The 72,089-nt window shown below is 33.6% G+C and overlaps 1 protein-coding gene, 1 long non-coding RNA gene and 1 pseudogene across 3 annotated transcripts; 1 reads left to right on the forward strand and 2 right to left on the reverse strand.

The window, feature by feature from the left end:
• Positions 1-20,010: 20,010 nt before the first annotated feature.
• LOC120149003 lies at positions 20,011-20,450 on the reverse strand. The gene is made up of 3 exons (XR_005518419.1): positions 20,347-20,450; positions 20,137-20,241; positions 20,011-20,050 (listed from the first exon to the last, which is right to left on the reverse strand). It is a non-coding gene; the product is annotated as an uncharacterized LOC120149003 (long non-coding RNA).
• A 5,636-nt stretch (positions 20,451-26,086) lies between these two features.
• LOC120149096 (V-type proton ATPase catalytic subunit A) lies at positions 26,087-33,072 on the forward strand. Of its 2 annotated transcripts, XM_039161990.1 has the most exons (21): positions 26,087-26,188; positions 26,322-26,416; positions 27,456-27,582; positions 27,743-27,798; positions 27,898-27,954; positions 28,136-28,247; positions 28,327-28,364; positions 29,256-29,357; positions 29,450-29,506; positions 29,809-29,880; positions 29,964-30,065; positions 30,154-30,216; positions 30,298-30,430; positions 30,651-30,757; positions 31,018-31,212; positions 31,350-31,436; positions 31,566-31,670; positions 31,958-32,055; positions 32,175-32,253; positions 32,765-32,853; positions 32,948-33,062. In XM_039161990.1, the coding sequence occupies exons 2-21, from the start codon at positions 26,339-26,341 to the stop codon at positions 33,060-33,062; spliced, it is 1,872 nt and encodes a 623-aa protein (XP_039017921.1). In that variant the 5' UTR covers positions 26,087-26,188; positions 26,322-26,338. The 2 variants fall into 2 exon arrangements, with proteins under 2 accessions (XP_039017921.1, XP_039017922.1); XM_039161991.1 differs by lacking the exon at positions 26,087-26,188 and having other exon boundaries at positions 26,339-26,416; positions 32,948-33,072.
• An 845-nt stretch (positions 33,073-33,917) lies between these two features.
• Positions 33,918-36,756, reverse strand: LOC120149097 (annotated as a pseudogene).
• Positions 36,757-72,089: the final 35,333 nt, after the last annotated feature.

The following is a 72,089-nucleotide window of genomic DNA, read 5'->3' on the forward strand; positions in this document are numbered from 1 at the left end:
TATAAGATCTCGATATCTTCATAAACGAACTAACATGGATTAATTCAATCGATTGAGTATGCATTAACATCGGTTCTCAAAGAGATCAATGACATGCTTGATACTCGACATCGTACAGTCATATCATATCAAAAGTTAACAAATAAAAAATCCGTATTTTTTTTAGTTGTGTGTGAATGATGGGGATTGCTCTTTTTTATTTTATTTTATTTATGTAGAATCCTCCATTCACTCACTCCCTCATATTATTATGTAACTTCTCTTTTCATTTATTGATTTCATTACTTTTGTACTCACTGTCCCATGGGGTACCAAAAGCTTGCAAGTTTTGTCTGAGGGAAATCTTTCTTTGGTTTTTTCTAAGATATTTTGTGGAAGAGGAATCATTGTGATTATATTCAAAGCCCTTTTGGAGCTGACATTTCAATTTCATTATCAATTCTTTCACCAACAAATTTACATGCATTGAATAATTTTCATCATTCAATAAGTACATGAAAATAATATAATAAATATGACATTATATTTTTACAAATAATTAACGTGCTTAATATAATATTATTCACATTTAGGGTTTTGATATAAGTATATGAAAATAAAATATGTATTTCCTAACAGTTTTATGATTATTTTTTGAAACTTTTAATCAGACCTTTGAATGTATAACGATGCAACTTTTTATTTAATATTCGAGCGTTGATTTAAGTCATGGACTGATCAATTAGTATGTACAGTTATAAAAGTTGGACAAAATATGGACCTAATAGGGTTTGAATTCAGCCAAGTGTGCCTGGAAAGGGAGATTTTTTAGTTGAGAAAGAAGCTTTGAGGACTAAATGTGGAATTTAACCATTGGTGAAAAAAGTTAAAACATTCAATTCAATGGTTTAACTTCACATTTAATCCTCCAAGCTTCTTTCTCAAATAAAAAATCTCTCTATCTATGTACATTTGGTCGAATTCAAACCCAATTAGGTTCATATTTTATCCAACGCCTCTAATTGCATATATACTAATTGATCTTTCCGTGGTTGGGGTCAACGTTTAAATGTTGATTCGAAAATTCAGATCGTTGCAGATTCAAAGGCATGATTCGGGAATTATGGGTTGTGACATTATAGTATGCACTCATGTGGTGTTGGAACTTGGTTCCAATAATAACATTCTGCAATGGTGACTGCAAATAATGCAGAGTATAAGTGAATGTATGGAAAATGACTTGTTCAAAAAGTTGCAGCAAGTCAAATTTTCCCTATATTCCTCTTTACAACTTTTCTCTTGGTTTTCAATAATGTTACATTTCGTCCACCATCGATCCAAACAAATTAATAAAAAAGAAAAGTGCCATGCTTTTCCTTTTAACAACATGATCCTATCGTGGTTCCAATCATGCAACTTCAAGTTTTGGTAAATGCCAATTTGTTCATCCAGTATTCATTAATATTTTGGTAAGCACGTTTCGTTTCGCTTGTGGCTACGTATATCAAATTTTTGGTTTTATTAGTAAAGTTGTTTAGTGTTGTGTAAGTATTTCCTTTTAATCGAATTGAGACTTGTGTGAAGGATCTTCTCGACTAAATTCGGAGTTGAACTGTGTAAGACCCTTAAATTAAAAAAAAATTATTAGAACGTTTATTTTCTTTGTTCACAAGACTCATTCTCGATCGATACTACCAATCACGTAATAAAATTTGTTATATTTTTTCATTCACAAAACTCGTTCTTGATGATACTACCGATCATGTAATAAAATTTGTTAAATCAAAATAAAGATTAAATGTTTTGTCAACCATAAAGAACCTTGTCGTTCACCTTTCTTTTTTGGTTAGTCATCCAAGCATGTTTTATGTAATATCTGCATTCATAATATTGATACAATTAAACATTTATATAATAAATAATAGGGTAAAGTATAGTAATGGTCACTGGACTTTTCTAAAGCTTTCATTTAGGTCCCCCAAATTTTAAAACTTGCAATATAGTCCCCCAACAGTTACATCGGGGACCATATTGCAGACAGACTAAATGTTGGGGGACCATATTGCAAATGAATTAAATGTTGGGGGACTGTATTACAAGTTTTAAAAGTTGGGGGACCTAAATGAAAGCTTTAGAAAAGTTTAGTGACCATTACTATACTTTACCCTAAATTTAATTGTGAATATTTGATTAAAATAATATTATAGTTTTATTTTTTGCTAAAAAAATTAACTTATAAGTAGGATGGGCACGAGACTCGAACTCGACAAGTTCCCACTTGACCCGACCCGATTGGGTTGGGTAGGGTTTTTAGAGAATAGATTCGGGTCGGGTAGTGTTAGGGTTTAGGGTGAAAATTCTGACCTAACCCAAAAAATAATATAAAAATACCTTATATATTTAGGGATAATTGCAAGACTAACCCTCTTTATATTATTTTTTCATTTAAGTCCTTATTTATCGAATAAAATTAATAATTTTATATTATTTTAGGTTGGTTTGGGTCGGAGTTGGGTTTTATCTCAAAAGTCAGATCGTGTTTTGGGTTGGGTGAAATTACTCTAAACTCAGGTTGAATCAGATTTCAGATAGAGATATAAAAATTTTGGCTTAGGTCGGATTGGTCGAAAACCCGACCTATGTTCATCCCTACTTATAAGTCTATAACAATAGAACTATTATAAGTTATTTAAATTCACCTAAATTTGGTTCGATGATATATATATTAAAATTTAAAATTCTACTATTACCTTACTTATATGAAAGGTCAGTTCTGACTATTTCTAGGCTCGGGGTGAAAATAAAAAAATGAGCCTCTAATGTAAAAAAATTTAACAAATATGTAATATAAAATTTTATTAGATTTTTCATTAAATTAAAAATAGTTATTCATTACAATATAAAAGATGTCAAAAATATAATTAAGAATATAAATACTTATAAAAAAAATATTACAATCAATCATTTTTGGATGCAAAACCATTTATGATAATGTCAACATCAATGTTTTCCAACATATTTTTTCTCAATACATAATATAGCATTTGAAAATGAAATAACGATCTTATTTAGAATTTGAAAATATATAAAAATTAAAAGAAAGAATTTGAAAATGTGATCTACCTAAACATTTAAGAACAAACTTCAATATGATTCAAGCACCACAATTGATGACAAACAATTATGACTTATGTGTGAGAGAGAAATAATAAATTACAAAAATGAGAATAATAATTTTCAGAGGAATCGTGAAACATAGAAAGAGAAAAAAGCATGTTAATTATACTTATTTTTTTCTCTCATTAAGTTTTGAAGAAAAAAATTACTTTAATAAAATTTTTTCATTGATATAAAAAATCGGGAAAGAGATTTGGTGAATTGATGGTGGAAATTTGGAAAGACCAAAATTAAAGAGATTCAATTGATTTTTTTTTATTTTGGGAAAGAAATATTGAATTAGAATTTTATGGAAGAACATTTTATTAACGTTAATATAAAATTCAATAATAACAATTGACACCTTAATAAATTCATGAGCCCAATTATTTTATTGGGTAAATTACGTGTTTAGTACCTAAATTATTAGTTTTGATATATTTTAGTACCTAAACTTTCAATTTTTTCAAAATCATACCTAAAGTTTAGTTTTTGTTTCATTTCAGTACCCGTCGTTAAAAACTTTAGTTTTTTTATTTCATTTTAGTACTCATTCAAAATTTAACCTTAAGTTTTATTTATTTTATTTTTTTTTTGAAATTTTAGGTGCTAAAACAAACCAAAACTGATAGTTTAGGTACTAAACGCGTTAAGTTATTAACGATGTGATACTAAAATGAAATGAAACTAAACATTAGATATGCTTTTAAAAAATAAAAGTTTAAGTACTAAAACGGATCAAAATTAATAGTTTAGGTGCTAAATGCATATATTACCCTATTTTATTTTACAATTTTTTAATTTATTATCAGAAAAATAAAAAATATTATACTAAAAAAATTAATTTGTGGGCCTTGGGCGGGCGCCCCTTTTGCCCTGCCCTGGACTGACCTGCTTATATGTCCTCAATGAGCTGGAAAATAAATTTAGGGTAAACTACTTTAATGGTATATAATATTTGGGTAAGTTTTCGTTTTCACCATTGATGTTTCAAAAGTTACAAACTGGTTACTACCGTTATCGTTTGTTACAAATTGGTCACTCGCCGTTAACAAGCATGACGGAAAACACGTGGTTAAACTATATTATATATATGTCAATTTCGTTTAGAAAACATTCTAAACATCATTAAAAATGACTCATTATAATTATAATTATACTGTTTTAGGATAAGTTGTGTGAAATTTAAAAATATTCACGACTGCGTCATCCGCAGTGACTGCGATGACATCCGTTATGTCCGCAACCGCGATAAACGCGACGCGACCGTGAACGCTATTTAAATCCCTGATTGCAGATGCCAAAGTTGCCACAAAAATTGAACATACTACAGTTGTTGTTTGGCTCCCACCATATCAAGTTCCAACTTTTCATGTCTGTATCTGTCGTAACCGGTTTTCGTCCGGGCACGAAATATTTATTTGGCGAGAAAATTGATGTGAATAAATGGTTTTGAAAATAATTTGGGAGTCGCCATCGGCCTTTTGGATCAGGTAGGTCGAATACCTAAAAATTTTTCTTTTAAAAGAGTTTTTATAAAAAAAAAACATCAATTAAAAAATGAACTGATCTGCGTTTTATAACCAAAAACTCGTTCTTAATAATAAAAAGGGATTCGTGGTCGGTTACGTTTAGGGAAGGATTAGCACCCCTACAACGCCCAAAATTGGTACTTTTTAATTATAAATTGTCTCTTATTATTAAAATTTAAAAATTCAAAAATATATTTAATTTATAATCTTATTATTTCAAATTATAAAAAAATATTTATTATTTATAAATATCAGAAAAGAACTTCTAGGTGCCTTAAGACAGCTCTTTTATTTGATATTGATAAATTTTAAATAATATTGTTTAATTTTTAATTTTAAAACATCAGAATAGAACATCCAGTTGTTTTAAGACTGTCCTTTTCTTCGATATTAAAATAAATATTTAAAAATTACTATTTATTATATATATATGAAAAAAATATTTATTTATATAATAAACATACTACTAAAACAATATATTTAAAAAAACAATAAAATAAATGAAAACATATAAAATAACTGACTAAATTACAGTAAAAATAAAATTAAAAATCTAATTTATAATTAACCAAAATTATAGGGATTAAACATGCTATTTTCTTATTTAATAATTTAGTGACTAAAATAAATTATCTAAAATTCGGATATTATAATAAAATAAATTAAAATATAAACTAAGGATTAAATATTATTTATTAAAATTGAGGGATTAAATCTGTTATTTATCCTAAATATATTATTTTAATAAAAAGGACTAAAATGAATAAAATTAAAATTCAAAGACTGAATTAAAATTATTATAGATTCAGTTTAGTGACCAAAATGTAAAATTTACAAATACGAGGGACTGCGGACGGGGTTTAACTATTTCATAATTACGCGCATAGTCCTTCCCGAAACGACGTCGTTCGGGAAGGACTATAAGATTCCAAAACCGGCTGGCCCGAAGGGCCAACCTTCATTTTCCATTTTCTTCTCTCTCTCTTCACTGAGAGAGTTTTAAACTCTCTGCCTTCTCTCTAGCTTCCCTCATCGGAGGGAAGCCGGTTACCAGTCGGCCACCGTGAGCCGCCGTGAATATCACCGCCGGCCACCGCATCCGGTGGCCGAAAAAAAATATTTTTATACGAATAGATAGATCGGACGTCCTAAGGACGGTCCCGGTGTTTCTTCCTTTAAAAGGCTCCTAATCGGAGCAAATCTTACAAAAATACCTTCGATGTTTCGAAGGTTCTGACGAGATCCGGTGGTCGACGCTTCCTCGGTAAGTCTCTTCTTCCTTTTTCTCTCTTTTTTTTTCTTCTGGTTCTTTGCTGCTGAGATCGTTGGTATTAGTTTGTTTTTTTTTCTTTTCTCTGTCTTTTTCTTCTCCGTTCTCTGTTTCTAGTTTTGTCCTCTCTCTTTTTTTTCTTCGCAGATGGGGTGGTGGCTTTATAGCCACCACCGGTGTTCGTCTCAGACCGGTCCGAAGAGGGGGCCTCGGTGAGTCACCGGACTACCAGTGGTGACTCACCCCGTAGCCTTGCATGGACGGCTGGTATATGATCTTCTGGAGTCTTCGGTTGGGACGTGGCAGCGGCGGAGGCGGCGAGGGCTGTCGGCAGCCGCGTGGAAGCTGGAGCGGCGCCGCGTGGCCCTAGGGTATCAAACCCTAGGGTTTCCTTCTGGCACCATCTGGACCGTTGGATCTTATCAGATCCAACGGTCGTGAGCTGAGGCGGCTGATCAAATTAGGGTTAGGAAACCCTAACTGGAAACCCAAATATTTAGGGTTTCTGGTTGGATTTGGACCGGTTCTGGTTGGTTTGTAACTGGGCCGGTCCAATTGTAATTGGGCCTGTAATTATTATTTTTTAATATATTTAATAATAATAATAATAATGATAATAATAATAATAATAATAATAAGGATAATAATAATATTAATAATAATAATATGGATAAAAATTTTAGTATCTTCAGCTGCCCCTCTTTGCTCATTCTTATGTTAACAAGAATAGGGCAAAGATGAAAAGATAATAAAATTTTTTATCCATTTGACTTTACTTTGATCATTATGGAGATATTGAATAAATTCTTCTTTTTCTCCAAATAAGTTCTTCTTATTATGAACTTTCTGCTGGGGATGATGATGACCTCCTTTTTGTGATAGAGTCATTCAAAAGGTTGAATAAGCTCTTGATGAGTTCTTCTCATTATGAACTTTTTCTTCCTTCTTCAGATGAGTTCTTCTCATTATGAACTTTACCTGGCAATGTTGATCCATCAAATGATGAATTCAAGCAAAAGGTTGAACAAATTCTTCTCATTATGAACTTCTTCTTCCTTCTTCAGATGAGTTCTTCTCATTATGAACTTTACCTGGCAATGTTGATCCATCAAATGATGAATTCAAGTAAAAGGTTGAACAAATTCTTCTCATTATGAATTTCTTCTTCCTTCTTCAGATGAGTTCTTCTCATTATGAACTTTACCTGGCAATGTTGATCCATCAAATGATGAATTCAAGTAAAAGGTTGAACAAATTCTTCTCATTATGAATTTCTTCTTCCTTCTTCAGATGAGTTCTTCTCATTATGAACTTTACCTGGCAATGTTGATCCATTGAATGATGGATTTGAACTTTGCTAAAATCTTTGAAATTCCTGTCAAATATTCAACATGGATAAAATGAATGAAAATGCTCCTATTTTGCAAATGTCTAAATATGATGCATGAATGTTGATGCAATCTTCGTTTAACTTCAAAATGGTGAACTCGGTTTTCCTCCACTTCATCATTTATTGCCAGGGTCACCTCTGGATATCAGTGTAGCAACTTATGCTATCAAGCTTGCATTTCTGAAGAACCATCTGATCAACTTGTATCTTTATGTCTTCTTGCTTCATGAAAGTCTTAGAAGAATTGTGGAACTCTTGTCGTAGTCAGAACTATGTGGAACTCTTGTCGTAGTCAGAACTATGACCTTGATGCCCATTTTGTCTTGGATAAAACCAACTTTCTTTGCTTGGAGTTGTGCAGAAATCCGATAAAGCTTTCATCTTTGAAAAGAGAATCTGTCATCTTTAAAAAGGGAATCTATCATCTTTGAAGAGTGTAGATGTAGATATGCCTGACTCAGCAAGGATTAATTAGGAGAGTAGAGTCTGTTCTGATTTGACTCTTGAAACACATCACAAGGAAGATTTATTCCAAATTTTTTTCATGTCTCCACATATAATCAGATCTCGAATAAGGCAACTTGGACCATATCATGTCGAGATGCTTAACAACAACTTGTCGTTTAACTAGTTTCTTGTGGTTAAAATTTCAGCTCTCCATCTGCGGAAAGAAATCTTCATCATATCTCATCTATAATCTTGAAGTTGAAAAAGACAAACTTCATCTTGGATCAAAAATGGAAACCATATGATCACAACATTGGTTCAACATCATAATCACTGGGTCGAAAACATTTGATAACACATTATCATCTCATGTGGCTTCTGCTTGGATGTAAAACATTTGACAACACATTCTTCTTTCTTGTGGTTTCTGCTAAGATTTCTCAATCATTGAGGCTTTTCATGGTGTTCAAAGTTTTGTATGATGTCATAAGACCACTTGAGAACAAAACTCAATGGGGATTCAAGTGTAATGTTGATATGACCAAAAAGTTGGTCAAATTCACAAGATATGCTAGTGTTGAATTGAATAGGACACTAACTGATCTTGATATCATCTCGGGCAAAGACAAATGTGATACTGATCACGCTTTCTTTCATAATGAGAATTGTAGGAAGTAGAAACACATCCGCTATAGGATTTATGTACAGAAAGAGGTTCATGAAATTCTTGCTGCTGGGGATAAAACGCACATGATAACCCAAAATAGATAAAAACTCAGTTCTGCCTGGCTAGCAATAATGACCCCAGTAACAACGGGAATAACAGTAATGTAAGTGAGTCAAGTCTCAGAAGAATGTCATCAAGCAAGTAAAAACTGATGTGAAAACAACTTCATAATCCCAACAGTATGGTTGAAACTAACTGCCAGGAACCTCAAAGAAATATTTTCAATTATCACTGACACAAAAGGCCAAATTTAAAGCTGAGATCTTGAGGAACTGAACCTTGGAACGAGTAGTCTACCTGGGGACCATCTTATTCATGCAACCGTAATGTAGCTTAACAAAGAACATACTATCATGTGACATACGGTTAAGAAGATTAGGTATTTGAAAACATACTTGCTGAGTAAACATTTGTTCAACAACATGATCATAATGTAACTGCCTGATGAACGAAGCAATTATGTATAGTCAGCTAGACTGTCACTGTTTCACCATTTTCATTCTTCATATATTTGTCTCATTGGAAATATTTGTTCAAGTCAATGATCTTGACACATGATGATATGGGCCTTCAACATGCCCAACATTTGCTAATACAAGCAGCAGAATGCATCAACATTCCTGATTCCGATTGAAATGGGCTTTCAGCATGCTCCAACATTTGCTTCTTGTTAATCTGAGCCTTCAAAATGCCCCACATGGATCTGTCTGAAGGAACCTTTAAAATGCCTCAACATTTTCTGATATAGATGCTAAAGTATGCTCAATGTTATTTATTGAGATGAACCTCCAAGAATGCCCAAATATTCATATTGCTGTGAGCCTTCAAAATGCCCTAATATTCTATTTCTGGTTGAATGGGCCTCAAGATGTCCCACATGAAACATTTCTGTCTGAAATGGGCTTTCGAGATGCCCCAATATTCTGCTTCTGATTCACTCTCAATGTCTGTTTGACTTGAATATCATTATCTGAACAAGGTCCAATTTTGACAATGCACTGTTGTAGGTACTTGTGGATTTATTCGTGCCCCAAATTTGTTTATCTTGAAGGCTCTCATTATGGTGTCACTAAACAGCAGTGTTGTCAAGTAACTGGAGGAATCCTCTTCACGTTGTCACAGACTTAAGAAACAATCAATCATTTTGACAGAAACGTCTGAGATATGTGCCTCTTTTGAATGAACTGACCATTTTCTGTATATAGAGGGATTTAATCAGACAGAGTAGTAAAAATAGCTTGGTAATCCGTTCCAGACTGACATAGTGGCTTATCATCTTTCAGTGAAGGCCATCTCTTAAATATACTTTTCTGTGGGAGAGAAACCAATTTATGCAAACAGTAATCTGATGCAGTAGCAAGACTACATATTCAATGGTACAAGCTCATCAAAAATCCTCACCCATGCAACATGTTGATTCTGATAACAACTCATCTGATTATGAAGCGATCTTTCAGGATGGTTTCACATATATTGATAGTTCTTCTGATATCGAGGAAATCATGAATTCTGATTCTGATGAGGAGAGTAAACTGTTATACTTGACAAAAATGGGATTCTCAGAGGCTGAAACTTCAATAACCATGGAGAGATGTGGTTCAGATTCATCAATTGCAGAATTGACAGATTTTATATGTGCTGATCAAATGGCTAGGGTTACTGATGCACTTCTTGTGGTAGAAGATAGGAAGCTATTATGCAATGATCCCAATTACAAGCAAAGGCAAAACTTGGGTTATGATTTGTGGAAAAGGAAGAAGCAGAGGAAGCTTGAAAAGAAGCTTCTTAATGAAGATGATCATGCAGTTCATCTTTCAATTCCAATGATCGGTTCTGGGGTTCCTACCGAATCAGATCAGATAACTCAAAGAACACTTCCAGAAGATGCTATTGGGTCTTCATATTTCTACTATGAGCAAATTCATCTTTTAAATCTAATGATTGGTTTTGGGGTTCATACCAAACCAGATCAGAAAACTCAAAGAACACTTCTAGAAGATGCTATTGAGTCTTCTTATTTCTACTATGAGCAAATTCATCTTTAAAATCCAATGATTGGTTTTTGGGGTTCATACCAAACCAGATCAGATAACTCAAAGAACACTTCCAGAAGATGCTATTGAGTCTTCTTATTTCTACTATGAGCACATGGCACTTGCTCCAGTTAATGTTTGGACTGGAATATCACAGTACTTATTCGATGTAGAGCCATAATTTGTAGATTCGAAGCATTTTCATGCTACTACACTGAAAAGGGCTATATTCATAATTCTGCCAATTGAGAACAAATTTTCTCTTATTCTGCTTCCTCCATGTGCTGATGCTTTTCCATTGACAAAGAAATGATGGCCTTCATGGGATCCAATAACAAAGTTGAACTGTTTTAAACATGTACAGGAAGTGCCAAATTGACAGAAAGTATCTGTAAGGCTCTTGAAGCTTATGACAATGAGCCACCTTCGAGTGTCCAGAAGTATGTTCTTGATGAGTGCTGAAAATGGAATCTGGTATGGGTTGAAAAGAATAAAATTGTTCCACTTGAATCTGATGAGGTGGAAATGCTTCTAGGTTTCCCTAAAAACCATACACAAGGATCTGTATAGAGACATGTTCCATGGTGGTATCAATGTCCTGTCTCTTTTCTCTGGGATCAATGATGCAGAGGTTGTCTTCTACTGTCTTGGCATATTTTTGAAAACAGATGTGCAAGAACTGAATGATGATCGGTTGGAGCAATTGATGAGTAGTTTTGGCGAATTCGACCTTGTTGTCAGTGTCATCCAGCGTAACAACCTTACTGGAAGAAATAAACATCATCATGATGAACTAGAAGATTTTTGTTAGTGCATTTTCTTGCAATGACTGCCACAGTGACTGTCTATTTTGCTGCTCCAAAATACACACTGCCATATCCCACTCTTCCCTAACCATGGAAAGGTTTAGTTGATGGTAAAACTGGTTATCTCAACTTTTAGAATCCTGTACGGCATACAAATGTAGAATTTGTTCCAACGTCTTATTCTGTGCCATAAGTCCTCAAATTCAAATTCAACAATCTTCTGAAGGACATAATAGATATCATTTTGACAAAGAAAGTGATCGGCGTAGAAGAAGTAGCAATGATGTATCAAGACTTGAGCTAACACCAGAGTGCAGGTAGTAACTTGTTCATGGCTTTTGATGTAATCTTCTAGAGAACATGAATTGATGGTTGGGGAAAATAATCTGTCTGGTGATGCTTATCGCCCTCAGCATGAGATAAACGATAATCTTTCTTGATGAATTGCTAATGTCATAGGAGAGTGTCCCACAAGTTCAATTCTCCAGACTTTCTGGCTTCTTGGACCACTTGCCTTCAAAAATGTGAAGCGCTTCATTCTTCTGGCTTCGTTCATTCTTTTTCTACAACAGAGGTAGAATAAGCAACAATTGCTTTTAGGACCTTCCTCATTTGAGACTGTATTGTTTGAAAATGTTTTTTCTCCTTTCTTTATTGAAGAATGAAAGAATTTTGCAAAGTATTACCCCTTTCAGGTTCACAATATAATCGAATCATAAACAATGAGTTTAATGAATATCAAATAAATCAACTACACTTTTAAATCATTCAAAAATCATAGTTCTATGGCAAGTGTCAAAATTATTGACTGATTTGAGGTGTAGGTTGATTTTGGTAAAGTAGGTTCTTTCAAGTTGGTTCAGTATGTCGTTTCGGGCTTCACTAACTGAAGAAATGGTTGTTATGCTCATCTTGTAGATGCTTCTCGTTTCCAGAATCTCAGGAACGTTTTTAGATGTGTGGTGCTTCATTAAGAGCTTAAGATCGTCTCTTATGTCGTTGTTGCACCATTCATATTCGAGCCGCCTTTTCAGGTTTTCAACTCGAATCCTCCTTTGGTTTCAAGATGTTATTTAAAAATTTATATCTTGAACCCACCTTATCATTTTCATATCATGCATTAAAGATTTTAAAAACTAATTTTTGCAAATAAAAATCAATCTTGGAAGGCGGAATGAATTCTAAAGATATCATCTTTTACTTAGAAATCCATGTATGATTAATGGACTTTCCAGGTACGTAACGTAGGCCATGGCTTATGGTTACGAAAGAAAGGGATAAAAAGGCCCAAATAAGTGTTTAAGGGTCATCAAACCAAGGACAATTCATTCTGATGCCATCAATCTTGTTTTGTTTGACTTGGATCTGCCTTGCTGGGGAATTTTCCATCAACTGGATCCCTCTAGACTGCCAAATTTTGGATTCATTTCCATTTTCTCATATCTCCAGCATTTCTTGCTCTTCTTGTTGTATTGATCAACCTTGTAACTTGAGGCTCAAATCACCCATCATGATTCAATTTTCCTTTTTTTTTTTTGTTTTTTTTTCTTCTTCTTTGCTGGATGAGTATAATACTTCAATTGCTTTGAGCACCTCCTTTTCCTTTTGCATTTTGGAGGTTTTCCATTATTCTTGATTGGATTGATCTCAAGCATCTGTATTGACATACTTTGTAGTTCAAAACTTTCATGATTTCATGGAAACTTGTCTTCGTAATAAAAATGTATTAACAATCTTTATTCTTGTGAGCAAATATCCTTCACCTTGCCCCCTAATGTGGAGGGTGATCCTTGGTTAGGGTTGAATCAGAAGAAAAATCATTCAGGCTCAAGTGGGGACAACAAAGGATATATATATATATTAAAGGATAAATGAAACAATCGTTCGTCATCTCATACACAGAAACCTTTGTAAAAAGAGGTATCTCCAGGTGGATGAATATTCAAGATTAATTTTACTTACATGAAAAATGTAATTAATGCATGATATATTTATTTCAATCAATCACTTTCCCCTTCTTTTGAGTATGCCCTAATCACTCGAAATTATCATCAATGAGTTGGTCCATGATGCCTCTCGTCTCTTCTTGCAGTAAAATTCACGGATAATTGAAAGTTTGGTTCTTTTGAGGTCTTTTGGTTTATGATGGTTTTGTGTTTGGAAGGATAAATGTGTGACTCTTAAAGTCATGTATATGGTGGAAGGGGTAATCTCATAAACCAACTAACTCTATCCGAGAAGGTAAACACTAGAGTGAGTCTCAAAAACAAGTAGAGACATTTCTTCAGAATCTCAGATAAATGTAGTGTCAGGATTTGGTTTTGGTAAGGGTCGAGTAATTGACATTGGATGGGATATGAAGATATAATTTTACCACTTGCCAATAGATCTAACTCTTGCAAATTTAAAAGAATATTTAATCTCTTGAACTCAATAATCAAGATTAAAACTGATTCTTTGCTCAAACCATAAACACACAATTATTTTTTTTGCACAAAAGGCAGAGAAAGGAACAGAAAACATATTCAAACAAGATGCTGAAAGTACAAAGGTACTACAGTGATAAATAATACTTCCACTTGTTTATGCATCATTACTCTATTGTTGGGTGTGTACTTGGCCCAGGATTTTATCCTTATTTGTCCCATTTCTTGATTGTTCTTGTGTCAAGACTCCCTTGTCAACGAGCGTCTCTATTTCCTTTAACAGTGACCAACAATTCCCTGTTGAATGTCCAGATACTCCCAAGTGAAAATTACAGAAGCTATTTTGATCATAGCAATGGACATAAGGCTTTGGTGACACCTTCACCAATCTTGGTGTAATGTAGTGACCTTTAACCAAATGAGGGTACAGGTCTGAGATAGATTCTTGAAAACCTTCAGAGTTTTTTCTCGCTCGTGAGGCTATCACTTTCTTGATCGTTCTGAACGAATGAAGCTCTCATGTTTCGAGGGGGTTCTGAATGCTCATTTCAGCTATAACTGGGGGTAATATTAACCAGATTCTTAAGTTGTCCTTTGCCTACTGGTTTTCGGAAAATCTGATACTGTATCTGAGGTCTTCTGGGTTATATGTCTCATTCTTTTTTAGACCTATGGGCCAATCTCGAATTACATCATTGGGAGCCTTTGATTTATTTCCCATTTTCTTGTGTCTGATATTCTTCGTAGGATTGGGACATTAGTTTTTGTTGCAACATGGTTTCTGAACATTGACCTTAAACCCTTCTTTTATCTTGCATTTTTGAATTGCTTGCTCTAAGGGTCTTGGAATTTCCCTTAAGGTTACCAGGAACCTTAGCTGAACAATTTGGAATTCCAGTATGATTTATCAAGGAACTTCCTTATAGGTCCAATTATCATTGGAGGCATGTGATTGATCAAGTTGTGGAGTAATTGATCTGGCTGAGAGCATTTTTGGATGCAACTTTTCACTCGAACAGTGGAAGGAAGGAAATTGAAATCCCTGCACATTCTTTCTTCTTGATCACTCTATAAGATTTGGCACCATGTTACACTGAATAAGACCCACTTGTCGAAAGCTTTCATTGCACTTCATATTCATGCTTTGCAACATTGTTCGATCAGGGGCCTTATCAGTCATGTGCTTGTATTGACCCAAAATGCTTGAGCTAATCCCTCCAAGAACGTATTTGAGTACGTTTTAGTGGATTATACCATCTGGATGCAGACCCAGATAAACTGTCTTGGAAACAGTGGATCAACAACTTTTTATTCTCTATATAGCCAGTCATCGACGACAATACATAGTGATATGATATGAATGGCATGTGGTCCCATTATACTTCTCAAAATCTGGAACCTTGAACTTTGGTGGAATAACCAGGCCAGGGACCAAACTTAGTTCTTTGGCATCAACCCATAAAATGACTCAACTGTCTCTATAGATTTATCACCTATTCTATATTTTCCAGTCGTTGAGTGAATTTTTCCTTCTCAACGATTTGTTTAGGTCAAGGACCTTATTACAAAATTCATCAGGCTTCAACTCAGAAGTAGTAGGACAATCAGTGGGGAATGATGCTCTAGCTTGATATGGTGAGTTCTTAACAGCAAAGTAAATCGGTGATTGAATTTCCTGGGGTACAGAGGTGAACTCAGGAATATGAACAGGTGTAATACCCAGAGGATTTGTGGAGTTTTCAACAAGACTTTTAGCAGTCAAATATTTATCAATTTCTTTTATTGTTCAGTAGATCGATCTGAGAATTAGCTTCGATTTGTGCCAACTTGCTCCTCAATTCCTCTTGTATTTCTTTCTGCTTTATCTCAATTTGGCTAGCCTATCTTCAGTTTCTTTAGACATTTTTCTTGTGTCGTGCTGAGCGTTCTTGCTTCAAGGAAAAACCAAGATCACTTCGTTTGAAATCCTTATTTTAATGAATGAATGTTTTAATGTATTAAAAAAATGCAAAGATGCCAAATGCAAATGTAAATATGTGAGTGTAATAACAAGAATACAAATTGTGCAATACAAATGCAAAGATGCCAAATGTAAATATGCAAATGTAAAATTGTAAATGTAATTTTTTTAAAATACCAGAATAGGACATCCAGTTATTTAAGACTGCCCTTTTCTTTGATATTGAAAAAAATAAACATTATTATTTAATTAATATATTTAATGCATGATGTAAATTTAAAAATGTAAATGTAAATACAAACGTAAAAATGTACAAATGCAAAATACAAATGCATGTATGAAAAGGTGTTACTCAAGAGTGATCATCTTAGAACAGATTTCATGAACGCAAAAGTTTCGGTACATCAAACAAAACTTTACATATAGGGATATATTTCTTCCTAACTTCTCCAAAGCCAAATTAGTCTATCAACTTAAGGGACATTGCTTGTCTGGACTACAACCTCTTCCATGACATTCTCTTTCATTTTCTGTGTCACTTCTCGGAGTTGCTCATTTTCCCTTGTAAGAGAAATTTTCTGTCCAAGAAGTTCTTGAACAAAATCTTCATATATGTTGCAGCTCTTTTTCAGCTTGGTGACCCCTGTATCCATTCTTCTGGGGTACTTCCTAGGCCAGCATTTTGAAAGGCTTGACTGATCTTCTGAAAATCTTCATGCATGGTTTTCATTTCTGTGCTCAATTTCTTGTTTTTGGTCGTTCAAGTCCTTCAAATAACATGCTTGAGCTTCATAAAAATCTCCACTACTCTGAATATCCCGACTGATACTCTTACCATAGACTGCTTTTGGTATCAATCTAGCAGAATCTTTATGGATTACTTTTGGTATTAATATAACCGGTTCTCTATGTACAGAACTTCCCTCGATCCTCGTAGTTTCTTCAGGATGTCTTTCTTTGGCCGCATCATATTTTGTTTGATCATAAAACTTTTTGTCCATTTACGATTTTTTCCAATATGATGAACAGTCTTTAAGTCAAACCTTTTGGTTATGCCATGATCATGTAATGCAAACAAAAGAAATCATATGAACGGATTAGAGCAATGTATATATACATGAAAAAAAATAAAAAAAAAATAGAATAGTTAGTACCAACTAAAAAAAACTATATCATGTATAAATCTTAACCTCATGCTTTCTAGTTCCATGCTTTGTTTGGAAAATTTAACTTAACTGCACGATTTCTAGTTCACATGCATTTATTCAGGAAAAAGAAAAGGAAATAAAATAAATTAAAAGCTAAAACTTATTTCTCCTTTGTGTATACTTACTTACAATGGTTTCAGATCAGGAGAGTTTCTAGGGTTTATTATATGCAGGTTTTTAGTTCTAGGAGTAAAGGTACTCGAACTGTCCTTGTTGATGCCCTCTGGGCTGTCAACCCTCAATCCTAGTCCATTACAGATTTAGCGGATCGAGTTCAATTCGAGGCGATACATTTCTCTATACCTGACACGGAGAATAATTCTCACGAAGACATAGAGCATATGAACCCCGAAAGTTACTTGCTAGGTCTGACACGGAGAATAAATTCTCACGAAGACGTCGCTTTCACTCCACTTAAAAGGGACAAACTCAATATAGAGCTTTTATGTTATGCAATGCAAGTGTTGTGTGTGAGAGAAATGTTCCCTCTAACAGATAAATAAATAATTAATACCTGAAAAAAATATTAATAAATATATAAAATATAAGTAATAAAAAATTTGAAAGAAATAATTAAAAATTAAATAAATGATTTTTCTAAATAGAGACAATTTATAATTAATTTCAAAGCATGACTAGTCCCCAGCGGAGTCGCCAAGCTGTCGTAACCGGTTTTCGTCCGGGCACGAAATATTTATTTGGCGAGAAATTGATGTGAATAAATGGTTTTGAAAATAATTTGGGAGTCGCCATCGGCCTTTGGATCAGGTAGGTCGAATACCTAAAAATTTTCTTTTAAAAGAGTTTTATAAAAAAAACATCAATTAAAAAATGAACTGATCTGCGTTTTATAACCAAAACTCGTTCTTAATAATAAAAAGGGATTCGTGGTCGGTTACGTTTTAGGGAAGGATTAGCACCCCTACAACGCCCAAAATTGGTACTTTTTAATTATAAATTGCTCTTATTATTAAAATTAAAATTCAAAATATATTTAATATAATCTTATTATTTCAAAATTATATAAAAATATTATTTATTTATAGATATCAGAAAAGAACTTCTAGGTGCCTTAAGACAGCTCTTTCTTTGATATGATAAATTTAAATAATATTGTTTAATTTTTAATTTTAAAACATCAGAATAGAACATCCAGTTGTTTTAAGACTGTCCTTTTCTTCGATATTAAAATAAATATTTAAAAATTACTATTTATTATATATGAAAAAATATTTATTTATAATAAACATACTACTAAAATATTTAAAAAAACAATAAAATAAATGAAAACATATAAAATACTGACTAATACAGTAAAAAAATTAAAAATCTAATTTATAATTAACCAAAATTATAGGGATTAAACATGCTATTTCTTATTTAATTTAGTGACTAAAATAAAATTATCTAAAATTCGGATTATAATAAAATAAATTAAAAATATAAACTAAGGATTAAAATATTATTATTAAAATTGAGGGATTAAATCTGTTATTTATCCTAAATATTTTTTAATAAAAAGGACTAAAATGAATAAATTAAAATTCAAAGACTGAATTAAAATTATTATAGATTCAGTTTAGTGGCCAAAATGTAAAATTTACAAATACGAGGGACTGCGGACGGGTTTAACTATTTAATTACGCATAGTCCTTCCCGAAACGACGTCGTTCGGGAAGGACTATAAGAGTCCAAAACCGTGGCCCGAAGGGCCAACCTTCATTTCCATTTTCTTCTCTCTCTTCACTGAGAGAGTTTTAAACTCTCTGCCTTCTCTCTAGCTTCCCTCATCGGAGGGAAGCCGGTTACCAGTCGGCCACCGTGAGCCGCCGTGAATATCACCGCCGGCCACCGCATCCGTGGCCGAAAAAAAATATTTTTATACGAATAGATAGATCGGACCGTCCTAAGGACGGTCCCGGTGTTTCTTCTTTAAAAGGCTCCTAATCGGAGCAAATCTTACAAAAATACCTTCGATGTTTCGAAGGTTCTGACGAGATCCGGTGGTCGACGCTTCCTCGGTAAGTCTTCTTCCTTTTTCTCTTTTTTTTTCTTTCTGGTTTTTGCTGCTGAGATCGTTGGTATTAGTTTTTTTTTTTTTTCTTTTCTGTCTTTTCTTCTCCGTTCTGTTTCTAGTTTGTGTCTCTCTTTTTTTTTCTTCGCAGATGGTGGGCTTTTATAGCCACCACCGGTGTTCGTCTCAGACCGGTCCGAAGAGGGGGCCTCGGTGAGTCACCGGACTACCAGTGGTGACTCACCCGTAGCCTTGCATGAACGGCTGGTATATGATCTTCTGGAGTCTTCGGTTGGGATGGCAGCGGCGGAGGCGGCGAGGGCTGTCGCCGCGTGGAAGCTGGAGCGGGCGCCGCGTGGCCCTAGGGTATCAAACCCTAGGGTTTCCTTCTGGCACCATCTGGACCGTTGGATCTTATCAGATCCAACGGTCGTGAGCTGAGGCGGCTGATCAAATTAGGGTTAGGAAACCCTCACTGGAACCCAAATATTTAGGGTTTCTGTTGGATTTGGACCGGTTCTGGTTGGTTTGTAACTGGGCCGGTCAATTGTAATTGGGCCTGTAATTATTATTTTTTAATATATTTAATAATAATAATAATAATGATAATAATAATAATAATAATAATAAGGATAATAATAATATTAATAATAATAATATGGATAAAAAATTTAGTATCTTCAGTATTCAACTCCCAACACTGTAAATGTCCAGTAGAACTCAACACCGTTCCTTTACTCATGCTGAAATTCCAGAAGTTGACTAATGTAGAAGGCAGTTCATCTGCTCTACTTGATCTCCAGTAAATGTGCTTCCATGACAACAGGACGCGATTGAGAATCTAGTCCGAACGTGAAGTTTCCCGGTGATGGATCATCTTCACTGTGCCATGAAGTTAATAAGATATCGGCATTCATCTTCATACCATAAAGAAATGTATCCGTCGGATGCTCAAAGCTTTGCCAAAGATATAGTTTCGACCGATCGAGTAGAATCAAGTTACCGGTATCACTAAGCTTCACCATTGGAGTTGAACGCTTAACCCCAGGCTGTGCAGACCAATAAAGGTTCCCTTTGTCATCGGATAACTTCAGTGTGCCATCTGCAACAGATAGAACCCCAGTCCTATCTGGAACTGGATTTTTTCCATTGGCAACCCAAACAAGTATTTTTGGATTAGAGATATACCATATCCTCACATATCTCTTCACGTTGGAGATGCTTGATGGGCTAAAGAACCCCAGTTCAAATCTATTTCCAGCAGAAACAAGAGTTTCCCCATCTGCGAGTCAACTTTTTACTGTTATATTATCTCTAGCGAAACAGAACTGAGGGGAAGAAAACAGAATCAAAATTGTGTTGATAAATAAGATGGAAGAAACGATGTTAGGTACTGACCAACTTGAAGCTGCTTTCATCTTCTGTGGAACATAATTTTTCTGCAAAAATCGATAACTTTCTTCTTCAGGGATGATTAATTATGCGTGGACTAATACGAGTCAGTAGCTAAAATTGCTTTCCTATATAGAGCATGATTTAGTAATTAGTACTAATTTTTCATCATATCAATAATAATAATATCATGACGTTATTTTTTTTGTTTTTATAACTAAAAAAACATTTAATTATTTTGTATAAAAATATATCATTATTTATAAGAATTAAAAATAAATATATTTTAATTTATTAAAACTAGGATCAAATTGAAAGAATTTATAAATAACATGGACTATTTGTGTTCCGTCACGTCTGTTAACGGCGAGTGACCAATTTGTAACAAACGATAACAGTAGTGATCGATTTGTAACTTTTGAAACATCAGTGGTGAAAACAAAAACTCACCTAAATATTAGTGACCATTGGAGTAGTTTACCCATAAATTTATTGTGTAGTTTACATCAACCCCTTGCATTGGGATAGCTTAATAAGAAGTTAACTTAGTAATGTAATCGGGATGGCCAAAATATATGAATAAGACAGGTCTCGACCTATCTGATCTTATAGTGATAGTTTTTTTTTTTCATTTTGAAATCTTGAAACTTTGGATGGGTTATATAGTATATAACTTCGGGACGGGATATGATCGGGTTAAAGGTGAAAAAATCGTCGATCCTATCTATTTCGATTAATTTATATATATTTAATATTTTATGAATTTTTATTTGTATATTATTAAAATATATTATTTTAATTATTTTAAAATATTATTATATTTGGATCGAATTGGATTGAAGTTAGAGTTTTAATCTAAAATTCGAGGTGGATTCGAGGTTGAAAAATCCTAGAATTCATCGGGACGAAACGAGATCGAATATAAGATATATATTTTCGGGTCAAGGTTGGGTGGCCAAAAAACCGAACTGCCCCACCCCATGCGCATCCCTAAATGTAACCCTTAAAATTTTAAGGATGATTTTGGTAAATTAAACCAAGTATCTTGAGTTTTCTAAGGGTCAATTAGTCATATAGTCCCTTGATTTTGAGGTTATTTATAGTTGGGTTATTTAAGTATACTCAAGATAATTAGTTGAATTTTACCGAAACCAATTTTGATAGAAATTTTGTAGTGTCATTTTATGAGCTTAAAAATTAAAAATTTGAATAATTGAATAATATATTTTTAATATATATATGAGTGTGTGTGTGATTTTAGTCTTAAAATCTTATATCTTAATTCTGAAGAAGATGTTAGTGTTGGATTAAAATCCATAATTATGGGTACCTATTTATCATGTATATTGTTATCATAAAATATGACTAATTAAGTGATCAATTATGTTATAAAGTCACAAGGTATTAGAAGTATAATGGAAATAAAAGTGTAGATATTATTAAAGTTGTATTTATAATTTGATGAGGGGTAGAGTTATAAGTACATACAATAACTGATTCAATCAACAATATAAAGGGGTTATGGTCCCCAAAAAATAGATATCTCGTATTACTCTTATCCCCGTCAGAGAGTTAATACTAAAGGGAATTCTATCTTCTTGAAAGATCACAACTACAGGGCAATCTTCAATATCTCAACCTTATACGTAATCTCCAACAATGGATTCAAGTGCAGTTCTGTAAATTTAGTATTTATTTTATTTTTAATGGTTTGACATTGTTAGATACTGGTTAGGTTTTTCATATTGATTTATGTTTTAGTTATAACAAGTGGTATCAGAGCTTCTCATATCAAATCATTAAGAATCAATTAATTTTAGGATTTATATTTAGGGATTGAAAAGATAATTCTATTGTAACTATGAGATTTGTTGTTGTTGTTATTGATAATATATTTGTTTCTTGAAAATCATGTGATTGATAATCGTGGAAAAATCCACTATTAATAATTTTTTTCTTTTAAGTGTTTACCATGATATGTGGATTACATCTACATTCTGCAATTGGTTCTCTCTAGTAATCGATTAACATATCGCATGGTTAATATTTTATCTTATTTTTTATAATAATAAAAAGTTATAACATGAATATTACTTTTTTATCACATGCCTCTGTTTGGTAATTTAAGTCGTGAATATAATTTGGTGATTTCACATGCATTTGTTTCAAACTGTTTCAGTTTATGATTTTGTTTTGTTTCTGTAATCGATATTGGATTTTTCACATGAAAATTGAATTTGTTTAATTCTTGACTTTATGCGATTGGTTTCATGGAATATAAATTATTAATATATATTTAATATGGCTTGATTAAAAATTTTAATTTTGATTAATGGTTATTAAGTAAATTATTCAAGAATAAATAAATTCGTATTTTGGCTTTGTCTGTTATTTTAGTGAATTTGTTGAAACAAAATGTTGTCAAAGTGACATCTTTTACATAGATTAATTATTTAAATATCAAAATGATTATGTGTTATTGTAATTCATGTGTTTATTAATTGACCCAAAGAAAAATTAATATTTGGTCGGATTTCAAGTGACACATGTGGTAATGAATATGTGACAATTATAAGGTCATTTTTATGGGAGCATTACATTAGTCCAAAAGATTAGTCTTTTGTTCAACATAGTTTATTTTCAGTGTTTGATTACTACAACAAGAGTATCATTTACTGTTAGTATTATTGTCCAAAGCCTTGATATTAATGTAGTGTTTGGTATATTGTGATAGGAATTAGACATTATTCGGATTTATTGTTTGCTTAGATGAGCTTGTTATTTATTGTGTTCAGCTAGTTCTTCTGTTGTCACAATTTTTTCTCATATCAATTATATTCCCATGCTTAATGGGACAAATTTCAAGTAATGAAAAATGCACTTACTTATAGTGATTGGTTGTATGGACATAGATCTTGCATTAAGGGAATAATAAACATGTACCTTTCACTGCGGAGAGTAACCCTGATGCAAAAAGGGACTTTGAGAGGTGGGAACGTTCAAATCACATGATTTTGAAGATCGTGAAACACAAAATTCTGAAAGCTTTTAGGGGCACAGAATCTGAAGAAATTACTAAGGCTAAGGTTTTACTTGACGAAATTGAGAAATAAGGTTTCAATAAAGAAAAAAAATTAAACAAAAAAAATAATAATAGATTTGTTCATCTATTGAATCATGTTTTATTTAATTTGATTTTTTATTATGATAAATTCTTAATCTAATCTTAATTATATTTAAAAGGGAGAAAAATAGAGACTTAAAAAAAAAAGTAAGTCTAGAGTCTATAAGATAAGAGAATATAAGAGAATAAAATGAATAATTTAATCAATCAATTAAATATATTTACTCTTTCTAAAACTTGATTTTAAACTATCATAATCGTTAAATAAACAATTAAAATAAAAAATAAAGAATAATTCAATTATAAGTAATTCAAATTATGAGATTTATGAATCGGGACGAATATTTGGAGAAAAGGTAGCAGTAAAAATAGTAATAATCATGCAATAAAGGGCGAAATGATTTGGGGGAAAAAACAAACAAAACAACAATACGTTTACATCGAATTATGAAGGTGTGAGTATGACACGCGGACTTCGGTTTTGCCTTCAGTAAACTACTTCCGCCTCCGCACATTCGATTTTTGTACAGTTGCGTTGTTCGTCCGTAAGCTGTCCACGTAACTGCCAACTTATGGACTACATTTCTCATCATCTATACAACTCATTATACATTGATTTTTTAAAATTATCCTACTATTTTTTTTAATTAGTAATACCACTTAATTTTAAATATAATTCAAATATATATATAAAATTGAAATAATTTAATTCTATTAAAAATTACTTTTAAATAAATTAAAAAATCATAAATTAAACATTGAATAATAAAAACTAAACACTCAATAATATCTTAAAAAAAGTTTAATATAAAAATAAGTGTTTAAACTATACTAAAAAATGACTTTTGGTATCTAAAGAATTTTTTGTTAAAAATGTATGTCTAATATTTTCTCTGTTACATTTTTTAAGTGTCTACCGTTAAAAAGAACCATTAAGTGACACGTGTCATATTCAGATTTTTCTTAAAATATTTTTAAATAATATTTTATTTTAAAAATAAAATAATATAAACGTGACACATGTCACTTAACGATTTTTTTAAAGTATACATCTAAAAATGTATCGAAGAAAATATTATATCATTATTTTTAACAAAAATAGCTGAAGCACTAAAAATTAAATTTAAGTATAGTTTATACTATTGTTTTTATATTAAAACTAAAAAAACACAAAATGGTAACTTTAAAACCACACATAGAATATAAGCTTCGTTTCCAAATAATTCAAACGAGAAAAAAAGTTAAGGAAATATAGTGTTGAAAAATTAATTTGGATATAGGTCATTTACTATATTGTGTTTGAAATTCATTATGTGAAAATAAAGAATTTCATAAAATATAATAAATAATTAGAACTCGTAATGTGGATATGATGATTTATATACAAATTTCGTTTAGTTCACATGGAGAATTTTATTTTTTAATATATTTTACAGTGTACATCTTGTAAACATGACGAGTTTCATATGTATTATAATAAATGAAATAATTTTTTATTTTTATATTTTTCACGCTCACAATATTTCCGAATTTTATTCTAGAACATGTTAATAAATTAAATTAAACATTTTGAAACAAATAAAACATATAAAATAATAATGTCAACAGTGAATGATAAATACTATTATAAAAAAATAAATATAATGATGTAGGCAGGTTGACAATTAATTTCATCATAATTGAAGCGCGATCTATTAAGAATAATTAGGAGAATTTATTAATATGAAAGAACCATATTAAGAATTCATATTAAAAATGAATTTGTAATATAACTAAATAAACATCAAGTAAAACGACTTAAATCTAACCATATAAATTAAGTGATCTCTTGTAGTAAAGAGACTTATTTTTATTTTTTGAGGTCTCGAGTTCGAACATCACATATAAAGGAATGTGAACATTTATTAAATAGTAAAAAGTCTTTAAACAAATATTATCTTATATTCACCTCAAGTTTATCAAAACTGACCTAAAATTTATAAAAACATATCATGAAATAAAAATATAATAAATTAAATAAAAAACATATACAAATTTTATTAAAAATAAGAAAAAATATTAAATAAAATAATATAAAAATTTAAATATATGAAAAATCTAGAAACAAAAAATAATAACATATATTTCATTTCATTTTTTAATATTATAATAACAGTCTTATCTTAACTTAATTAACATTTTAATATTAAATATATATAAAAGCAACTCTTATTCCCCCTAAAATATCAATAAACTGATAAATTACGTTTTTAATATTTAAATTATTAATTTTGATCTCTTTTAATATTTAAATTTTTATTTTTTTAAAATCATATTTAGTATTTAGTTTTTATTTCATTTTAGTAACTTTTGTTAAAAACTCAATGCATTTAATACCTAAACTATTAATTTTAAGTTCGTTTTAATATTTAAACATTATTTTTTTCAAAACTTAATATGATATTTTGAAGGGTTAATAAAAATAAAACAAAAATAATATTTTTAATGTTAGATATTAAAATGAAACAAAAATTAAATTTTAGTTATAAATTTTAAAAAAATTAAAAATTTAGATATTAAAATAAATTAAAATTAATAATTTAAGTATATAATTTACTCAATAAAATATTTATAAGATATCTCATGATTCAAGGCCTCCTCTCTCTTGCTTTCTCTCTGAATAGTGTTTTTCCTTCTTTGCATCACTGCATTTTTCTCTCGATTGAACCACTAGGATTTTGATCGGTACTTAGATTTCTTTTTCTCTACTACAGTGGTATCGATTTTACTTGTTTGATCAGATCTTGAAATTCCCTAGTTAAACTCCTTCACTCGATCATTATTTGATCGGATTCTTTTCATTTGTATCTAGTTTCAGTTACGTAAGTAGAAAAAATGCCGGCAGCTTTCGGAGCCAGATTGACGACGTTTGAGGATTCAGAGAAAGAGAGCGAATATGGTTATGTTCGTAAGGTGAATCCGCCCCCCAATCATATTATTTCTTACCTTTCCAACGTCGTTTTGATTTGTTTTTAGGTTGGATTGAGTTTAACTGATATGTTTCGAAGATTTTTATTGGATGATCTGCATTCTATCATGTGTAAAACCTTTGATTTTGTTGATTTTAGACGTTTTATGTGCTTTATGATTTCTTGATCTGTTTTTTTAAGTTTGGATTGAGTTTTTTTTATTCTTGATCTGCGTTTCCTTTGTTAACATAATGATTGGAAATTTTGAATTTGATATGTTTTTCTGAAGATTTTTTTTCTTTAGGTCTTCGTAATGTTTGATCAGTGAATTTTGGACTGATCTGGTGTCAATTTACACGAGTATTCCGACGCTTTATTTTATTTTTTGTTTTTATTCAAACGACTAGTTAGCCTAATAATGTGTTGGGACTTGGGGTTTACTTTTTATGTTTATTATTTATCGCATGCTTCCACAGTTTTGTAGTCTGGTAGCTTATCATTGATTTTCGTTTATTTCCTTTTTTTTTGGGATTAGAGATTCGATAATAAAGTTTGGTTCCTTTGCTGGTTTCCAATGACCGTTTATTTTGTCAAACTACTGTAGCTTATGTTAAACCGGTTGTAGTAAATGTTGTGATTTGTTTTATTTGAATTGCTTTCATTGCTAATGTGAGCAATAATGATCTGCTCTATTTGGATACTCGGCCTGGTTCAGAATCAACTATACTGCCACCTTTTATAGCAGAGCATTTGATTGAGGAAACTTGCTATTATGAATTCAATGTCTATACAAATGTAAACATTTTAATGAGGATATATAACTAATTGTGTTGTTGAAGAAATTGCTAGATATTTATTTTTTGTATTTTCCACAGAAAAGAATATGATGCTTAAAGTATTTTCTGTTCTATCAACTTGAATCGCTTTTCTGATTGGCTACCAGCCTACTGAAATAGTTGGGTTGATGCATTTTAACCTCTTCCTTTTTTCCAATTATTCTTCTGGTAGTTCCTTGTTTCTTCAATTCAATTTTCATGTTGCAGGTGTCAGGACCAGTCGTCGTTGCAGATGGGATGGCTGGTGCTGCCATGTATGAACTAGTCCGTGTTGGTCATGACAATCTAATCGGTGAAATTATTCGATTGGAAGGAGACTCTGCTACAATCCAAGGTGTTTTATTAATAATAACATTAACCTTTTCAGTTATAGATAGCATCTATTTATGCCCTTTGTTGTTCGGAAAGATAATATGTACATAAGAGACAAGTAAGAATTATAATGGCTATAGTGAATATCCTTAGCAGAAGCTTCCAATTCATTTTTATTTCAGTTTATGAAGAAACAGCCGGTTTGATGGTGAATGATCCAGTTCTGCGAACACACAAGGTGTATTATTGTTTGTTATTTTCAAACTGCACAAAAACCAAGTACCTGACAGTGTGTTGATTCTATTTTCAAGCTTATAATCACATGTTCACGTTGCAGCCTCTATCAGTTGAGTTGGGACCAGGAATATTGGGAAATATCTTTGATGGCATTCAGGTTCAAGCATACTTTACATGAAGTTTAAATTCTTTTATTCCTAGGTCTTTCCGTGGTTTATTTTGCCACTAAAAGCCATAACCTGTTACTAGATATGCTGTTATTTATGATTGCTATTGTGTACTCAATATTAATTGATATCTACTATTCTGATTTGTTTCGATGCTATATATCAACACAGAGGCCTTTGAAAACTATTGCTAAAAGATCAGGTGATGTGTATATCCCTCGTGGTGTCTCTGTCCCGGCTCTTGACAAAGATGCTCTTTGGGACTTTCAGCCTAAAAAAATAGGTAAGGAGCTTCTGAAATGCAACTTCCACGGTAATTGGTTTATGAGGTTGATGTTCAATAAATTGCTTACTTCCTGCAGGTGAGGGGGACCTTCTAACTGGTGGTGACCTATATGCTGTAAGTTTAATGCCTATGCCCTTGTGCTGTCATATATATCTTATAGTAATAGTTCCTTAAGTAAGCAATATTAGAATGCACTATCAAGGTAACAGGCACCTGGATATCCATAGGTGAATAACCTTTGTGGGAGCTGAAAATGATGCTCAGTTGAGTAACATGCTAATCTCATTTTCAGAGACTGGTTGTAGTTTCCTCAAAAAAGGGAAATAATCAGATCATGATTTTGGTTACAGATTAGGGGTGAAATTTTCAATCACCTATGGAATTTAAGCAAAAGGAAAATTATCCGGTTTTAGTTTTAAAATAAAATTAATGGGTAGGGTTGATGAGAGTTCTAATTGCAATTTACTTTTATTTTGGCGTGCAAATGTGCGAATATAGACAATTCTGTCTTCAATAAAGCTGTTAAACGCCTACGAAAAGGAGGCTGTTCTTTCATTCTTTTTAGGTCTAGGGGAAAAAGAGAACGTAATAGAATATATATGATTTCAGTGCTTTGCATCTTTTAAAGCGAAATGTATTCACCAATTACCTTAGTAAAAAGTTGCTGGGAGCTAAGCTATCTGCCTAGCCAGGCACAAATTGGGCCTGACATAGGCATGATTTATTTATTTTTTTCAATTTTTCCTGAATTAGTGCTCATTTAATTATAAAATATAATTATAGTTTTTACAATATTTTATTACTTTTTACCAGTAAAATGGAATTATGGACCGTCCCCGGCTTGACCACGGCTTCGGTAAAGGAATGCAAAAAACATTTGGCTGTGGCCTGGCCCTTTAACGCCTATGCTTAAGAGGATATATAGGATGATAGTTTGGTTCGCTCATTTTAGTTCATTTAGTTCTTATAAGGCCTTTATATTGATACCTTGAAATTCAAATGCAGACTGTCTTTGAAAACAGTTTGATGCAACATCACGTTGCCCTTCCTCCTGATGCAATGGGAAAAATCACTTACATTGCTCCTCCTGGTCAATATTCAATAAAGGTTTGGTTGTTGATTTATAACGTTCCATTTATATGATTTACTGTGGTAAAAACTTTCCTTTTGTTATAATTGACCCTTTTACTTCATGGCAGGATACTGTGCTGGAACTTGAGTTTCAAGGCGTCAAAAAACAATTCACCATGCTTCAGGTTTGTTCTTTTCATTTCTTCATGACATTTTGAATGACTTTATGTGACAGTAGTTGGTTTTGGGGTTTGAGATCAGTTGTTGATTTGTTTGGTCAAGTTGTTGGGTGGGTCTTGTCATCCCTACCTAGGAAGGTTGATATGTGTTATTGGCCGTCAATTGTTAAATTTGTAGTCACTTTACATTTGGTTTTGACCAGTTTATTTAAGTGAGGTCGATACTTTTCCTGCATTACTGATAACTACTAATAACATTTTTTGAACTCTCAAATTTTTAACTTGGAATGTTCTACACCTGTCTGTAGACATGGCCTGTGCGTACGCCAAGACCTGTTGCATCCAAACTTGCTGCAGATACTCCTCTGCTTACCGGGCAGGTAAGTTTTATTGTAGGTTGTTTCCATTGACGCTTCTTTCAAAGGATGTGATTTGCTGATGAAATTTTCCCTGTTTTGATCAGCGTGTTCTTGATGCCCTATTCCCTTCAGTTCTTGGTGGAACTTGTGCTATTCCTGGTGCATTTGGCTGTGGTAAAACTGTCATCAGTCAAGCTCTTTCCAAGGTAATGTTCTTTCCCATATATTTCTATTGAGCTTTAGCTTCTTCCAATCATAAATATTCATTGTGGTTATTTTCCTTATCACGTGCAGTACTCTAATTCTGATGCTGTAGTCTATGTTGGTTGCGGAGAGCGAGGAAATGAAATGGCTGAGGTGTTTTTCCATCTTCTGTTTTGGAATATTAATCAATCTTTGGAGATTCCAGTGTCCTGATTCTATGTTTCTTTTTTGTAGGTTCTGATGGATTTCCCTCAATTGACAATGACATTGCCTGATGGTCGTGAAGAATCTGTCATGAAGAGAACAACGCTTGTGGCGAACACATCTAACATGCCTGTGGCTGCCCGTGAAGCCTCAATTTATACTGGTAAAAGCTCATTCTGCTTATCATATTGATTGCATATCAAATAATTGCTTGAAGAGTAATCTTTGGTGCTAAGATTATCTATGTATTACTTTTGGGGAATTTCCATAAAATAATGATTGCGAGAATCTTGATTTGTTGTTTCTATTATTCTTATTATCTAATGTGGAACAATACATCTGCTTGTAACATTCTTTTGGGTTTCTATTTTGCGGATTTGCAGGGATCACTATAGCTGAATACTTCAGAGATATGGGCTACAATGTTAGTATGATGGCAGATTCAACATCTCGTTGGGCAGAAGCATTGCGTGAAATTTCTGGGCGGCTGGTAAAATTCTTCGTGTGAACTTCACTAATGAAATTTTTATGAACTTCCATAAAGTTCAGGACTTCAGTGCTGCTGTTGTTTATCATTTAACAGTTTATTGTCTTTTATTTGCTTGTGCTTTTTATATCTAATATCACTTCATCAATGAAAAGGCATGTAAATATAAGTTGTTTCTGCGTCTTATGATTCTGGAATTCACTCGCCTCACAGCTTTCTTTCTCTTAAGGTAATATTGCTATCTGGTTTAATGTGTCCTGCAGGCAGAAATGCCTGCTGACAGTGGTTATCCTGCTTATCTGGCAGCAAGATTGGCTTCCTTCTATGAACGTGCTGGGAAAGTTAAATGTCTTGGTGGGCCAGAACGTACAGGGAGTGTCACAATTGTTGGTGCTGTTTCTCCTCCTGGAGGAGATTTCTCTGATCCTGTGACGTCTGCAACCCTCAGTATCGTCCAGGTATACATAGTAGCAGTTCAGTATTATTGCTTTTCCTTATAAAGGAAGCTATTTGCTGCTGCCTTTTAGCTTCAATGAATTTTGCACTTCTCTACAGTAAAAACTTAGCTTCTTTTCCCTGTTGGTTTGAATGTTAGGTTTTCTGGGGTCTTGACAAGAAACTTGCTCAGAGGAAGCATTTCCCTTCTGTCAACTGGCTTATTTCATATTCAAAGTACTCGGGGGTATGTTCATAATCTGATCCCTCTCGGTTTGAATTTTCCCAAAATTCATTTTCCGTTTATTCTTTTCCCAAGCTGGCTTTTTTCCCAAGTGAAACCAGTCCTTAATGGTTGTTTCTCTTTTGTTCTCAGGCATTGGAAACTTTCTATGAGAAGTTTGATCCAGATTTTATTAATATTAGGACAAAAGCCCGAGAGGTGCTTCAGAGGGAAGATGATTTGAATGAAATTGTCCAGGTATGTTTCTTTATGTTGCAATGAGTCTTTGATGGAATGAGCCTATTATACTGCTTAAAGACTAGAAAGAGTGCGGAAGTTGTGAATTCTTTAGTTCAGTTTTGACAAAGCATTGAATCGTACACAGCATAACGTTACTTTGTCCCTTTTGTTCCCTCCTTTCTGCTTTCACCAACATGTTTGTTTTTTAATGTTAACATAAGTTTATGTAGCCTGCGGCAACAAATGTTTAGAACATCTTTCATCTCGTCTTATTTCAACACGCACTGGAATATGTATTTTTTCAGCTTGTTGGAAAAGATGCTCTGGCTGAAACAGATAAGATCACACTGGAAACTGCTAAACTTTTAAGGGAAGATTATCTTGCTCAGAATGCATTTACTCCGTAAGCTCATCTGTAACTGTTTTATATTATAAAATTTTCTTAAGTAGCTATCATTTTATCAATGTCTGTCTTCGTGTGATAATCCTTTTATGAACATGGTTTTGGATTTTTCGAGGCAGATATGACAAGTTCTGCCCATTCTACAAGTCTGTCTGGATGATGCGCAATATTATCCATTTCAATAATTTGGCCAACCAGGTGAAGCGTCTATGCTCTCTCTGCCTCTCCTTCAACTGCTGATCAATGCGACAATGTTTTTGTAGAATTTTTATTGTGGTCATTTTCAGTTATTGGTAAAGCTAGGGAAGAGAGAATGACCACACTTTTTAAGTGGATCCTTACTATGCTATTTTACTTGAAAAGTTGTTGAAGTTAGTATTTGAAATTCTAAATATCCATGGGAATAAATATTTAGACCGTGCCGTAATGCTTCATTTTTATTGCTGATATAGAAAGTATATTTCCAGGTTCTAGAAAAAGAGGTCCACTTTGCCTCCAGCAATTTTATCCTGTTCTTCTGGAATTCTAGATAAGTAGGTCAAGAGAATGTGTACTCTGAGAGATGTATCTTGAGCTCGTATCATTTTGCCTCTAGCTTTGTACATTTCGAACACTTGGTGTCTATGCTACTTCATTGCTGTACTATTATCCTTTTCATCTATCAACCGGAGTCTGTAGGACTAATGTGTACTGCAATTTCCGTGTGCAGGCGGTAGAGAAAGCGGCTGGTATGGATGGTCAGAAGATCACATACACTCTTATCAAGCATCGTTTAGGAGATCTCTTTTATCGTTTAGTGTAAGTTGAAGTTTTGTGATGAAAATAAATCTCTTTTGTTGATTATTGGCTACAAGCGCTAGGCGGTGCTTAATGTGTTAATTTCTCGACACAGATCGCAAAAATTTGAAGACCCAGCAGAAGGAGAGGAAGCTCTTGTGGCAAAATTCAAAAAGCTCCACGAGGATCTGACTGCTGGTTTCCGTGCATTGGAGGATGAGACTAGGTGAGCGGAAGTTTTCAAGTTAAGACTTTCCCAGCCCCAAGGTTTCGGTCGTTGGGGTAGGCTCTTTCCCTATCAATGTTTGAGTGTACGAAAATTCTATCTCAGTAGATGCATGTTGTGCTGGCGTTGCAGCTTTCTGTTGCCCCGAGTCATGAATTCATATTTATTTATTTTTTTGCACTTTTTTTCTACAGCAGGAGACTAGAACCCGTGATTTATTAAATTTATGTTTTCTAATTTTGCAGTAAGATGTGTTTATATTTTAAATTGTCTTTGTACTTTGTTGGGTGTGGAAAAATGATATTGGGTTTCTTCGGTATTAATAATTAATTTAATGTGCCGAGATATTAAATCTCTTAAGCGGTATAGGGTTTGAATATTAACATAAAGAAAATTGATTTGAAAGAATTACCCGTCCTATAACTGTTGACTTTCATTTTTTAAGACAAACACAACAATCCACACTTGCAACACGAGAACTCGTGAAAACTCGTATCCTGTAAGATCATGGTGGATTTGCAGGTTTGGGAGCAAAACAATCTCCCTTTCAGCACTACTTCAGAGGGCAAAATCCACAACTCCTTTCTCTTCCCTGAGATCTTTAAAAAAAATCACAGAACAAATTTGAAATGTAATGTCCATTTCGAGTTTGCTTATGATATTACTTTTGAATCTGCCTGGTACAAATGATGTTCAATTCATAATTGGAAAAAACTGATAAACCAAACCAAAGAAATTTGGTTAAAAAAACCAAAAAGGTGCAAATATATTTTCCATATTTTAATTGAACAAGGACAGCTCCCACCCCTAGTTGGCATGTCAAAGCAGGCGGAGAGCACAAGCATACAGGCTAAAAAGATGATTGAATAAAGCAACTACAAATTAAACGGCATGTAACATATCATCGACAAACTCCACAAAAACAAAGCCGTTATCAGTTCTTGACCTTTGGTACATGGCACATAAGTTCCATCTGAAAACATCTAAATAACTGTCGCACGAAATGACCAGGTCCAACTTTCGGAATGTCATAATATCACTCATGTTTGCTAGATACCGGTTGAAATCCTGGATTCTATCACGGTGAGATTTATTAGCTTGCTTGGCCAATCTATGGACGTCGAGTTGCTCTCTCTGTTCAATGCTTGGTTTTAAAAAGCATAAAACGCCTAGGGTCCTAGACGCCGAAGTGATAAGCGCTAAGCGAAAGCGCTCGCTTTATGCACAAGAAGCGTCAGAAAGGCCGAAATTCACAAAAAAAAAAATACAAAATATTTATAAATTATCTTATAAATACTTAAATATCAAAGTGTCAATTCATATATTCAAAACTTATAAGTACTTAAACACCAAAATATAATTCTCAATTTACTTATAAATTATAAACACTTAAATACTTGTATACGATTAACCATATGACTATACGAGCATATTAATCTCAAAAGATGGTCTACACCAAAAGTAGTATAAAGTGTGATGAACAAAAGTATTTTTCTAAACCCTCAATTCCTTATAACTAAAAATCTTCTAAATTGTTATCGTCATCAACTCGGACAACGCCATCTCCTTCATCACTAGACACTCCAATATCTTCTTCCATCTCATCTTCATCAGCTAAGCATCTATGAGATGGTCTACTAGAGATATGAGATGGTCTACTAGAGATAGGATTATGAGCAGGAGATTTTCTTTTATCATTTCTCGATGATCCGGCTCCATCATTCACTACTTTTGATGCTCTAGTTAGATAACTAGGCTCATATGCACCGGAAGCGTTAGCAACATCACTCTATGTCAAATCCTCACCAACAAACACCGCCTCATCATCATCTTCATCATCTTCCATTCTTCCCATCAACCACTCATTGCTCTCATCAATATCTTGCAAAAGAATGGGATCGATCTCCTTACTTTTAGCTCGGCGCTCCAAGGCATGATTGAATTTCACAAACACCATGTCATTCAATCTAGATTGTGCCAATCTATTTCGTTTCTTAGTGTGAAGCTACAAGAAAAAAAAAAACCAAAACTGATAATCTAATAGCCCGCTAAACCCTAAATAAGCCCAAAAATCGTATCTGCTAAAGCCCAGAATCGTATATTCTAAACTCGCGATTAAGCGCCGATTAGAGCTTTGCTAAAAGCGCTACAAAAGCGCTGATTACTACCGCTTAATGAATTCGTAGTGCTTTTGCTATGCTGAAGCGCCAAGGGCCTCGCTCGAGTCGCTTAGCGCTTTAATTGCGCTTAAGCGGCGCTTTTTTAAACTAAGGTTCAATGTATCGTCTCTCTGCTGGGGTAAGATAATCATCATGATGAGGAGCCTTCCTCTCCCCACTTGATTTCTCAGCAGTATTGGCATCTTCTTCATTCGGATCAAGAGAAACTTCTGTGGTTCCACCTACCAGATAAAATTCTGAGGTCAAACTATTGTGATGCACTAAACTTAATTAAGGGGTACAGAGACATACATGTACATTGAACCAAATAAATCAAAAGAGTGTAACATGATGGAAGCAGGTTGAGTCAAGTAAATTAACAGAATCTAAACAATACAATGTCTGGTTATAAATTAGTTGTAAAATTCTATTACAGTCTACTGTTAGAAAAGACGTGTGCCACGCAAGGTGAAAAAAAAGTAAATCAGACCCTAAAGTGCCTAGAGCCCAAGAAAGTGCCTGTTTGTACAAGGGTAGGCACAACAAAACCAACGTGCCTTGTGTTCTCTTTGATTTCTTTAGTTATAGATTATTTAGTAGTAGTAAAGAAAAGGGATAATATCATACTTTCAACTTGTCAAAGTTTTACGTATTCAAAGACAGACGTGGAATCATAAAAAATCATCATATTGGTCAACAAAATAAAAAAGAAAACGTTGCAGGTTTTGGAAAAAAACCTAGACCACTCTTTCGAGTCTATTAGAGCATAGAGCACGGCTTGTTCCATTTACAACATTAGTCCATCCCAAGCGGGAGGGCTACAAAATATGGATGCAGCAATAAAGATTTGGATGTCCCAGTTGTGCACTGTCTAAAAGACATTTCACCAGCAAAAAAGAACAAACAAAAACCGTTTCAATATACATAAGAAATCAGAGTAAAGAAAAGGAAAAGAATATGTCATATTAATAACATGAAAAGTCGACAAACACCATAATCGAACGTGAGTATACAAAAGATAGAACACACACATCCCATACTCAAACCAAAGTCCAATAATATTATCAGAAAGTGATTAAAGAAAACAGACCAGAAGCAGCGTCAGAGAGATCGTTTTGAGTAGTTTGATCATGATGTTGAATCTGCTTCTTATGTTTCTTTTTCTTCTCGATCCCACCAGTCTTAACATCTAAGGCTTTTCCCTTCAGCTTCAGCTTCAGCTTCCCACCTACTACGTTCTCGTAAGATGACATTTTCTGTTCCCCTGAAACCGAATCCGAAAAAAATTAAAATTCGCAAACCCTAGAAGAAAGTTAGCGAAGAACAAAATAATCTCTCACCTTTTCGGGTTAGCGGTAGTGATTTGAAAAGAAATAAGAATTTTGGATGATCAATTTGAAATTGAACTCGAAGATTCTGAAATCAAGTGAAAGATCCCCAACCTGATTCATGCAGGGGAGGAGAGGAGAGACTGAAAATATGAACAGAAATTTGATTTCTTTCCCGGCCGGGGGGGGTTATAACAGGATCAGTTTTTAACTTTTGGGCCCATAGTTAGAGGTGTCCGTGCCCCTATCGTACTGACGCCTTTAGAAGGATTCCTTTTGTACTTTGCAATGCCCCAAAATTTTTTTAAAGATGCATGTTAGTAATTTTTCAGACATAATTGAAGAAATTTTAGAGATATTCATGAAAGATTTTTTTGTCTAAGGAGATGGCTTCAAAAAATTCCTTGTCAATTTAGCTAAGGTACTGAAGAGATGTGAAGAGACGAACCCAATGCTCAATTGGGAGAAGTGTCACTCCATGGTGACTGAAGGTACAATTTTTTTCCATAAGATTTTGAACAAGGGGATCGAGGTAGACAAGGTAGAGATCAAAGTAATCAAGAAACTACCTCCTCCTACCATTGTGAAGGGTATCCAAAGCTTCTTAGGACATGCAGGCTCCTATCGAAGATTTATAAAATACTTCAAAAAAATCCCCAAGCCTCTGTGCCTTTTGCTACAACAAAATCAGCTCTTCATGTTCGATAAAGATTGCTACAACGCATTTAAGGAGCTAAAGGAAAGGCTAATCTCGACACCCATAGTTGTCCAACTGGATTGGATTGCCCCGTTTGAACTGGTGTGTGACGTAAGCGACTATGTTGTAGGAGCAATGCTAGGGCAAAGACTAGGTAAGATTTTTCATGTCATTTATTATGCTAACCGCACCTTGAATGAAGCACAAGTAAACTACACAACTACTGAGAAATAACTACTTGTTGTAGTATTTGCATTTGATAAGTTTAGGGCCTAATTGATAGACACTAAGGTTATAGTTCACACCGATCACTCAGTTATCAAGTACTTAGTGACCAAGAAAGACGCAAAACCTATACTTATTAGGTGGATACTACTATTGCAAGAGTTTGACTTAGAGGTTAAATATAGGAAATGAATTGAAAACTAGGTGGTCGATAATCTCTCTAGGCTCAAAAAAAGTTTCATGTGATGAACACTTAAAGATTAGGGAAGGCTTCCCTGATGAAAATTTTATTTATCGTGACAATATTGTGGTATGTTGACATAGTTAATTTTCTTTTTAGTGGTGTTTTACCCCCTGATTTAAATCAAGGACAAAAGGAAGTTCATACATGACATGTGATTCTACTATTGGGACGAGCCTTACTTGTTCAAGCAATGTACGAATCAGGTGATTCGAAGGTGCGTCCATGAGCAGGAGCAGAGAGAAATTCTATTTCACTGTCATTATGCACCTTGTGGAGGCCACTTTGGTGGAATTATGACTGCGACAAATGTCATACAATCTAGTTTTTACTGGCACACTCTATTCAAGAAAGCACATGACTTCTACAAGGCGTGCAATAGATGAAAACGCACTTGGAACATATCGAAGAGACATGAAATATCGTTGTAAAATATTTTAGAGGTGGAACAATTCGACGTATGAGAAATAGATTTCATGACCCTTTTCATCTTCCTTTGGTGATCTCTACATCCTCATAGCAGTGGACTATGTGTCTAAGTGGGTTGAGGCAGTGGCAACCCCAAGAAACGACTCCAAGACTGTGCTCAAATTCTTTCGCAAGAACATTTTTACGAGGTTTGGTGCACCTAGAGCCATCATTAGTGATTATTGAACATAGGAGATGTATGCCAAGAAGATTGCAACAAAGGATAGTTAGCAGGCAGGTTGTTACAGTCTGTTGCAACAACGGTTAAGCCGTTAGGATAGTTAGTTGGTAGAGAGCTAATGCATGCAAGCTGAGCGTGGTGTATATAAAGCAAGAAGTGCTCTTTGTAAAATACATATATGATATCAATCAATAATATTGTAGCAATTTACAATTTTGAGTAGCATTCCAATATGGTATCATTCACTAAAGATCTTGGCTTCTAAGCTTCGACTGCAGTAATGGCTCTTGACAGTCCAAATATCTTCTTAACATCTGGAGGAGGTTTGATGATGCGCTCAGTTGTGTTCACTAACAAGAAAGTGAACGTTGTCTTGGATGAGATGAATATTTTGCTGTGGAAACAGCAAGTGCGGCTCACAGTTTGAAGCCGTCGCTTAGAAAGGATGTTGACTGGCTCGATGACAGCACCACCAGAGACTGTAGTTAATCAGAATGGTGAGGTCTTGCTGAATGAAGTGTTTGAAGGCTTCATGGTACAAGACAGTGCACTCGCGTCTTGGTTGCTGTCCACCATCAGCCCACAATTGCTACCCCAATTCATTGGTGCTGAGACATCGGCTGTCGTATGGAGTAAGGTAACTCAGTTATTTGTTAATCACTCCACCACAATAGTAATGAATATGATATACAAGCTTCAAACTCTCATGAAAGGAAATGACAACATGCATGTATATCTCACACGTGTTAAAGAAGTATGTGATGCGTTGGAATCTTGTTGCACCAGTTGAGCAGATTGTAAGTGTGCTTAAAGGAATGCCTTGTGAATATCAGTCCTTCATGGCGGTTATAACCACCATGCGTGAGAAACCTATTTTAGATATTGTAAGCAACATGCTAATTGATGTTGAAACTCAACTTGCTGGATTTAAATTTTCAGCAGACAACCTTTCAATTAGTGCACATGTGGCACAGGCTGTGAATCGGTCTGTCTCTGATTCAAGAACCAATCAAGAGTTTAATCGCAAACCATACTCTGGTGGTCGCTCAGGCGGTCGTGGTCGAGGCCGTCCCCGAGTGCACTTAGTTCAACAGTACTGGTACCAGTTTAATCGCGATTTCCTTGGCGATGGCAGTGATAGACAACGGTATAAAGCCAGTCCTAGCAGTGTTAATTTTGCTGACAACACATAGTATGACTGCTACAGTGAAGGAAGACCCACCGAGCCTTCTCAAGCCAATGCAACTTCTTCTTCTCGCGAGCATTGGGTAGTTGATTCTGGTGCCATGCATTATGTGACACCAGATGTTACCAAGCTAGCTAAACCATCTGATTATAAAGGACCAGGTAATCTTCTTGTTGGCAATGGTGCTTCTCTTCATGTAGAAACCGTTGGTAACGCTTTAGTCTTCTCTCAATCACAAGCACTAAAGTTAACTAATATCTTACATGTGCCTAAGATAACTAAAAAACCGCTTTCGGTGTCCAAGCTTGCTAGGGACAACCGTGTATTCCTTGAATTTCATGCCAACGATTGTTGTGTTCGAGATGAAGTCACTGACAATGTTCTTCTTTAAGGGAAGCAGAACGGGGGTCTTTACTCGTTCGAGCTTGCTGATGGCAGGAATCGGGTTAAGGATCAGACTAGTGTTTGTTTAACTACTACCTCAGAGGCGTTTGATTAGTGGCACAGACGCTTGGGGCATCCTTCTTTTCAAACACTAAAAGATGTTTGTAATAAACTACATGTAAATATTTCAAATAGTGCTAATAAAGTTTGCTCGACTTGTTGTGTTGGGAAAAGCCATAAACTATCGTTTGAATACTCGTAGACTGTATATTCTGAACATTTTCAACTTGTTTTTCTGATTTATGGGTCCTGCACCTGTTCCATCAAACGGATTTCGATATTATGTTGCCTTTGTAGACGCGTGCACTCGCCACTCTTGGCTGTACTTGCTAAAGGACAAGTCTCATCTCCTAACTGCATTCCAACTGTTTAGAAGTATAGTGGCTACATAGTTTAACCTCACTGTTAAAGCCATTTAAAGCGATTGGGGTGGTGAGTATAGACCACTAAATACACTTCTGGCCAAAGAGGGAATCGTTCATCGAGTGATATGTCTACACACATCTGAGCAAAATAGGGTTGTGGTGCGAAAGCATCGACATTTGATCGAGTTCGCTCTTGTTCTACTAGCTCAGGTTACCTTTGAAGTTCTAGTCCTATGCTGTGACCACGACAGTCTACCTCATTAATAGACTCCCTACTCGTGTGTTACAAGGTGTTTCACCTTTTGAAAAATTATTAATAAGCAACCTGATTATAACTTTATGAAGGTGTTTGGATGCAGATGTTTTCCACATTTGCGAATGTTTCAAAAGCACAAGTTCATGTTTCGTTCCCAATAATGTACCTTCCTAGGGTACAACTCTCAGCACAAATGCTATCAGTGCCTGACAGCAGATGGACGAGTTTACATATCTCGCCATGTTAAATTTGATGAACTAACATTTCCTTTTGTAGAGCGACAGTCTTCTCGTGATTTGGCTAAAAAGAATTCGCCTATGTTAGACATAAATGTGCAGCCACGACATTTATGTGTACCTATGGGTTTTTCACATATGAATACCTCTCCTGTGCTTACACTGACCTCCACTGCCTCTCGCGTCCCCACCATGACTACTGGATCAAGCTTGCAATCTGCTGATAATCAGCATGCCTCTCCATCACAAGCATCAGTATCTTCTTCTATAACCTTGGCTCATGATGAAGAAACGTGTTATGAATCTCAGGTACCTGAACAATCTGTAGCTGAGCCGGTTGTGGTATTACAATCGAATGTAGCAATCAATACTCATCCGATGTGCACACGTAGCAAGTCTGGTATTTTCAAGCCCTAAGCTTTCATCAACAACCTTGATGAAGCAATTCCAGAAACAGTTTATGAAGCTTTTCAATCTGAGAAATGGTCTGCAGCTCTCCATTATGAGCTTAAAGCTCTACAGCAAAATGGCACCTAAACTCTGGTCTAACTCCCAAAAGGAAGGTATGTTGTAGGATGTAAGTGGCTCTTCAAAATTAAGAAGAATGCTGATGGTACTGTGTAAAGACACAAAGCACGCCTGGTTGCGAAGGGGTACTCACAGGTACCAGGACAAGATTTCCAAGAAACCTTTAGCCATGTGGTTCGATTCTCTATGATCAATATCATCTTATCACTGACAGTCTCGAATAAATGGTTGCTTCGATAAATCGATGTCAACAATGCGTTCCTCAACGGTGGACTGACTGATGATGTGTTTATGCAGTAGCCACATGGATTTGAGGTATGTAATCCTGATGGAACGCCTCTTGTCTGTAAGCTACAGAAGGCACTCTATGGCCTACGACAAACACCACGTAACTGACACAACAAGCTTCGAGATAGCCTGCTTGCTCTGGGATTTCGAGGATCCAAAGCTGACAGTTCCTTGTTTGTTACCAATCAGGCTGGCACTCGCACGTTTATCCTTGTTTATGTAGATGATATCATACTGACAGGAGAATCACTCAACCATATTGAGTATGTGATTCGTGAACTTAATAAGCAATTTTCACTCAAGAACCTAGGCGACATGTCCTACTTTCTGGGTATTGAAGTCAAGCGCATTGCTAACTACATTGTGCTAAGTCAAAAAAAGTTTATGCTCGATCTATTGGCAAAAGCGAAGATGACACGTGCTAATTCAATTGTCTCTCTATGGTTGTAGCTAATAAACTGTCCAAGGATGAAGGTAACCCGTTAATTGATGCCTATGAGTTTCGCAGTATTGTTGGATCTTTGCTATATACATGCCATACTCGACCTGATGTGGCTCTCACTGTGAGCAAGGTTGCTCAGTACATGCAAGCCCCCCGCGAGTCTCATCTTATGGCAGTTAAAATGATCATTCGATACTTGGCAGGCATAGTAGACTATGGACTGTTGTTCTCGACTGCTGGCTCTAATATATCTATTAATGTGTTTGCGAATGCAGATTGGGGAGGTGATGTTGATGACAAACGGTCGATGTCTGGTCATTGTGTCTTCATTGGCAAATGTTTGGTGTCCTGGTTATCAAGGAAACAAAAGACAGTCTCTCGGTCAACCATGGAAGCCGAGTACAAAAGCCTTGATGATGCTGCTATAGAAGTCACTTGGGTTAATGATGTTCTTGCTGACTTAGATGAGGACTCGAATATAATACCAACAATCTGGTGTGATAACTCGGGTGATGTTGCAATGAGTGCTAACTTGGTTTACCATACACAATCTAAGCATGTTGACCTCGACATTCATTTTGTGCGGGAAAAGGTGGCGGCAAGCATCTACAAGTTCAATATGTGCCAGCCTCACATCAGATTGCTGATGGGTTTACCAAGCCGTTAGCTAAAGGTGCCTTTGAATGCTTTCGCGATCGGGTTAAGGTGTGTTTAGCGGAAAAACAAGAAAAAAGTATAGGGAATATTGAACATAGGAGATGTTGCGTATGCCAAGAAGGTTGCAGCAGAGGATAGTTAGCAGACAGGTTGGTTAGCAGGTTGTTCCAGTCTGTTGCAACAACGATTAAGCCGTTATGATAGTTAGTTGGTGGAGAGCTAATGTGTAACATCCTCAATATCGGGCTAGTGACCTAAAGGTGAATTTTGAAAGCATTGTGTTCAATTTCGAAATAAGTTAAAAGTTTAGAATTTTAATTGGAGAATTTTGAGGTTGGATTTAATAATAAAGTTTGAAAGTAATAAGGGTATTATGGTCTTTTCTAAGAGAATATTTTTATTTCTCTTTTAGGGGATATAAAAACGTGGGAAATGAGGGAAATGAATTTCCAGAGTTTTTTTCTTCTCATTTCTTCTTCACGCGTGGAAGCCAAGAGCAAAGGTGAGAAACTTTTATTAGTTGATTATTATTTGAATTCTAAGTTGGTTTTGATTCTTTGGAAAGTAAGAAAGCTTAAAGAAGTCTAAAGATAAGTGAAAACTCAAAGATGAAGATGTTAGAAGAGATTAAAGAAAATGGGTTTTTTGAAGTGAAATTTTAAATAAGAAGGTTTAAATGAATTTTGAGGATGAATTTGACTTGTCATCTATAAGAATAAGAAGTTAGAAGTGTTAGAATTAAGTTTGGATAACATGGAAAATTGGGTATGATTATTGATTTCCATATGAAAGATGAAATTTTGAGGTTAAAGATGAGATAAATGAATATTAATGAGTTTAAGTATGTATATGTAAGTTAGGAATATGAAAAGGGAGGAATATGAAGGATTTAATCCAAAAAGAATGAATTTTCAGGTTCAAAAAGAGGATTCTGGGCAGAGTGCATCGATATATATTCATAGTGCACCGATTCATCAAGGTTGAAACCCAGAAATTATTTGAAGGTGTATCGATGCACAGGTAGTGAATCGATGCACTCTTTTAAAATACAAACATCGAATGTATTTTGTGCACCGATGCACAAGTAGTGCATCGATGCATCGTTAGGGAATGCATCGATACACTGTGCAGTGCATCGATGCATACCTTCATTAAAAGATGAAATTGGCTTTTCTCTTAGTCTAAGGAGTGATAGTTTCGAATATATCAATTTGTATACTGATAAGTATAAATGTATTATTATGTAGATATAGAATGAAAGCTTGTTCCGGAACAAACTAAGGATTAGGATTGATTCAAAGCAAACGAGGCCTAAGTGAGTGCATACAAGTTAGTTTATGATGTTTAATGGAAATAAGACTTGCGACGAGTCTATTTCCTATATTAGAATGTATAAATTTATGATCATATGTATATGTTTGATTTGAGTATATATGATATAAATTACAGTAGGTGTTAAATGATTTGTGTGAATACATTTAGTGTGATCAGTTATAAGAACTAATATGAATGATCTATATGATTGCATGGGAAGTGAAATAAGTAATGTGATTGCATAAACTATATATATATATATATATTTATATGATTTGGTATATGCCATTTGATTCCCGTGTATATATGTAGATAATATATGTGTTGATATAAGCTATGCAAAAGTGACCTATGTGACTAGATGTATATGAAATCTAAGTGATATGACTATGAGTTATGTGAAAAAGAATACAAGTAAAGGTGAAAAGCTATGTGATATGTGATATGTGAAAGTGAATTACATGTTTATGTGAATATTTGAAATGAAATAAATGATAATGCCCATGTTATGTGTCATGAGAGCTAAGGGTATAGTTGGCATGCCAAGAGTCGAGGGTCTACGCGGTCCTTCGGGATATATATATATATATTCTTTGGGACATTTATGAGGTCTTTGAGATACATACTTGGTCCTTGGTATATGCATATGATTCTTAAGGAATGATATGTGGTCCTTATGGACATTATTATATGGCACTACGGTGCATTTCTACGCGGCACTTCGGTGCATTTATACGAGCTGTGGTGACAGCATTAGTGCACAACCTCTATAGACTCACATATCTATAGTTCTCACAAGTGTATCATGGGCTAATCAAAGAGATAACATAAATACAATGTATATAATGTATATGTTTTTGGTGATAGGAAATGTGTTACAGGAATTATGATTTATGGGTGTTTCTTGGTGAAATGATATATGTGTGATATGATATACAGAAATGATAAGTACAAGATCATGTGATAAATAATGTGATGATAATGATAATTATATATATGATAATTTTAAGAAAGTAGATGATGATATATGTACATGAGTGTATTTGTTATATAAAAAGGTGTGTGATTTTGTATGAAATTGTTATATGATTTTGTATGATAAGTTAGTATTAAATGTTCATGTGGTTTGTTAAATGGAATGTTTTATGATTTCTATTATATGTTTTATTTGCCTCACTAAGTCATCCACTTAGCGTGTGATTGTTTCACACGTAGGTTCGAGAAGAATATAGAGAGCAATGTGGAGCAAGACAGGTCAATATCTCCTTTATAAAGTTCAGATCAGAAAATATATGTATTTGGCATGTAAATAAAGATTTGAATCCGATATACTCGAATTGGTTTTGTAAAAATCATATGATACTAATTTATGTAAATTAGTCAATTGTATTTAATAAAAGTTTTAAAATTAATCACTATTTTGTTCAAGTAAAGGTTTTGAAAAGTCAATGTGACATCTCAGACTCGTAGCCGGATCAGGTATGGGTTGGGGGTATTACATTTAATGGTATCAGAGCTACGGTTTAGCAGATTCTAGGCTTAAATCGAAGTCAACAGTGTTTTAAAAAATGTACATGCCAACACGAAGTGAAAAAGTTTCTGGTCTGAAAGGTAAGGAGTGTGTTGTCTTGTTAATAGAGTTCAATAGTTATATTATATTAGATGTTTGATAATGAGAGCTTCAAAAGTGAAGCACAAGGTGATAGACCTGAAGTAATAGCATTCACCTGTCCTGGCCAGGCAGGGAGAAGAGCGAAAAAACCTCAGGGAATGCCTGTACAAGATTAGAAAATGTCTTAATGATGTTGAATAATATTTTGACGTGTTTTCAATTTTCCATTTCTTTAACTCATAGAATGAATGTATCGAAGTAGTTGAAAAAGTTAAGAGTACCCGAGTTCAAGGGTGGATTTGAGGAAGGTTCTGTTGTTACAGACCTTTGGGTTAAATGATATGAAGATAATGATTAGAAGGGTTTCATTTTTGCAAATGGAGAAGTTAAATTGAGTAGTTTCTTTTCTAAGTGGACAAGCTAGAATATGGTGAACAAGTGTCACCATAATAACGTTAAAGGATCAAATGATGTGGTTAGAATTGTAAAAGAGTTCAAGAATAAGTGCATCAGTAATATGTTTATAAGATGAATGAAATCAAAGTTATGGATTTGAATCAAAGGGGTAGTATTGTGTATAAGTAAGATTGTGGATATGATAAAGGTTTGTATTCCAGATGGAAAGAGTTAGCGTTGGCTAACAAGATTGTGTGATGAAATGTATTAAAGTTATAAGATTTTAAGATATTGTCAGGATATGATGACCAAATATGAAGTGAATCTGGATACAGTTGTATACTGTGATCATGGTAAAGTGATATAGTGAAGGAAGTGAGGATTTGTATGTTTGAGTAAATCTAAGGATTGATAAGAATAATTTAAGAATGGATACATCATTAATCCGTTTATAAGACAAAGAAGTTAGAATGTTAAGTATGAATAATGGAAATTACATGGTGTATGAGAATAAAGGTGGATTTATAAGTTAATTAAATTATTGTTGAGATAATTTCGAATAGAAATGATATATATGATTGATTGATTAGGGCTTGTGCCCTAGATTGAACAGTTGCTATTGATGTAATAGTAAAAGTGATAAAGTTGTAAGATTTGGAAAAGATGTAAGCACTTGGGTGATGTTGTTTCGGCACTTGTGAGAAAGTTTTATGCTCATCTCATTGATCCGTCGCAGCGTGTGATTTATGTGCGTGGACAGAAGATTCGTTTAACCCCATTAGCCATCAACAACTTCTTCAAGCTTGAAAACGTGCCCAATCGTCATGCGAATATGATATTGATGTCGATGTTAAAACCCTAAACCTTAAACCCTAAAAAAAGAATATAACAAAAAATGGAAGAAAGAGAAGACTAATTGCGCTCGTCATTCACCGAAAAAGATCAACATTGTTGGATTTGGAGTTACTCGAAGTTAACTTTTTGGATCTAGGCATTTTGGTGTGTTTTTGAGAGTTAATGGCTTTGTTTTTAGATTAAGGGTTAAAAGGAGAACGTTTTGAGGGCTTAAGGTAAGCTCCAACCACTATCGGTAGTCGTTGACGTCGTCGTCGAACAATGCCTCTTCTCTTATTATAAGGATAAAAAAGGGGATGTGAGAGTTATTTAAGAAATATTGGTGAAGAAACAAATAGGGCTAGCGTTTTCTTAGAGTTTATAATGAGACATATATATAAATCCCTCAATACGACGTAGTTTTGAAATTAGGGCACCTGGGTTTTATCTTTATGGGTCAATCACTGTAGGGCTTAACCCACTTTTTTATTAATGCAATTTAGTCACTTTTGAGGCTTTGTTAACCTTTTGATTTGGACCTTTTATTTTACATATGATCATTTTAGTCCTAATTTTACCTTTAAGCACCTAATATCATTTTCAGTCCTTGTATTCTTTGATTTTGACGTATTGATATTAAAGTTGTTATTTTATTATTTAGCCATTATTTTGGTGCTTTAGTTTATTTGAAAGCTTGATCCTTTTTATTTCTATCATGTTATGATTTAGTCCCTTTCAAATAGTTAATATATGTTGTTTAGCCCATGCGTTTTTGTTTGTTATTCATTTTAATTCTTATCCTTATATATTTACATATATGTATAAACTTAACAGTGACATTTTTTTAAATTTTTTTTATTATATATTAAATGTAAATGCATGATAATATTATATGTATATGTTTTATAAAACATGACCCTTTTTATATAATATATTATACATATATTTTCATTATTGTTTAAACTTTTGGTTATTTAATTTTTGAGGCTCCTTGTTAATTATTCGACTAATCTATGGAAGACCTCTAAACACTCGGGGTGCCCTTCCGAGGGGTTTTCGAATAAAAATGGTTTTAATATTATTTTTTATTTACTTATACTTTATGATTTATAAAGCAAATGAAAGCATTGTATTTTACTTAAATAAATTGGTCGTTTCTAAATATTTTCGTACTTTTATAACAAAATTATTGTGTCTTATCTAGTATGTTGTTATTTTTATTTATTTGTTATATTATGTGGATATTTCATTCATCCTTTATATGTAGTTTATTACTGTTGCATTCAAAAATCATGTATTTGTTTCACATTCTTTTAATAATCAAAGGCAATGTTGTCTTGCATCATGAGTTAACGAAATTACGTCCAACATGATTGGATTTCAATTTTCGTTAATCCACGTAGTAGGAGAACACCCTTTTTCAAATAAAATTGAGTGCATTAAATCATTTTCATTGAGCCGAATTTTAAAAATAGATTCACTCATTCTTTAATAATCATAGAAATAAAGGATCGTAATTTAAATTTTGGATGTGAATATATAAAGTTCCACTATTTAGACAATGTCTAATCAAGAGGTACCAATTTGGGCGTTGGGGGTATATCATTCCTCATGCGTAATCGACTCTCGAATCCTTAAAATGAATTATGGTAATACACATACCAATTTTGTCTTTTAAATGAATTTTAACATTTTTAAATACATTTTTAGGTATTCGACCTACCTAACCCAAAGGTTGATGACGACTCCAAATCAAATTATCTAAATTTCAAATTAAATCCAAATTTCATCGAAATACCAATTTTCCACAAAAGTTCAAATTAATCCATAATTTTTCAAAATAAAGTCATAATTATTTTAAATTAATTTATTTATAAAAAATGGCTATGATAACTTGGCGACTCCGCTGAAGACATTCGAGAGTTATGCCTTAATTGATTATACGTTGTCTGAGTTATTGTGATTTTATAAATTTGAACCTTTACTTGAATTACAATCCTTTTAATTTCAATTTTTATAATCATGCATCATTTTTACTCTTGTAAATAGTTGTATTGGTGTTTGATTTCATTGATTTATACTTGTTAGGTTTTCAAAAAGAGTCTTGGTTTTTTATTTATTTTTGTTAAAAGGTTTGTGAGTTCCTCCTCACACACATCATATGCATTTACATGTCATAAGCTCTATACCCGAGCTTTATCCTGATAAGTGGGAGTGAGTCACTAGTGCATTCATGAGTATCCCTCTGTATAGGCTAGTGAATCATTCTCGAAGTACATGCCCTTATGATATTCGTGAGCAGCCCTTCGTGTAGACATAAGGAATGTACTTTCTCGAATTAAACTCGACCCTATTATGTCTATAATAGATGAGGATTAAGGGTTTGGTAACCCAATGAGACACCGACATCAAGGACCATTCGAGTATGCTTATTCCCTATAACTAAAACCATGCATATAGTGAACCATAGAATCGCCACATTAGGTAGAGACATGTCGAAATTATGTCCGATAGTAGTCACCCTAATAGGTGTACACAAAGGAGATATTATTATGCATCTTTAATATTTGCTACGTAGAATAAATTTCTTTCTGAATGAGAGCATGTGAACTAGACACCATGCAATTAGGTCTTACTTATTGAAATAAAGCATATCGGGTAGAAAGCATGTCCGGGTAGGATTGTTATTTGATAAAAACATGGTTGGGTAGGTGTTGTATTATCTTTAAACATCACTTTTATTGATTATTTACTACTACCAATTCAATTTTTCATTTTTAACCTTTTGCCATTGCATCATCATAACATACATGAAGGTGTTGATCTGCAGATGACTCTCTATTTGGAAAATTTTTGTAATAGAGAAAATATTTATCAATCAAGTAGTCGCATACACAGATATGCACTGTTGGCTAATTGAAGCTTAGAGAATAAGAAGGAAGCTCATATGAAGATTGAGCACCAAAGTAGACTAATATAACGACATCCAAGGACTTAAGAGGTGATCCCTTGATCAGAGTAATAATGCAATCACAGAATATTTCCTACAAAGGTTTCACTTTCGTCATCAATACCTAATGCAACTCCAACGTCATAGGGGCATTATCCGAGATGGGTTACATTTTGAATAAAGCTTCTACACAAGTCTAAGAGGTCATAGAACACTTGAAGGGCATAGTTTTCGAAGACGAAACTCCAAAAAAAACATCGACTTACTTTAGACAAAGCAAGCAAGAAAAAACATGTTTGTGAAAATGGATTATCTCGAATATTGACGACTTTTGTCTTAAATGAAACTTGTTCTAGGGTATTCATATTTGATGACTTTTGTCTTTAATGAAACTTGTTCTAGGATATTCATATTTGGGATCAATACATTTTTTGCTTTGGATTTTCATTTACATCTCTGCATTTTGCATATGCATTGTATTTATTTAAGCATTTCCGCATGAATCATTCATGAAAATGTGAGTTTAATTCATGGAGGGTTCCATGGAAGTGGTCTTAATCATGTAACAAAGTATTAAAGATGGAAGCAAAGTTTGAGCAATTGAAGAAAAAGCTACAAGAGAGTCTGCAAAAAAGACTAGGAATCCAAATTAGAGCCATCAAAAAAGACCTCTACGGATTCCATTTTTCAAAACTAGGCCAACATGGTCGACTAGATTGTTGAGAAATTAGTTGGGCTTAATAAGGAAAAGGCAAGGGATATTCCTAAATGGAAAACTAAGTGTGTGATAACACATGTTGTTATACAATTTATCATTTCACGCGGGAGGCTTCAAAGCCACCTAACAAGTTTATCTACCCCTAAGACTCAAGAAGCCATGAAAAATCTTCAATGTAGCCCCACCAATCATACCATGTTTGATTCTGATCAAATAAAGAATGGTGGAAATGAGATCTCTAAGAATTTAATGAATGATGCATATATTACATTAGAGGGTTAAAAGGACAAATCTCCCAAGATGAAGTGGATGTGTTTTAGTTAGCTTTGGTTCCCGACCTAGTGTTCCTTCCCAAATTTAAAATGCCTGATTTTGAAAAGTACAATGAAACCAGTTGCCCTACCACCCATCTGTTAAGGTCGAAGAGGTTCAATTGAACAACCAAAAAATGTGCAAGAGTGGTGAATTGGTAAAAAATTGTTTAGGGAGTAAGGAGAAATAAAAGATAGAAATATTTGAATAGCGATTATAGTGGTTAGACTTTTCAACTAAGTCTATCTCCACTACCTTAGTTCCTCACTAAGGATTTTCCAACAAATCCACATTTGTTCTTTCTTTTTCAAGGATCAAGAGTAACATTTATAAACGCCATAGTTTTTCACTTGGCTAAACTAGAACCAATCCCCTTTACAAAAGGTAAAAAGAAGTAAACAAATAAAACCTCTTAAAGGTAGAGTTTTTACAAATTAAAGCTCACAAGAACAAAATATTTACAAGAGAAAGTAAAATATGAATGAAAAACTATTCTCTTGTGTTTAATTGCTTGGATAGGTGTTTTAACCCTTCTTCAAGTGTCTTGAACTTTTATTTATATGCTGGAATGAAGTTGTGGCCATTTCTAGCCGTTGGAGATGTTTTTCTTTACAAAATAAAACTGCCCAGAACAGAGGGTATCAGTACTCCTATAGGTAGTATCGATACTTTCTTTATATTTTAAAATAAAACTAGCCGTTAACTAGTTGTTGGGCCTGACAGTATCGATACTAATCAGTACTCCTATAGGTAGTATCGATACTTTCTTTATATTTTAAAATAAAACTAGCCGTTAACTAGTTGTTGGGCCTGACAGTATCGATACTAAGCCTATGGTATCGATACTACTATGTAAAGTAGTATCGATACTCTTTTGGGTATCGATACCATTTTTGAATTATGGAATTTGAGCAAAGCTGGTAGTATCGATACTACCTAGTGAGTATCGATACTTCTCTTACCTTTGGTATCAGTACCATATGAACAATATCGGTACTATTCATGAGGTATCGATACTGTAAGAACAATATCGGTACTGCTTGTCCAGAAAATATTTTATGCTCAGTTCCAAGTTATATGGACTTTGAATTATTTTTGAAAACGTTGAAAACTTTGAATAAATTCAATTCAAGTCCTAAAACATTTTGTCTTAATTGTTATATCAAAATATAGTTAAAAAATCTCTCCCTTTTTGGTATAACAAAACATTTGAAAAAATTGTTTTTGGTAAAACTTCCCCTTAATAAAATATTTAATGAAAAAGATGTCAATTGTTGGAAAATGTTTCGCTCCCCTTTTTCATTGAGAAATTAATTTTTCAAATCCATACTTCTCCCCTTTTTATATAAAAAATAATTCAACTTTAAAGTTCTAAAATAATTTTGGAGAGTAAGTGTTAAATTTTATCATAAAATTATTTGAAAAATCAGAAGCTCCCCCTCAAAAAGTGCATTCTAAACAAAAAATTAACTTTAAAAGCTTGACACTCAATGGAACGTTGGTGGACTTCTTTAAGGGTGGTAGGGGGATTAGGCAAGGGGATGGCCTTTCCCCCTTTCTCTTTGTCTTGTCAATGAATGTTCTTTCCTGCATGTTGAATATGGCTACTGCAAAGAAAGTTTTTGCTTTTCACCCAAAGTAAGAAGATTGAACTTACACATTTATCTTTTGATGATGATTTGCTTATGTTTTACCGTGCACTATTGATTATGTGGTTAGTGTAAAATGTGTTTTGGATTCCTTTTATTCCTTTCCTGGTTTGAAGCTTAATGCAACGAAGTGTGACCTTTTTACTTCTGGAGTTCCAGCTGGGCATAGAGAGGTTATGCAAACTATCACTAGTTTTCTCCTTGGATGTTTACCTTTGCATTATCTTGGGGTATCTTGGTGGCAAAGAGATTTAGTGAACATGATTGTGTGGGGCTTATTGAGAAAGTTAAGGCCCGTTTGGCTCAATAGTCAAATAGACACCTTAGCTATGCTATTTGATTAGATCTAATTAAAGTTGTATTGTTCAATATAGTAAATTAATGGTACATGCAACTCACTCTTCTTTAGACTGTCATTGAGAGGGTGGAGTAACTTTGTGTCTGGTTCTTTTACAATGGGTCTGACATAGGGGTTAGTTGTGCTTGTGTTAGCTTGGATCGTATATGTTGCTTAAAATCAGAAGGTGGCCTTGGGTTCAGGGATATTAAAACTTGGAATAAGGCTTGTAGCTTCCAATTAATAAGATATATCCTTGTTGGGGAAGGATCACTCTAGGTGGCATGGATACATGCTTATGTCTTGAAGGAGGTACCCTTTTGAGATGCTGAAGTGGGGTTGAATGTTAGTTGGAACCTTTGAAAACTAATGAGGATGAGGCAGGAGACGTATGTTTTCCTGTCAAATATGAGTATTGGTGTTGTTTTGAAGGTTGCTTGGTTTTAGAAAGAGCTTAGGGTTAAAGGTGTCAAGGTCCCCTGGCATAAGTTAGTTTAGTTCCCTTTACATATCCCAAAACATGGTATTATTTCTTGGATGGCGTTGTTAGGTAGGCTCCCCACTAGTGATAGGTTGCTGTTTTGGGGCATTCAGATTGATGGTAGGTGTGGTGTTTACAAAGATGCAATGGATTCAATTAATCATTTGTTCTTTGAGTGACTACTTGTTAAGGATAATTGACAGGCTGTTTTGAGATTATGTGGTTTGAGTAGGCAAGTCGGACGCTGGGAGGAAAATGTTGCATGGGTTGTTGTCAATCTCAAAGGTAATTATTTGCTTTCTATTGTCTTAAAGCTTGCTTGGAATGCTCATATTTATGTTGTTTGGGAAGAAATGAATAGTTTATTGTTTAAAGGTAAGTTTAGGGTGGCTACTGATTTTTTACTGTAAAGGAGGTAGTTTGTATTAAACTATAGGTTAGGAGCGTTGTTCTGGTTGACAATGTAAAATAACCTCTGTAGTAGTTGAGGTATTCTATGTTGAGGGTTGTGTTTGGTTATGGTTGTAACCTGGTGTTTGCGTTTGTTGTAGCAGCTTTGCTATTTCTTTACGTAATACAATAGCATTTATCCAATAAATATATACGAGTAATTATAATTATAATGTATATGATTTAAATTAAATTCCATTATACTCACGAGATAGATAAAAATTATTTTATATAATAATATATTTATAAATTTTTATTTAATAAACTATCTCAACCAGTATAATTTTACAAGTGTATAAAAACAATGTTTAATTATAAAATAATTGCACAAATTATATTGTTTTTCTTAAATAAGTGTTTTTTTTATTTACTCAGGTGCCTAATGTTACAAACATTATCATTTTAGATGCTCTAACCATAACTGTTGTTAAAAATTTATGTTAAGTGACACGTGTCACGTTTGAAAATTTTGAAAATTTTATTTTTATAAAAAATATTATTATATTAAAAATTAGGCTTAATTATAAAATAAGTGCCCAAACTATATCACTCTTCCCAAATAGGGTCAAACTTCGATTCATTTAGGTGCCTAACTTTACAACATTACCACTTTAGGTGGACCGACTATAATGGTCGTTGAAATTTGTTGTTAAATGACACATGTCACGTTTGGTAATTTTTAAAAATATATATTTTAAATTGATTTTTATTTAAAAACCCTAATTTCTCTTAAATTATAAAAGCCTCAAATCCCTAAAATCCTTAATTTAACCCTAACCTATCGACATTATCTTACCATCTTCCTAGTCAGACATAGTCATCCTTGTCGTTGATTCGTCGTTGAGATCGCGTGGGGTCACGATTTACAACATCGGGATTCATCGAGAGTCTAATCGATTGATCGTCGATTTGATCTTATTATGGTGTCATTTCATGGGGTTATTAGTCATTGGAATAAAGGTTTGTTAACGTTAAAGGATGGCGGCTGGTGTGAACATATAGGTTGAAGTTAGGGTTTTTAAAGTATTATTTTTTAAGTTTTTTTGATTTTTTTGTTTTTTTAAATATAATTTATTTTAATTTAATATTACCATAATATGACACATGTCACTAACGAAATATTTAACGACCACTATGAGTAAGGCACCTAAAGTGATAAAGTTGGTAACATTAGGCATCTGGATGAATCAAAAAAAGTTCGAGCACCTATCTAGGAAAAGCGGTATATTTTGGGCACTATTTATAATTAAGCATTTTTACAGCTTAAATAAAATAATGCTCCAACTATACCGCTTTTCACGAATAGGTGCCTAAAGTATTTTTTGATCATCCCGGTGTCTAATGTTAAAAACATTATCATTTTAGGTGCTCGGGCCGTCAACGTCGTTAATTTCTTCTGTTAAGTGACATGTGTCACAATCTGGTGATTTTGATTTTTTTAAAATAATAAAATTATTATTATATTTATAAAAAAACCAATTTCTCTTAAATTATAAAAGCCCCAAAATCCTTAAAATCTACAAATCATAATCTTAACCCGTTGTAATATCCCTTTTCGACCAAGACCATCGTCGCAGACGTAGTTCCTGCCATGCTTTTAGTCATACGTCGCCGATTGACCGTTGGAATCGCGTGGGATCGTGATTTTCATCCTAGGGTTCGGGTATAAAAACGTCGATCATCGTGATCGCCAGTCGATCGGTCACGATTTCATAGGGTTTTGGTCGCGGAGGGGAGGTTGAGTGAAGCTTCGTCGACGACAAAGAGCGACGATCGATATGAGTTTAGGGGTTGAAATGAAGGTTTTCAAAGCTTTTGGGTTATTTAAAAAATTATGTTTTTTCAATATTTAATTTTAAATTATCATATTGTTACACGTGTCAAAACGGAAAATTAACACCATCGACAGTCCGGACTCCTAAAGTGATAATATTTGTAACTTTAGGCATCGGGATGAGTCAAAAAATACTTTAAGCACCTATTCGTGAAAAATGATATAATTTGGAGAATTGTTTTAAATTTAAGCTTTCTTAAGTATAAAATTTTTTTAATTTAAAAAAAAATTTAATTATCAGAAAATAGCATGTGTCGCTTAACGAAAATTTTTAATTGTCATTAAGGTTAGAACACTTAAAATGATAATATTTTTAATATTAGACTACTTGAAAAAATTTAATTTAAATACTTATTTTATAAATGAGCATGAAAACAACAACGCAAAAATAAAGATGACGCATATTAAAATAATTTGCTTTGAAGTAATGAACTTTTGAATTATTCTAACATTTTATTGGTATGCTAGATATTGTTTATATTATCTTTTCAATATTTTATTCAACCTCAAAAATTATATATCACTTATATTGAATTTATCAATATAAAAAATAGTTTAATATTCTAATTATATAATGTATGTATTTCGTATATATATATATGTTAAACATGTAAATGATATAATGACATTAATTTATGTTTAAATTAATACTTAATATAAAATAAGTGTGAGATTTTAAATTGAATTTTGGCATCTAAAGAATTTTTCATTAAAAATTGTGTTTAATATTATCTTGCCGTTGCAATCAAAACCCATTCCCCCATCCATCGTGAAACTGCACTGATTGTTGTGCAAAACATCGTGAAGGGTCATTGAACTTTTAGGTTTTCCTTTGTAGTTTTTCAACGATTCTGATGGCTCAAGTTGTTCCTCGTTACTCGTTAGCCATTATTAAATTCTTCGTCCTACTCTAAACAAAACTCAGTCGGTGATGGCCCTTCGCCGTAGGAGGTGGGGAGATGTGAGGGATAGGGGAGACACGAGGGAAAATTGATTTTTTGACGACACGAGGGAAAATTGATTTTTTTAATTTTTTCTTTATAAATAATATTTGACTTTTAAAAAATATAAAAAATAAAAAATATAACAGTAATCACCTAAAAATATAATGGAGAAAATGTTAGGTATCTATCTTTAACGAAAAATTCTTTAAACACCAAAAATTAAATTTGATGTATAGTTTAGGCACTTACTTTTATATTAAGCCTTTAAAAAATAAAGCTAACCTGTGAAAAGTTCATAAATTAATTTATTAATATAAAAATTATTACTTTTATTCTATTTTAGTATTTAAATTTTATTATTTTTCAAAATCATTCTAACGTTTTGTTTAAGTTTTAATTTAATATCATGTCGTTAAAAAGTTAACAAAATTGATAATATGACATTTTTTAATTTTTTTAATGATGATGTGTTATTATCTTATGATAGCACATCAATATCACTGTTAAATTTATAACAGTAAATATCAAAATTAAACTTCAACGAAATGTTAGATATAATTTTTTTTTAAAAACAAAATTTAATATCAAAATGAATAAAAATAATAATTAGATACTCAATATGTAATTTACCCATAAAAATATTGTAGAAATTTGTCGGATTAGATAACTCATCTGCTCTTGCGTTGCGGCTGTTTCAAATCTAAAGTCTAAAAGAGTGAAATACCAAGAAAAAAAAACTCACAGTTGTTCTTAAAAAAGCGTGTTTTTACTTAAATCACCTTGACAAGTTTTAATTACCTGTCAGGCATCGTTTCAAAAAATTTTATTGAACTAGCACCCTTTGCAGAAAGGCGCGAATCGCCGCCTTTCATTATTGGTTCCGAATTTCTTGGCCTTTAAGCTCTCCCCTCGCCTATAAATAACACCCCCTTCAACCGTAAACATCACAACATTAATTCCTCCTATATTTACTTAAGTAGTTCCTCCTATATTTGCTTCAATAGTTCATTCGATCTTTTGTTGTAAGGTAATTTTTTAATATATTATATTTATTTTATATATGATTATTTGAAAAAATATATTGTACTAATTCTTTTCTATTATATTTTACGGTTGTAAAATTGGAAAGTGAGATCATACGTTGAGACATTTTCCCCGATACGGTAACAATATAAAATTATATTATTTAAATTATTGTTAATATTTTTAAAATTTGTTATTAGGTTATATTTGAATTCATATACTATTTATTTAATTAGACGTATTTCAACTATTGTTTTTGCATAAATAAGACTCTCAATCTTTCAAACTCTTAGAATGACGTGTATTTCGTCTATTATTTACTATGATGGAGAAATTCAGGAAGATGAAACCGACGTCGTGTTCGTATCAAATCATTCTGTCAAAATACTCTTCAAGAGAAACATAACTCTTGAGGAGCTAGTAACAAAGATTTCAAAAAAGGTTCATGTTGGAAGTACTAGAAGATTGTCCTCGCTTCAATACAGATTTCCAACATTGGTGTTTCCGTTAAAATAATACATCGTTATAAACTATCGAACAATAACGATGTTGCAATGATAATTGATTCTCAAAATCATTATTCAAACACCGATACGGAGATGTATACGAAATTTGTTGAAGTGCATGTTGTTTGTGGTATGTCATTATGCTCCCACTATGGGTTGGCTCAATAAGTTGATCAAGTGGACATCCCAACTACAGTAATGTGTAATGATTTTAACACCATAATGAGAAATCCGCATCATGGTGTCATCCCATCAAGTTCAATGGGGGAGACATTCATCAGCAACTTCTTATGATCTGTACCGAGGTGACTCCACAAATAATTCGTATGGAAACATCACGTCCAGTTCAAGGAGAAGACAATTATCTGTCAATTTCTTTAACCTAAATATGGGGATGCCCTCGACGCAACAATCTGTAAAGTACCTATTTGACACGATGCCTTCAAGCTCTAGGGGAGGCATTCAATTGCGAGCTTCTTCGACCTCAATGTCGAGATGCCTTCAAGTTCAAGGGGAATGAATGCAACTACCAGCTTGTTTTACCTAAATGTCGACAGCGTTGAGGAACCCTTATATCCACCATAAAAACCTCTTTACGAGCCATGTTGAGACTAACTATTCGTTCACCTAGAATCACTACAGTTCAACATAGACTCTGATGATGATGATGTAGAGGAAGTTCTCATAAATACGGTACACACTGAACCTTCAACACACATGTATGAAGTTGACTATGGTGCAATGTATGGGCAAGAATTTACGGATATGCCTAATGTCGGTGACTATGGATTTAACTCATCATCGTATAATGGTGAGTTACATAAAGGAAAGGAGTTTTCATGCAAAGAAGAAATGATGATGGCAATTAAGAATGACAATCAAGAATTACAATATTCTTAATTCTGTTGTAACATCCTCAATACCGGGTTAGTGACTAAATTGTAAAATTTCAGAATTTGAGGATAAAAGTAGAAAAGTTAAATAGTTTAATGATTTATGTAGAGATATTTCCTGAAAGTTATTAGTAATTATTAAAGGAGATTAAGGGCAAAATGGTCTTTGTTATCTAAAGATAATTATCTTATCTATTTATTAAGAGATAAGCTTGTAGGGAGAGTTATCTGGAAAACTCTTCTCCCTTATTCTTCCTCCTCCACGTGAGAGCTCAAGCAAAGGTAAGATTTCTTGTTATTGATTGTTAGTTGTGTTGAAAACATTTTTGATATTTCGATATAACAAATTAAGTTAAATGAATTTTAAGATTTTACAAATGATTTTATAAATTTATATTCGATTCAATTAACTGAATATCAAATTATTACTCCAAGTTTTTCAAGATCAATTTTAATCCTTACTAAATGTGTAAAATTGTGATTTGTACTTAAACTATTTTTGAAACAATTTTCACAAATTATTTTGAACCAAAAACAAGCCTTAAATCAATTATTCAAAGGCATGCACCGATGCATCAGTCCATGCATCGATGCATCGATGAATTAATTGAACATCGAATGCATTCCATGCACCGATGCACTCTCCATGCATCGATGCACTCTGAATATTTTCAAAACATCGAATGCATTTGATGCATCGATGCACAAGCCATGCATCGATGCACCAGGCTATTTTTCAAACATCGAATGCATTTCATGCATCGATGCACACTTGGTGCACCGATGCATCAAGTGTTCCAACGGTCAAAATATTTGAATTTTACACTGATGCACCGATGCATCCTCCATCATGCATCGATGCATGAGACGCTCTACCTAGAAAAATTAATTGCTTTCACACTTAAACGGCTATATGATCTTCACTAATCATCCCCAATGTTCAGAAGTGATTCAAGGTGTATTTAAACAAGTTTTGAAGCCCTTGATCAAGAAGAAATTATAGAGAATCAAAGAGAAAGCATCAAACCTCAAGTTTGAGCATTTCAAGCCTATTTTTTCATCCATATTCATTTGCTTTCAAGAACACTTTTGTACTCAATTGTATTTATCTTTGAGTGTTCTTTTCTTTGTTCTAGAATTGTGCAAACATCTTACCTTGTGAGGTTTTCTTGTAAGTTTGTAAATTTGTAATCTTCTCTTTGGGAAAAAGAGTGTTCTCAAGAGTTGAGGTATACTCTTGAGGGATTTTGTAAGGTTATCTCTTTGGCCTCAAAAGAAAGAACAAATTAGTGAATTTGTTGGAAAATCCTTAGTGTGGATAGCTAAGGTAGTGGACGTAGACTTTGTTTGAGAAAGTCGAACCACTGAAATCGCTGTGCAATTACTTTCAATTTTCTGCAAAAGCTTCCACGAATTTTTAATTGCCAATTCACCCCCTCTTGGCCGATTCGTCGATCGATTAACTCAACAATTGGTATCAGAGCCTCACTTTGAAGGTTTAATCGTCTCTTGAGTCGATTCGGGAAGAGTTACATCGATTACAAAGTCATCAATGGCCTCCACTTCAAATTACGACTCCGTCTTGATTCGATGCCCGTCAACAAGCCTCCTTTCTTCATGGGGTTAATTATGCCTATTGGAAGAATAGAATGATGTACTTCATTCAAGCAAGTGACATGGGAGCATGGAATGCTGTAGAAGAAGGATACATCAAGCCTCTCACTCATCCAAGGTTGTGGAGTGAAGGAGACACAAGAATGTTCCAGCTCAACTCCAAGCCATCCATATTATTTTTTGGCTCTTGGACAAGATGAATACGGAAGTTTAATCGTGTACAACCGCCAAAGAAATATGGGACAAGCTTCAAGTCACACATGAAGGTACATATGAGGTAAAGAAATCAAAAATTAGTATTCTAACGCATAGCTATGAAAATTTCAGGATGAAACCAAATGAAGACATCAAAGCTATGACGGATAGATTTTCAACGATTGTCAATGGTCTTAAATCGTATGGAGAGATCATCTCAAATGAAAAGCTTGTGAGGAAGTTAGTCTACTCCCTCCCAAAATCATGGCAATCAAGAAGACGACAATCATCGAGTCTAAGGACCTATCATCCTTAACTCTTGAAGAACTTATCGGTTCACTCCTCACTCATGAGATGATGCTTGAAGATGAGGTGGACCTTGATAAAGTTGAAGAGACACCAAAGGAGAAGGAGAAGAAGAAAACATTGGAGTTGCTCTCAAATCCACAAAGATGAGAGTGATTCTAATAATGATGATGATGACGAGGAAATGGCATTATTTGCCAAACGGTTTAGAAAAATATGAGACCTTACCGAGGAAGAAAATTCAAACGAAACGTAGGCCTAAAAATGAACCAAAGAGAATGACCCAATCATTTGCTATGAATGCAAAAAGCCGGGCATGTCAAATATGATTGCCCATAATTGAAGAAAAAGGGTCATCAAAGAATAAGCACAAGGCTCATGTGGCTACATGGAGCGATGAAGAAAGTTCCGATGAAGAGGAACAAGAAGTAGCAAACTTGTGCTTGATGGCATTCGGGGAAGATTCTAAGGTAACTTCTAACTCATCCGATTTTGGATGATTTATCTTATGATGAGTTATTTGAGGAGTACAATGGGTTGGCTTCGAATTATGAGAAATTGTTTTTAAAATATAAAAATGATGTTTCAAAATTGAAAAATGAAAACAAACTCATATCCAAAACCAACAATGATCTTGAAAGTAAAATTAAAGATTTGCAGATCAAACTAGAAGAATTTGAAAAGAAAAATTTAGATTTGCAAAATTTACTTTCAAAGGTCAATGATGATCATCAAAAGAAAATTGATGATCTTAAAACTTCTTTTGATAAAGTTGGTACAAAACATTTTGAAAAAGGGAAAATTCAAAATCCAACTTTGTTAGAAAAAGTTTTAGAAACTACAATCATAGAGGTCCCCAAAGAACTTTAAATGGAAAAATCGTTAGAAGTATGTGGGTTCCTAAAGAACTCATTACTACTAAAGATAAAGATATCCTACATAAATGGATACCTAAGGGGACTAGGATTTTGGAAACTAATGAATATGGACCCAAAAGAATTTGGGTACCAAAAATAAAAAATTAATCTATGTTTGTAGGGAAAGGAGCATTGCTACAAGGAACGGGAAACAAATTCAAACTCATGGTACCTTGATAGTGGATGCTCGAGACACATGACCGGGGACAAAAGCCGGTTCATAGAGCTTAACGCCAAAAATGGAGGAGAAGTGGCTTTTGGAGATAATTCAAAAGGTCATATTGAAGGTATTGGTACTATAGGTAATACCTCTTCCATACAAATTAAAAATGTTTTGTATGTGAATGGATTAAAGCATAATCTTTTGAGTATTAGTCAATTGTGTGATAAAGGATTCAATGTTATTTGAAATTAATGGTTGTAAAGTCATTGACATTGCATCTAATCGGATTGCTTGTTGGTCAGAATAGGAAACATTTACATGGTGCATTTAGATTATTGATATGACTAATTTATGCCTAGTTGCTAAGGATGAGCATGATAGTTGGTTATGGCATAGGAGACTAGGTCATGCTAGTATGAGTGTTTTGCAACGATTAATTCAAGGAGACTTAGTAAGAGGGTTGCCTAAGCTTAAATTTGATAATGATAAAATCTGTGATGCTTGTGCTAAAGGAAAAAAAACGAGTTTCTTTTAAATCTATTAATGATGTATCAAATAGTAGAGTATTACAATTGATCCATTTAGATCTTTTTGGGCCAACTAGAACTACTAGCTTGGGTGGAAAACATATGCATTTGTCTTGGTAGATGACTACTCTAGATATACTTGGGTTCTATTCTTAAGTACTAAAGATGAAGCATTAGAACATTTCATCACATTTTCAAAATAATCCAAATGAAAAAGGTTACTCTATAACTAGTGTTAGGAGTGATCATGGAACTGAATTTGAAAATCTTGGATTTATTGAGTTTTTGTAATTCTAATGGTATTAGCCATAATTTTTCAGCACATAGAACCCCTCAACAAAATGGAGTTGTTGAGAGGAAAAATCGAACTTTAGAAGAAATGGCTAGAACCATGCTTTGTGAAAATAATTTGCCAAAATTTTTGGGCGGAAGCCACAATACCGCTTGTTATGTTGTAAATCGAGTAATGATTAGGCCAATTTTAAAGAAAACTCCATATGAAATTCTCAAATAAAAAGCCTAACATTAGTTATTTTCATCCTTTGGATGTAAATGTTTTGTTTTAAACAATGGTAAAGAAAACCTTGGCAAATTTGATGCTAAAAGTGATGATGGAATTTTTCTGGGTTATTCCTTAAATTCTAAAGCTTATCGTGTATTTAATAAAAGAACTTTAGTGTAAGAGTCTATACATGTTGTTTTCGATGATAATCTCCTTCCGAGGAAGGATTCTTGTGTTAATGATGATGTAGGTATTGTACAAACAAATGACGTTAGACATGATGTTGGAGAATCATCATCAAAGGAAGAAACAAAGGATGAGGAAACTCATGATCCCTCGAGAATCCAACCATTGAAGAAAGGGAATATCTTTTCCAACAGAGTAACAACTATGTCAAGGATGGTGAAATTATAGGTGATCCATCAAAAGGGGTAACTACTCGATCTTCTCTTAGAAATATCTGTAATTATGTTGCATTTATTTCATGCATAGAGCCTAAGAACATCAAAAGAAGCATTAAAAGATGAACATTGGATTATGGCTATGCAAGAAGAATTAAATCAATTTGAGAGAAGTAGTATGGACATTAGTTGAAAGTCCTAGTAATAAATCTACTGTAGGTACTAGATGGGTTTTTAGAAATAAACTTGATGAAAGTGGTAATATAGTGAGGAAAAAGGCTAGACTTGTTGCTCAAGGCTATACTCAAGAAGAAGGCATAGACTATGATGAAACATACGCTCCCGTAGCTAGGATGGAAGCAATTAGAATGTTATTAGCATTTGCATGTTTTCAATGAATTTATTATATCAAATGGATGTTAAAAGTGCATTTTAAATGGTTTTATAAAGGAATAAGTGTACGTGGAACAACCTCCAGGTTTTGAAGATTCAAATTTTCCGGATCATTTTTAAAATTGACAAAAGCTCTTTATGGTTTAAAACAAGCTCCTAGAGCTTGGTATGAAAGATTGTCAAATTTTTTAATTGAAAAAGGTTTTTTCAAAAGGAAAGGTTGACACTACATTGTTTTTAAAGAGAAAAGGTAAAGATTTATTAGTAGTTCAAATTTATGTTGATGATATATATTTGGTTCTACTAATGATGTTCTTTGCCAAGAATTTTCTAAGCTAATGCAAAGTGAGTTCGAGATGAGCATGATGGGGGAGCTCTCATATTTCTTGGGACTCCAAATCAAGCAAAGAAAAGATGGCATCTTCATTAATCAAGCTAAGTACGTCAAAGATATGCTCAAGAAGTTTGGACTGGAAATAGGAAACCTCATGACACTCCAATGAGCTCTTCAACAAAGCTTGACTTAGATGAAGGAGGTAAATGTGTAGATGTTAAATTATATAGGTCAATGATTGGCTCTTTACTTTATCTAACTGCAAGTAGACCGGACATTATGTTTAGTGTTTGCTTATGTGCTAGATTTTAATCATGTCCTAAGGAATCACATTTACTAGCTGTTAAGAGAATCTTTAGATACCTTAAGGACACTCCTAGTTTAGGACTTTGGTATCCTAGAGACTCTCGCTTTAGCTTGCATGCCTTTTCTGATGCGGATTATGGAGGATGCAAATTAGATAGAAAAAGCACCTCCGGTACTTGCCAATTCCTTGGAAATATGCTGATTTCTTGGTTTTCAAAGAAACAAAATTGTGTTGCATTATCTACCACTGAAGCGGAATACATTTCAGTCGGTAGTTGTTGTGCACAAGTTTTATGGATGAAACAACAACTTTTGATTATGGAATTGAAGTAGGTACCATTCCTATCAAGTGTGACAATACTAGTGCTATTTGTCTCACAAAATCCCATCCAACACTCTAGAACAAAGCTATTGAAATAAGACATCATTAGGGACCATGTCACTAAGGAAGATGTAGTTCTAGAATTTGTTGATACTTTGCACCAATTAGTGGATATTTTTAAAACCTTAGATAAAGAAAGATTTTGGACACTTAGGAGAGAATTAGGTTTAACTGACCTATCTTCACTTAGTGTTTAAATTTTTTTAGCACTTTTAAATAATATTGAAAAATGCTTATAATAATAATTTTTGATTGCATTCTTGCTATTAGTTAGGGGGAGTTAGTGATTCTCTGTTAAAATTAATTTTATGTTCAAATAAAGTTTGAAGATTAATTTGATTGACTGAACATAATTAATTTGTGATATATGAGTTGCCAATACCATTAGAGCCAAATTATTTAGCATTTTAAGTGTTTAAAACGTTTTTTTGACATTTTTGTGCTTTATGCACTGATGCATTTAACAATGCATCGATGCATCCCTTTGAATGTGTATCGATGCATCACCATGATGCACCGATGCATGCATTGAATATGCATCGATGCAGAAGACCATGCACCGATGCATCCGTCGGGTTTTAAGTCAAAAACCCTGGTTCTTCTTCATTTTCTCAACTCCCTTCAAAAACTCAAAACCGGCCGTTCGTCACCCTCTCATCCTAAATCTCCAATTTGCTCAAATCTTCGGGAAAACATCGGATTCTTCAAGTTTTATATCCTACAACCTGCTACAATCATAAATCGCACAAACATCTCCACATTCTCCTCAATCCGAATTTTTCAAGGTATTTTTTTTACAAAAACTCTATTTTATTAATTTTTGAACTTAGGACTAGTTTAGATTAGTTCTAGTTTAAAATAATTATCGGGCATTGGTTATATGATGATTCTAAACTAGTTTCTACATGAATTTCTCAAAAACGCATAATTTTTCTCCTCAATCCAAATTTTTCAAGGTATTTTTTTTACAAAAACTCTATTTTATTAATTTTTGAACTTAGGACTAGTTTAGATTAGTTCTAGTTTAAAATAATTATCGGGCATTGGTTATATGATGATTCTAAACTAGTTTCTACAATGAATTTCATCAAAAACGCATAATTTTTCAAAATTGTTTTTGAAATTTCGAATTTAAAAAAAAAATCGAAAATTACTGATTCAATTGTGTTGTTTTCATGAAAACTATGCGTATTATGATATTAATTTTAAATAGTTTTCAAAACTTTGCCCATTAGGACTTTGTTAGAGAACCTTGAATTATTGAGGACTCATTTGAGTTTTGGGATTAATTGTTGTGCATACATGTGTTTTAAAATTGCAGGTGATATTCCTTTTCCGATTTTCCTTACCATGACTAATCCTAAACGCCCTAGGACATCCTCTAGTCGATCTCACCAAAACCGTCCTCCCGTTCCTCAACATCCTCCTCCCGATCCTCCGATGGAGTAGACTTACTTGCCATGCTTTCTTGTTCTTAAAACTTGGATTTGATTTTTATGGTTTGATTGATACTTTGAACTTGATTAGTTGTTGGATGTTTATGTTTGTTTGGATATTTGGATGTTTGAATGATTGAACTTATATATATATATATTTGGTTTGACTTTTCTGTTATTAATTTTTCATCATTATAAATTTATGACCAATTATGCCATTTCACTTTTTATTATGAATATTGTTTATGAAAACTAATGGCTAATCTCTCTTTTGATTGTGATCTTAGCAGCCTATTATTAATAAATCAATTGGCTAATGTTTTTCAAAATTCTTGTTTAAAACGTTTTTATAGAGTCTTTTGATTTAACAAAAAGGGGGAGAAAATTTAAGATGTGCTATAGTAAGGGGGAGTAGTTTTTCAAAATCGATTTCAAAAGTAATTTCTTAAACAAATCTTAAAATTACTTAAATGTTTTGTTATATCAAAAAGGGGGAGATTGTTGAAAACATTTTTGATATTTCGATATAACAAATTAAGTTAAATGAATTTTAAGATTTTACAAATTTATATTCGATTCAATTAACCGAATATCAAATTATTACTCCAAGTTTTCAAGATCAATTTTAATCCTTACTAAATGTGTAAAATTGTGATTTGTACTTAAACTATTTTTGAAACAATTTTCACAAAGTATTTTGAACCAAAAACAAGCCTTAAATAAATTATTCAAAGGCATGCACCGATGCTCAGTCCATGCTCGATGCATCGATGAATTAATTGAACATCGAATGCATTCCATGCACCGATGCACTCTCCATGCATCGATGCCTCTGAATATTTTCAAAACATCGAATGCATTTGATGCATCGATGCACAAGCCATGCATCGATGCACCAGGCTATTTTTCAACATCGAATGCATTTCATGCATCGATGCACACTGTGCACCGTGCATCAAGTGTTCCAACGGTCAAAATATTTGAATTTTACACTGATGCACCGATGCATCTCCATCATGCATCGATGCATGAGACGCTCCACCTAGAAAAATTAATTGCTTTCACACTTAAACGGCTATATGATCTTCACTAATCATCCCCAACGTTCATAAGTGATTCAAGGTGTATTTAAACAAGTTCTGAAGCCCTTGATCAAGAAGAAATTATAGAGAATCAAAGAGAAAGCATCAAACCTCAAGTTTAAGCATTTCAAGCCTATTTTTCATCCAATATTCATTTGCTTTCAAGAACACTTTTGTACTCAATTGTATTTATCTTTGAGGTTCTTTTCTTTGTTCTAGAATTGTGCAAACATCTTACCTTGTGAGGTTTCTTGTAAGTTTGCAAATTTGTAATCTTCTCTTTGGGAAAAAGAGTGTCTCAAGAGTTGGGTATACTCTTGAGGGATTTTGTAAGGTTATCTCTTTGGCCTCAAAAGAAAGAACAAATTAGTGAATTTGTTGGAAAATCCTTAGTGTGGATAGCTAAGGTAGTGACGTAGACTTTGTTTGAGAAAGTCGAACCACTGTAAATCGCTGTGCAATTACTTTCAATTTTCTGCAAAAGCTTCCACATAATTAAGCATAAGAAGAGCTTAAATTATCTTGAAACAATAAGATGAAGAGAATAAGTGAATTAAAGAAAATAGGAATAATGAAATCTTGAAAAAAGGTTCTTTATGAGGCTTTAGAGTGAATTTGACTTGTCATTAATCTATAAAATTTGGGTATGATTCTTGAATTTCTTAAGGAGAATAGGATATGGGTTAAAGAAGTGATTGAGTAGAAATGAGTGCAAATATGTATATGTAAGTTAGGAATATGAAGGGGATGAAATTGAAGCATTTGAGTTGAATTAATGGATTTCAGGTTTTAAATGCAAATTCTGGGCAAGGTGTATCGATGCACATTGAATGTGCATCGATGTACTCTTTAAAGAAAACATCGAATGCAATTGGTGCATCGATGCATAGGAGTGCATCGATGCATCCCTTTAAAATGAAAACATCGAAGGTAATTTGTGTATTGATGCATGGGTAGTGCATCGATGCACATGTTAAGAATGCATCGATGCTGTAGAATGCATCGATGCACTTCAAGGGGAAATTGAAATAGACTTTCTTTTGGTCTAAGAAATGATAGATTAGTGGTATATCAATTGGATACTGATATGTATCAATGTATGATATAGATATCGAGCACGAACAAGTCCGGTCGATTGTCAAGTTAAGATTCGATCGAAGATAGGAAAATCAAAAAGTGTATTGGAACGTAGTGAGGCCAAGGTGAGTGCACATTAGATAGTGTATTATGTTTAATGGAAATAGACTTGTGACAAGTCTATTTCCTATAGTAGAATGCATGAATTCATTAATATGAGCATATGTTTGATATGTTATGTGTGTGTTATTGATTATTACATATGTTAATGATATGATGAATAAATGTTTATATGATACATGTTAAGTGTCTATGATATATGCACACATGATAATATGATATAAGTTAATTATGTATATGATACATAACTATGATATAAGTGAAGAAATGTATATATGATAGATATTATGTATGTGATAAATGAATGATATGGAAAGTGACATGAACTACGTGAAAAGAACTATCTGATTACATGTACATATGAAAGAAGTTATGAGTTTTATAAGAACATGTGTATATGTGATACTTGAAAGTGAATCATATTATTATATGAATATGAAATGATATAATAAAAGCTATGAGCATATGATATGACTATGTGAAATGATATAAAAGATGCCCATGTAAGTGTTAGGAGAGCTAGAGGTATAGTTGGCATGCCAAGAGTCGAGGGTCTACGCGTCCTTCGGACATAGTGGTCTTTTGGGACATAGTGGTCCTTCGGGACATATGTGTTATATGTAGTCCCTTTGGGACATCTACGTGTCCTTCGGGATAAATTCTACGCGCCCCTAGTGGGAATTATCGAGCTGTGGTGACAATATAGTGCACAACCTCAATAGACTCACATATCTACAGTTCTCACATGTGTACATGGGCTAAAAGATAATTGTAAATCAATGTATGTGATATATGTATAGAATGCATGATATTGCATGATATGATATATATGTGATATGGTTATTGTATCTGTTACATGAATATATGTTGATGTATATGTGAGTGAGTATAAATGACTTATATATGATATAAGAATTTGTTATAAGTTATAGAATATGAATGTAAGAGATCATATGAATAAAAATAAGAGATATGAAGTATAAGTATAGGAGCAAGATAAAACATAAATGATATATGTAATTGTGATATGAAAAGCATAATGAGATAATTTGATATAATGTGTATGATATGATAATAATAGTTGTTCATGCATGATTACAAGTTAGAGCTTACATTATATATTTATTCGCCTCACTAAGTCACAGACTTAGGGTGTGAGTGTTTCACATGCAGGTTCTTACAAGCTTATGGATTGTTGAGGTGCAAGTCAGGTCAGCATTTTTCCTTACAAAGTTTCAGATAAGAAAATAGATGATTTAAATGTATTTTATGGTATAAAAGTCTAGTTGGCATGTATTTAAAAGATTTGAATTGTATAAGCTCTGAATAGTTCTGTAAACGTTTTGAATAAGTTATATGTTTAAAAGTTTTTAAATTACTCACTATTTATACAAGTAAATATTTTAAAAAAGTTAATGTGACACCTCAGACTCGGATCCAGGTCGGATTCGGGTTGGGAGTGTTACATCTGTTCAGTCTAGAGTTGATCGCTCTACCACCGAAAAGTATGTTTGCTACTGTGTCCAACGTGATAACATATGCAATTGGATGGTTCGCGTATCGAAGAAGAAGAGGAAAAATAATTTATGGGAACTAACCACATACAACGGTCCTCATACATATTGTGTGGAATGATCAACCAGGATCATCCCAACTTGGACTCCGACATGATCTGACAAGCCATCATGCCCATGGTAAAAGCAAGCTCCCATATAGTTATTGTTGTGTTGATTTCAGCTATATAATTGCAGTATGGGTATAACATCTCATACAAGAAAACATGGAAGACAAAACAGAATGCCATTAAAAACATTATGGCGAATGTGATACATTGTACAACGAACTACCAAGTTGGTTTAGGGTGGTGCGCAGATTGAATCATGAGACAATTATGGACTTCGAAACTTGTCATACATACCACAATAATTGAGTGCTTCGTGATCGATGCCAATTCTACTGGCTTTTTTAGACTTACCCACAATGCATAAATGATGTGAAATATTGCAATTCCGTGGTTCAAATCGACGAGATATTCTTGTATGGAAAATACAAGCAAGTTTTACTATTGGCAGTTGTCCAATATGGTAATCACAATATACTTCTAGTTGTTTTTGCCCTTGTTGAAGGAGAATATACAGATTCTTGGGGTTTTTTCCTTCGAAACTTACGCTTATATGTTATCACGAGAGGAAAAATATGTGTCATTTCATATCACGGAGCTGGGATCAAAGCAACAATGGAATCTTTGGGTCCAATGTGGCAACCACCCTATGTCCAACATAGGTATTGTATCCGACACATTGTTTCAAACTATCATGGAAGATTCAAGAAGAATAATGAGCACCAATTATTTGTGCGCATGGGTATGTGAAAATGTTATTTTTTTTCTTTCAATCATTTTCATTTTTTATAGAAACAAAGTTAGTGATTTATACATTGGATGCTCAGGTTACGAACTACTACCTCAAACATTTGAGTCCATGCTTCAAGAGTTGCGGGGAAAGAACAAGTTTTTCACAACCGGACATAAAAAAGGCATACGATACCACGCCTAAGACTGCAGTAGAAAGAGACATCCGCCGATAGCATTTTTCCTATAGTTAGTAGCTTGACACATTTCCCTATAGAGGAATGCCAAAACTACTGAGCCCTAACTCAGTGTGCCAGCCATATGAAAATCGGCGAGATGCCGCAACCATATACAGTGAACTTGGTTGTACGATTTGTCCGGCATCAGGAGCCCTCCTATCAGCTACAGTATGCATGTTCGTGCATACATTTTTACATGCTCCTCCGAGGCGTTGCTACTCAAATGCTTAAAAGTTGCATCTAACCAATTTAATGGAATCCAACCATCGTTAAAATTAGGCGGGACACCTCCAAGATACTTATGGCACAATGAATTCCAGTCACCGTGCTCCACCCCAGAAAACACATCTTCATTTACCGAAAGCCCCAAGTGCATAGAAACATCCTCCAGCGTAATCATGCACTCTCCGCACGGAAGATGGAATATGTGTGTCTCCGATCTCCACCGCTCGAGCAATACAGAAATCATGTTGGATTCTACATTACAGTGCCCTTCGTATCTAGCTATGTAACTGAATCCAGCCTCGACTAAATACGACCAAACACGGGTTGATATCTCTAACTTAATATTTCGAATAAAATGATTTAATATACGATCTCTCTCCTATTTAATAAATATTATAGAAATTAATATATAAATTAATTCTAAATAAATAAATAATAAAATATACCAATAATTAAAATTAAAATAGAATTTAAAAATATTATCGTATCAACAAAATACATCGAGATA

The sequence above is a fragment of the Hibiscus syriacus genome, unplaced genomic scaffold, assembly GCF_006381635.1.
Source record: "Hibiscus syriacus cultivar Baekdansim isolate YM2019G1 unplaced genomic scaffold, ASM638163v2 tig00110988_pilon, whole genome shotgun sequence".
Lineage (NCBI taxonomy): Eukaryota > Viridiplantae > Streptophyta > Magnoliopsida > Malvales > Malvaceae > Hibiscus > Hibiscus syriacus.

What these genes read in the sequence shown, in the direction of transcription:
- LOC120149096 (XM_039161990.1), top strand. Translation starts at nt 26,339, where the DNA reads ATGCCGGCAGCTTTCGGAGCCAGATTGACGACGTTTGAGGATTCAGAG. An exon ending in TCAATAATTTGGCCAACCAG is followed by an intron (nt 32,254 to 32,764) that starts GTGAAGCGTCTA and finishes TTCCGTGTGCAG; the next exon opens with GCGGTAGAGAAAGCGGCTGG. An exon ending in GATCTCTTTTATCGTTTAGT is followed by an intron (nt 32,854 to 32,947) that starts GTAAGTTGAAGT and finishes TTCTCGACACAG; the next exon opens with ATCGCAAAAATTTGAAGACC.